The 69,113-nt window shown below is 56.7% G+C and overlaps 2 protein-coding genes across 3 annotated transcripts in view; one reads left to right on the plus strand and one right to left on the minus strand.

Moving 5' to 3' along the window:
* The window catches only part of RFT1 (RFT1 glycolipid translocator homolog), a 27,252-nt gene extending 27,218 nt beyond the window's left edge, over positions 1–34 (minus strand). Inside the window, exon 1 of the mRNA XM_081819135.1 lies at positions 1–34. This exon is cut by the window's left edge and continues 108 nt beyond it. The gene's annotated coding sequence lies outside the window, so the exon portion shown is untranslated.
* Positions 35–29,148: 29,114 nt separating this feature from the next.
* On the plus strand, positions 29,149–57,485 carry PRKCD (protein kinase C delta). 2 transcript variants are annotated; one of them, XM_081819138.1, is made up of 19 exons: positions 29,149–29,378; positions 32,654–32,762; positions 44,890–45,023; positions 46,079–46,278; positions 47,728–47,788; positions 47,960–48,122; positions 48,213–48,244; positions 49,322–49,407; positions 49,660–49,789; positions 50,501–50,601; positions 51,030–51,117; positions 51,338–51,435; positions 51,595–51,768; positions 51,971–52,062; positions 52,618–52,680; positions 53,710–53,848; positions 54,005–54,193; positions 54,782–54,910; positions 56,982–57,485. In XM_081819138.1, the coding sequence occupies exons 3-19, from the start codon at positions 44,909–44,911 to the stop codon at positions 57,138–57,140; spliced, it is 2,019 nt and encodes a 672-aa protein (XP_081675264.1). In that variant the 5' UTR covers positions 29,149–29,378; positions 32,654–32,762; positions 44,890–44,908; the 3' UTR covers positions 57,141–57,485. The 2 variants fall into 2 exon arrangements, with proteins under 2 accessions (XP_081675264.1, XP_081675266.1); XM_081819140.1 differs by having other exon boundaries at positions 50,501–50,592.
* The last annotated feature ends 11,628 nt before the right edge of the window (positions 57,486–69,113 follow it).

Raw genomic sequence — 69,113 nt, forward strand, 5'->3', positions numbered from 1 at the left:
CGGCCTCGTCGCAAGAGGATAGCGTCACGGAGCTCCTCGCTCTCTGATTGGTGATCTTGGGGCAGCGGAGGCGGAGCACGGGAGGTTCTGGTCCATTAAGCGGCCGGCTTGGGTGACGTCAGTGTGCCTGCGCCGCATCGCGCCTCTCGTTTGAGTTGAGCTTGTGAGCTTTCTGTCCCTGTCCCTCCCCGTCCCAAGTTAAGAGAAGCTGTTAAAGTAGCCAAAATCCCTTGGAACACTACATCTAAAACTAATGATGTAATGTATGGGGATTAACATAAGAATAAAAAAAAAAAAGTAGCCAAAATCCCTTCCCTGAGGCTCTCAGCCTACTAACCAAGAAACACTAACTTCTCCGGCCTCGTTCCTAAGATTCTTGCCTTTTGGCCTTGGTTTACAAGGTTGCGCCACAGCCCCCAGAATTAGGACGGAAACTGCCAGCATTTTACACAGAAAGGACTGAAGGACCGGAAGTTAAATCAGCATTTTCATGTGTGCGGTTTTGTGTAATCCTTTCTAAAGAGCTGAGAATTGGACCCTGTTGTCAGATGAGTAAGATGATATGTGGAGATGTGAGGTGACCTGTTCAAATCTAAACAACTTGTGCCTGAGTGGAGCCGACCCTGGGCTTCAGATCCTAAACTTTTGCTTACAGGCTACCAGTTGTGAGGACACAGCAGAGGAATGGCCGGGAAATGCTTTATAAAACGTAAAGCACCCAACACACAGCATCAGCTGCTCTGCCAATGTTCTTATCTTCTATGCAGTCGTAGGAAGCCCGCTTGCCCAGTTTCTTTTAGGCCTTCCCTGATCTGACCCCAGTCTACCTTTCTGAACCATCTTTCACACCACCACTGCCCTTTTCCAATGCTCGCCAGGCCTAGCCATTACGAACCCTTACCATTCCTCGAACAGCCCTATCTCCTTGGCCTTCGTTCCCGGTTGCCCTCTGCCCAAAGTGCCTTCCCTGATGGCATCCCCCACCAACCACTCTCCCAGACCCCATTGTCCTGACTTTCCTGAGTACTACAGTCAGCACCCGTTATGGACTGAATGTTGGTGTCCTCCCAAAATTCATGTTGAAGCCCTAATCCCCAGTGTGATGGTACTTGGGGGTGGGGCCTTTGGTAGGTAATGGGTCATGAGCGTGGTACCCTCATGAATGAGGCTAGTGCCCTTATAAGAAGAGACGAGAGAGGGGGATGCTCTCTCTCTGCCATATGAGAATACAGCAAGAAGGCAGCCATCTACAAACCAGCCAGCACTTTATCTTGGATTTTGCAGCCTCCAGAACTGCAATAAATAAATGCCTATTATTTAAGCCACCTAGTCCTTGGTATGTTGTTATAGCAGCCTAAGCACCTGGAAAGCACTTTGTGACCTTTATAGCTTCTAGCCCAGTCTGCTTTGCAGTGAAGAGGCTAGAATATGTGTCTCTGCCTAAATAGCACATGAGCTTTAAGAAGGCAAGAGTGAAGCCCACCTGGCTTGGCCTCCTGCAGCAGTGCGGGAGAAGGCTCCTAGGAGTTCCATAAATGCTTCCTGCCGTTTGACAGCTGCCATTGCTGTTGCAAACACACCACAGGGCTCAAGGCCTATGCCCTCTCCTCCCCAACTCCATCTTGCCACAGTAATCAAACTGTGTCTAATGATAGAGGTTCAGAATGTGTTTGACTATGAAACAGCCCTGGCCCTGACTCCTCATTCCATTACTCACTATGCTGGTAACCTCAGTATGCTCATATTATAGATAGATAGATATTATCTATCTGTTCTGTGAGGGTAATCATAAGAATGAAAGCAGACAAAAGTCTGGCCCTTCAGGAACCTAAAATCTAGTGGAAGGGAGACTGACTGAAACAGTCCTAATAATAACATTTCACGTAGTGATAAGTGCCATAAAAAAATGAAACCAGATAAGGTAAGAGAGGCTTTTGGAGGGGGACGGGGCATGTTGTTCTGGAAGGCAGGGTAAATCAGGCAACCACCTGGGAGAGGAGTGTGCCTAGAGAGGAGGGCAAAGTGCTAGAGGGTCAGCCTAATGTATTTGGCCTAATGGCTGAGATGCCCAAGGGCTTGACCTGGGCAGCTTGCCCATCCCCATGGACCTTGAGCTGGCAGGTGAGGTAGGCTTCTGCACCCTTTATTCCCAGTCAAGCAGCCGCCTCCTCCATGGCTCGTCCCTGAAGCAGAACCAACCAAGAGCTCTTCATGTCCACATACTCCTAACCCTGGGCATCCTGGTGGGCTGGTCTAGGAGGGACGAGGAGATCATTTTGCTGGGGGCAAAGAAGCCAAAAGGGAAATGCTCCAAGCTAAGTCCAAAGAGCAAAGCCTCAGGGGAGTCCAGGATACAGACTCTGAGGGGTTCCTGGGCACAGAGTTGGGGGCCTTTTTCTCTTATTCTGGAGGTTAGGACTTAGTAAGGAGAGACTGAGCATGCACTTTGTGCTCCGAGCCATACTGGGTGCTGGGGTGGGTGGGGAAAGGAGCCGCGCTAAGGGTCAACGAGCACGGACCACCAACTCCATGGTAGGCACTCGTGTGTGCATTGCACATGCATGTTTCAACTTCTTTATACCCTTCAACAACTCTTGGGGTGGGTATTACAGATGAGGATAACGAAGCACAGAGATGTTAGTGACTCACCCAAGGTCATTCACCTAGGGAGCAGTCAAGCTGGTATTTGAACCCAGATGCTTTCTGACTCTAAATGCTTGAAGATGTTCCTGCCCTCAAAAAGCTTCAGGTCCCAAAGGAGACCTAAGAGTCCCCATATCTAAATCACAGAGAACATGTGTGGCATCAAGGGGATAGACTCTGGGAGGACTGCAGTGGTCGAGTGGCAGTGGGCTTGCGGCTTCCCTCACCTCCGTGCTGAGCCTCCCCAAAGACCTTGCCTCTCTTAAGAGCACTGGCACCCACAGGGCGTGGCACAATCCACAGGTTTTGTGTAGAGGGCTAAGCTCAGGGCCGGTGAACTGCTGCCTGTTTTGTACGGCCTACCAACTAAGAACGGGTTTTCCATTTTCAAATGGTTGCGGGAAAAATCAAAAGAAGAATATTTGATGACACATGAGAAGTGTATGAAATTCAAATTCCAGTGTCCACAAGTAAAGTGGTATTGGAGCACAGCCACATCCACCCACTTGTCTGCATACTGTCTGCAGCTACTGTCGTGCTACAAGAGCAGAATAGTGTGTCCCCCAAAGCTGAAAACATTTACTGTCTGGCCTTTTACAGGAAACGTTTGTCGATCCTGATGATGACTGTCGAGCCCCAGCACCTGACATGCAGTAGACATTTGGATATTGAATGAATGAATGCATGGGTAAATGAACGGTGAAGCACTAGGAAAAAAGGGAAGATGAGAAGGGTTCTTCCCCAGGGGTCACGTGGTTTGGAGAACCAGTGATCCCTGGAGAACACCAGACTATAATTGGTGGTCATTGAAGGAGCTGTTTCCCCAGGCTGCCCCCCTCCATCTTGCCCTCTGTGCCAGGTGGCCTCCCTGCCAAGGAAAGCTGACCCAAGCAGTCTATTTTATTACAAAGCTAGAGGGAGTGCCAGGGCTGACACCAGGCCAGCTAGGCTCCCCGGGCAGCAGGGCAGGGAGGGGGGACTGCCAGCGGGCAGCGAGGTAGCGGGGAAGCTAGGGCTAATTGTGCCTTGGGCCTCAGGGGAGTGGAGGACGCTAAGCTGGGCTCCATCCCAGGCACCAGCCAGTAGGTAGCGGGCATCTTGGGTGAGGGCCCTGCCCTCCCAAGGCTTCCTGCTGCCCCAAGAACCTCCCCCAGGGCCCCTCCCAGAAGGAGAACCTCAAGGCTCTGCCCCTCCCTCAGAAGTCCCCAGGTGTGAGAACACGGCTGTATAACTACTAGTCCACATTTGCTGAGCCCATGTAGGCACAGTGTCAGGCACTTTGCTTTCATGATCTCATTTTACTCCCACAGCAGCCCCACAAGGAAGGCACCCTTATTATCCCCATTTTACAGACCAGGAAACTGAGGCTCAATGAGGTTAAGGGACTTGCCCAAGGGCTAGTAAATGGGGGTGCTGGAATTTGCCTCCGGCATTGTGGCTCTCAGACCCCAAACCAGGACTGAACCAGAGTGTTCATTGTTAATGCTGATTCCTGGGCTCCACCTCCGCAGTTCTAACTCAAGAGGCTGGGATGGGCCTGGGAATTTGCATTAACGAGCACCCTGGGTGGTTCTGATACAGTGGACCAGGCTCTGAGAAGTACTGCCTAAGGGCACTTCTTCAGGCACCCTGCAGAAGCTGCCTCCTTTTGGGCGCCTGGGTGGCTCAGTCCATTAAGCGTCTGCCTTGGGCTCAGGTCATGATCCCAAGGTCCGGGGATCAAGCCCCGCATCGGGCTCCCTGCTCACAGGGACCCTGCTTCTCCCTCTCCTCCCCGCTTATGCTTTCTCTCCCTACCTCTTTCTCTTTCAAATAAATAAATAAAATCTTAAAAAAAAAAAAAAAGAAAAGAAAAAACAGAAAACTGCCTCCTTTGATGAACTGAAAGAGTCTGTCTGCTTAAAGCTGGCAAAGCAAGTCCTGAGATCTGCCCCCAGGCTTGTCCAGCCTGCAAGGGGTCTTGCTGTCAGGACTGGGCTGTGGGTCAGTGGTCAGGGCAGCAGGGACTGGAGGCAGTGCCTGGGTGAGGGCCTTGGGGAAATTCCTTGCCAGGAAGGGTGTACGGTGCAGCCCTGGGGTCCCCAGGGTCTGCCCATGCATTAAGGGTGAGCAGCCATAGGCCCATGGTTCTGCTGGCTCCTCTGGGCATGGACTTGTGTGGAGACAGGAGAATGACCTGTCATGCACGCAGTGTGGTGCTGTTCAATGCAGCCTCGATTTCGGAGCCACCACCCTGTGCTGTGCTTTGGGAGGGGGCACAAGGGTGAATGAGCCTCAATCACTGTGCTCTCAGAGCCCGGGGTCCCTCTCCAGGAGAACGCAAGAGTGATACTAGGCAGGCTGAGGTGGAAAAAACGGGCCAGGAGAATTCAGGGGGAGGACTCGATCTTTCCGGCTGGGGCATCAGTGAAGCTTTCCTGCAGAGGCTGTTTTTGAGCTGTGCCCGAACTGGCAGGAGGGCTTGGTCAAACAGAGGGCCATGCTGGGCCGAGAGAGCAGTAGCAGTAAGGGCTCATAGGAGGGAACTGGCCGAGCCCATTGGAGGACCCAGGCATTGGCTTCGACTGCCCTGGAGTTCAGAGCTCTGCGACTGGTCTGGGCCCTGGTGCTGGGCTGGTGGCTCCCAGAAGAACAAGTTCACGGGTGTGGGCATGCATGTGTGAATGAATACAAATTCAGCTACATGTGTTCCTATGCATGGCGGGGAGGGGAGCGTGCATTTGCATGTGTGAGCTTGTCAGGGTCTGCCTTCAGATATATAAAGTCTGCATGAGGCTGTGTGTGCACGTGTGCACGAATGGACACACGCTTGTGAGGTCCTATGTGAGTGTAGACACGAGGGAGTGTGGTATGGTCACGTGCAGAGCATGCGACGTGTGAGGACATGAAGGTGTGGATGCGTGCAAGTATACAAATACGTGTGCTGCTCTGGGAGTCCGCCCTCGGGCTTTCTGATTCAGGGTCCATAGCCCCCATAAGTGTAATAATGGTTAATGTGGAGTCAGGCCCCCACTTGCCACACAACACCTCAGTTCATCCTCTCCTCAGTCGTATGAGGTGGACTTATACTAGTTATGTCATAATCTTATTTGTTATTACCCCTGTTTTACAGATGAAGAAACTGAGGCTCAGGAAAGTAAAGTGATTTGCTTAGGGTTACTCAGCCAGCAGGTAGCAGAGCCAAGACTAGGCCCAAGCTGCGGGACCTCAGGGCGCCCCCCTTACCATTTCCTACAAAAGCTGCTGATAAGCGCTTCGTGAAGCTCCCGGTGAGGAGATGCCCTGGCATACGGCGGACCTGGGATTGGCACAGACACCCAGGGCTACTCATGGGCTAAGTGGGAAGGGACTGCCCCTGGGGCCTGGCTCTTGGGGCCCAGGGCTACACACGGAGAAAGGTCACACAGAGGTGAAATAGGGCAGCCCTTATTTATCCAAAACCCCAAAGAATTTGGCCTGGAGCCAGCGGAGGCCCCTAGCCAGAGCAATGTTGTGTGTCCTGCTCTTTGGACCAGCAGCCCAGCATGGAGAGTTGCCCCAGACTCTACTATGCTGGTTTCTCGCAGGCTGCTTAGAAGCACCTGCCCCTGCAGAAGGGCCAGGACCCCAAAGTGGGGACCAGTGTCCCCTCCCTGGGCCCTAACAGCCTATTGGCTGCAGCAGCACCACCCCCTTGCATTCCTCTTTCTTCTTGTGTTCACGGTGCTGGTTGCCATGATAAAAAACAAAACAGGCAACAAAGGGTCTCCCAGAGTCATTTTCCCCACCATTTGGAGATGGACTGATCTAAGTCAAATGCCCTGTGGGCAAGTCATTTCACTTCTCTGAGTCTCCCTTCCTCATCTGTAAAATGGGGTTAACAAGCATCCTGCCACGTGGGTTGTGGCGAGAATGAAATGAGATAACGCATGCTGAGGCCTCCACGCTGCTGGGCACACGGAATGAGCGTGCCTGACACACAGGGGCTGTCAGCAACATTTCCATTGGATTCGCAACGACAGGGCTGACCTCAGTTCTCCCTGTGACCCTGGCAAAGCATTGCATCTTCGTGGACCTCCGTCCCCCACCCCCATAGACGTTCTTTTGACTTTTTGTTGTTGTTGTTGTTAGGCTTATTTAAATATTTTTAAATATAATTTATTTTCATAATTCTGTACCATAAAATTCACCCCTTCTAAAGCGTACAAGTCAGTGGGTGTTAGTATGTGCCCAGAGTTGTGCAACTGTCAACCAGGATCTCATTTAGAGCATTTTCATCATTCCCGAGAGAAACCCCATACTCATTAGCAGGCACTCCCCTTTCTCGCTTCTCCTTAGCTCCTGGATACCAAGAATCGACTTTGTGTCTCTTTGAATTTGCCAATTCTGGGCAATTCATATAAATGGAATCGTACAGAACGAGGTCTTTTGCACCTGGATTCTTTCCCTTAACATAGTGTTTTTTAAGAACGATCCATGTTGTGCAATGTATCAGCACTTCATCCGTTTTTATGGCTGAACGCTGTTCTACCGTATAGCTAGACCACATTCTGTTTATGCACTCAGCCGCTGGTGGAGATTTGGGTTGTTTCCACTTTTTGGCTGGTATGGATACTGTTGCTATGAACATTTGCATAAAGATTTTTGTGTGGACATATATGTTTTCAATTCTCTTGGGTAGGTACCTAGGTGTGAGGTTGGGCTAACTCTGTGTTAATCTGATTTCCACAGTGACTGCACTATTTTATGTCCCCACCGGGATTAGAGAAGGGCTCCGATGTCTCTCCATCCTCACCAATACTTACTATTGTCCATGTTTTTGCTTTTTGTTTTTTTTTTAAGATTTTATTTATTTATTTGACAGAGAGACACAGCGAGAGAGGGAACACAAGCAGGGGGAGTGGGAGAGAGAGAAGCAGACTCCCTGCTGAGCAGGGAGCCCCATGAGGGGTTAGGGTTAGGGCCCAGGCCTCCAGGATCATGACCTGAGCCAAAGGCAGATGCTTAATGACTGAGCCGCCCAGGCGCCCCTCTATTGTCCATATTTTAATCACAGTCACGCTAGCAGGTATGAAACGGTATGTCGTTGTTTTGATTTGCATTTCCCTAATGACTAATGTTGTTGAGCATGTTTTCATGCGCTTATTGACCATTTGCATGTCTTTTTTTGGAGACACATCTGTTCAAATCCTTTGCCCATTTTAAAATTCTTTTTATTTTAGCCAATAGTGACTGAGCACCTACTATGTGTTGACATACTTAAGGTCTCTGCTTGGGGCATGAAAGCTCACCCTGCCCTGCCTCCCAGGGCTGTCACATTGGAGCATGTGTGTGGGGGAAGGGACGCAGCTCCAACAAGGGGAGAAGGCGCAGATTGGACAAGGGCGTCAGGTTTCAGAGGCTCTGTCAGTGTGATGCACCCTCCCAGGGGCTACCCTGCCCATTGGCTGCCCTGACACCCCTCCCACCAGTGTGATCAATATCATGCAGCCAGAGCTGACTGGGAGTGGCAGGGACCCCCTGAGTACGCTCCCTCAGGGATTCTCAATTTAAACCTACTCCTACCCAACCAGGGCCAGCCACATAGCCCCTGATCATCTCCACGCAGCTCTGCGGGTTGAGTGCTGGCTGTGGGCTCCACTGAGGCCTGAGCAATAGGAAGACAGAAGGACCCTGCTCTGCGCCCGCTGCTGTGTGCCCTCTGCATGTTCCTTGACCTCCCTGAGCCTCAGTTTTCTTTTTTAAGATTTTTTTTTTTTTTGAGAGAGAGAGAGAGGGCATGAGCAGGAGGGACAGGCAGAGGGAGAGGGAGAGAATCTCAAGCAGACCCCCCACTGAACACGGAGCCCGCTCACCACCCTGAGATCATGACCTGAGCCGAAATCAAGAGTCGGATGCTCAACCGACTGAGCCACCCAGGTGCCCCGAGTCTCAGTTTTCCTCTCTGTGAAATAGGAGAATACTAGCACAATCTCTCAAGGTGGTTATAAGGCTGAGATGAAATGATGTACATAAAGGGCTTTACACAGGTTGGGGCAGAGGAAATGTTCTCTAAATATAACTCATGTTCTTTGTTTTGTCATCTGAAAACTGTGAGGGACAAGATGATCTCTGAAGGCCTGACTCCTTTAGAGAAAGGAAAGGTTGACGAGGCGCCTGGGTGGCTCAGTTGGTTAAGGGTCTGACTTCAGCTCAGGTCATGATCTCAGGGTCCTGGGATCGAGCCCCACATTGAGCTCTGCCCTGAGCATGGAGTCTGCTTGAGATTCTCTCCCTCTGCGCCTCCCCCCACACATGCTCTGTCTCTGTCTCTCAAATAAATAAATAAATAAAATCTTAAAAAAAAAAAAGGAAAGGTGAGGTTGATAAGGAGCGAGGGACACCCCTAGGTCAGATGGAAGCAAAGAGGGGTGCCAGACTCCCCCAGCCACAGTCCCCTCTGTGGGGTGCAGCTGCCCTGAGTTCAGAGTTACCCAAAAAGAACTTCAGAGATGGAGCCCCAGTGTGGGCAGTAAGACCATCCCAAGAAGCCCTCCAGCCTCTGTGGCTCTCTGGTCTCCATCCTGGCTTTGCCTCAGCCCTCCTGGCCCATACCATGGCAGCTGGAGCCTTCTCACTGATCTGCAGAGCTCATGGCCGAGCGGAAACAGGTTTCCAGATAGGGTGAAAATAGATCCTTCTCCAAATAGCTCATCATGACTAAGGAAATAAAGAGAACCAAGAGGGAAAAGAGGAGGGAGCAGCCACCAGACGAGGCCAGGTCTGTGTGGGTCTAGAAGGACAAGCTGCCAGACAGCTGGGGGTTGGGCTTGTCCAACAGAGGGTATGCGTGATTATGTATGAGTGTGTGCATGTGTGTGTGACTGAATGAGTTTGTACATGACTGCATGAGTAAGCGTGTGTGATGGTAAATGTGAGCGTGTGCGTGTAAGTGTGCAGGTAGGAGTAGGTATGTGTGAATGTGTGAGTAAGCATCTCTGCATGTGTATGTGCGAGTGTGAATGCATCTGAGTAAGGATGTACAGAGTACACATGTGGGCGAGTGTTCACCTGTGTTGTGTGGTGTACGCGTCTGAGCAGGTGTCCGTGAGTGTGTATATGCAGGTGTAAGAGTTGTGCATGCAGATTGCGTGAGTGCGTGTGTGCACGTGTGTGTGCTCCTGTGTGTGTGTGTGGGGGGGTGCCCCAAGTCACGTGCTATGGAAGGCAGCCCCGAGGAAAGGGAGAATTCTTTGGGCTTAGTCACTCATGGCTCAGACATAGCCAATCCAAGAACATAACGGACCTGGCTGCATTTGTCATCGGACTTCCTGTTACCCAGTGGCAGAGGAGGCTTCCCCAAGTTGCAGCTTGGCAGGGACCCCTTGGGGGCATAAAATGTTGGAACCTGAAAGGATCTCTGATCTCTTCTCCCCAAAGACTTCGTGGTACGCATGGGGAGGCTGAGGCCCAGGGTCACCCAGCTGGGGAGGAGCAAGCCTGGGAACTCAGGCCTTCTTGTCTCCATCCAAGGTTCTTGTGCCTCCCACCAAGATACACTTTCTGCGTCCCTGGTCATCCCTCCTTTGTGCATTCAGCAAATGTCTATCAAGTACCTATTAAGTGCCACACACCAAACTGGGAGCTAAGGTACAGATAAGACTCTGTCTCAAGGAGCATTCATCCCAGGGTGGAGAGGTAGACCGCAAGTGGATAACCAAGGTGATGAGATAACTCTAGATCCTGGAAGGCAGGGTGATAGGATTGGAGGCCTGCTTCAGTGGGGTGGTCAGGGAGGGCCACTGCAGAGTGACATGAGTGCTGAGGCCAGGGCAGCGGAGCCAGCTACTCACGGTGGGGTATCCAGACCCATTTCCTGCTCAACCTCGTCGGGGTGCATGAAACTGTCGGAAGCGCCACCAGTCAGGGGGCATCGACCACTCCCCTACCCAAGTCTGTTGGGAAGTGATGGGAAACCAGAGGAACGTTCCCTCAGAGAAGGCCAAAGCTGAGAAGCAAGTGGGCCTCGGGCTCCAGGAAAAGCCGCTGGAGCCATGGAAGACCATCAGCCTCTACTCAGGCCCCCGAGCTCCTGTCTGGCCGCCATGAACATGCTAGTAACCACGGATGTTGGATAACAGTGACTACGGACCTAGCTAAGCACTTAGCCTACGCCAGGCACATACCAGGCACTTCACCTGCCCCACATACCTTAGGAAATGGGTATTGATGATACCTCCAGTTTATAGAAGAAAGTGAGGCCCCATTAAAGTCACGTGCACACAGTCATACCACCAGGAAGGCGCAGAGCTGCCATTTGCACCTGGGCATCTTGGGATCCCAATGGCCAGAGCCCCTGAGCACATACCTCAGCCCCTCCTGCCTGTCTGTCCTTCACATTTCACTTGTATGGACCCTCCTCACTGCCCTCGCCTCCTAGAATCACCCTGTCTGCCCTTGGAGCTCCCTCTGAGTCAGGCCTCAAGGCCTGCCATGTAGCCATGAATATTTATGGGTCCACCATTTGCAAGGCCACAATCAACATCACTGTCCTCACAGCCCCTACTATGTGCCGGGAGCATCGGGACCTTTACATATGTGATCATAGTCTTCACAAGAACCCATCAAGGTCAGGATTATGTATCTCATCTTACAACTGAGGAGATAAAGGGTAGGCTACTGTAGTGGGGTGGGGGTGGGGGTGGGGGGTAACCTGACCCCAGAGCCTGATAGCCCACATGCCTTCCCACAGGGTGCTAGCAAAGAGCTCAGCCTACTTTACTTAAGCCTCCAAATCAGCCTCCCACCACCTGCCTTGACCTAGGCAAGGTTCAAATTCATGCCTCAGCCGTGCTATAAATGACAGAAAATCCCGACCTTTGGGGTTACTCTTGAACACTTGAAACCCCGGATGTTGAAATGGTGAATGCCAAGTGTTCTCCACATCTATACCTCGGGGCTGGGAGGGAATAAATGTAAAATAGCACAGCCCCATCGTAGCGTAGGGACCCAGGACCCTGAGCAAGTGACTCAACCCTTCCGAGGCTCCATTTCCCATCTGTAAAATGGGGTTATATCATAATGCCCACCTCACAGGTCTGGAGTCAGGTAAAACCAAGGTGACATAACGATGCCTGGCTCACAGTAGGCGCTCAATAAATACTTATGGGTCCACTGGTTGTTGAGCATTGGCCTCAAGATCCCAAGGGGCTGGTGCTGTTTGGAGCTTAGATGGTGGGATGGAGATTTCAACTTTCTGGGTTTCCAGGGCCCTGCTCAGAGGGCCTCAGTCTTCAGCCCTCTCCCCAGGTTCCTGGCATTTCGGCCCAGCAGGCCCCCGGCTTTCCCTCTGGATGCTGTAGGGGTGATGCACAGGTCCCAACCTCTCCAGTTCCAAACAAGCTGGGCAGAAGAAGCAGCCATTCTCCAGAGAGCTGTGTGCCCTAGGAGCTGCAGCCGAGGGAGGGAAGTGTCTGCAAGATGGGGAAGTTGCTGCCACAAACACCCTGGTTGAGAAACATACAGGGAAAATCTAACAGGCTGCTGAACTCTGGGGAGGGGATCTCCAGGGGTAGCACATGCACGTCACGCCCTCACCCGTTGTCCCTTTAGCCTGGGGATGGTGGTGGCTTCCGCCGGTGCCACTCTCTGGGCTGCCTTTCCATTGCCTGCATAACACCTCCACCCTTCCATTACCTCTGTCACGGATTCCCTGCATTTAATTCCATCTATTTGGAATACATAGAGTGTCTTCCCTTTTCCTGCTGGACCCTGAAGTCCGGAGAGGTGAGGGCACTTGTCCAGGATGAAAGGGCTTGCCTGTGGCAGCCCACTCTCTGCTTCCTCAGCCCCCTCTCCGTTTGGAGATCTGCTTTCCTCACCCTAGCTCTGTGCTAGCTTCTCTGCTTTATGGAGGTGTCTGGGAATGCAGTGAACTGAAGGAACCCATCAGCTGATTCTCACTAAAGTATTCCTAACTGATACCCGTGTCATCCGGAGGAAACTAAAACCTCATTGGCTCTGTCCAGGGGGATCTGAGGCTGTGGAGAAGATGCAGCCACAGCTGGAGACGTGCCTAACGTGTCTCTCTTCTCGTCTCTGTCCACTTTCCCCTGCGGTACCCCCACAGGCTAAACCAAGCCACGCAGAAGTGCAGGGAATGCAGCCTGAAGAGACTGGCCCCCTTCCGCAGACAAAGATCAGAGCTGGGGAAGGCAAACCAGGATATGCACTTTCCTCTTTTGTGCACTGTGACCCGGGGTCAGACCAGGTGGTTCCTGAGGACCTTTGCTCTCTGAAAGTCCACAGATCTGTGACTCTTAGAACAAGGGTGTGATATCCCTGGGTTCCACTCCCAATTCTGACCTGATGTGGCCTTCTGATCCCTTCTCTCTGACCTTAGTGTACCTGACTGCTCAATGGAGAGGTTGATCAGGCGGGTCCAGGAGGGCCCTGGAAGGAGACCCTGGCCCACATCCACGACCGGACCACGAGTCTCCAGGAGCCTCTCTCAGGAACCTGCTGACCTCAGCATCCCTGCTCAGTTCCTGCCCTGTCCATTCTGCTGTCCCAGGTTGGAGCCCACCTGATCATGTGCCCACTTTTCCCAGTAGCCTGATCTGCGGGAGCCTGAGATCCCATCCTCCATGGCCTAGACCTCCCACCCACAGGGCCAGGAGCCATTCCAGCTTTTGGGGGCTCTGTCTTCTGTCTGAGGGGTTGCTTCTCCTTGGAGAAAGAGGAGACCAAGCTGGCCTGGACAGAGGTCCACCGGAGCCCCTTACCCTACTACCCTCCCACTGTCTGGGGCTCTTTCTTTCTTCCTTTCCAGAAATGAACAGGAAACTGGGCCACTCTCTAGAAAGACTCCAAGAGAGGTGCTGAGCAAAGGAGGCTGGTCTCCCTCCCATGAAAACTGAGGTCAGGCCCCTCTAAGGTTTCTGCAGCCTCGGCTCTCAACTCAAGCAGGTTACAACGTACCCAGTTCCCACATAAAACACTTTTGAATCATTTTATAAGAGTTGAGGTGTGCTACATTTGACAAGTTGTCCTAATATTACCCTTTGCGACACTTAATGAAACCTGTAGGAATTTCAAGCTTCTTGTCACTGAGCTCACATCCTGTGCCATGTGATCTCAATGTCCTCAAAACACTGCACTACTATTTACCCCATTTTACAGGGGGAGAAAACAGGGGGAGAAAGGCCCAGTACCTTGTCTAAGACCACACAGCCAGTAAGCACCGGGCCATTGTCTGGGCCTGTCTCTCCTCGCAGCCTGGACCTCTGTCACCCTGGATTCCTGGCTCTGCCCTGGGGACTCGGGTGAGCGCTTCAGGCCTGTGGGGCTCACACTTCATTAGAACTCAGAGCTGCCGAACAGCTTGGCTGGCGGGACCAGAGCCCTCCTCCTGACCCAGTTAGGGGCTTGGCACCAGCGCCTCAGGACTCCTCCCAGGGTGAGCCCTAGGGCACGTGGTTTACCTGCCAGGAGCCCGGAGGTAGGAAAGCAAACACCATAAATCATCAGGAAGCCCATGTAAATATTTTATAGCTGGGACAGTAAATAATGCAGCTCCCTGGACACACCCGACCCAGTTCATCTGTCCCACATCCAGCACCTAGGACACCCTGTCTGGGCCCTTCTCCTGCCTTGTATTTTTTTCAACAAACGTTGAAGCCCACTGCCAGGCACTTTCCCCTGCACCATCTTCACTACTTAGCCTTTGCCCAGACCGCTCTCTCTGCCTGGAACACCTTTCTCCCTAAGCCTGGCTATTCATTCTCCTCCCTCAGGATTTGCCTCCTCCAGGAAGCCTTCTTTGATTTTCTGGGTGGGGTTAGGGGTTCTTCTGGCTCTCCCAGTGCTTAGGCTTCCCCTATCTGGGTTCTGCTCACTCTGTCTGGTCTTTTCCTGGTGATTTGTCTGCTCTCCCTCCTTCTGTCAGCTCTAAGAGAGCAATCACATTCCTTGAGTTGAATGCAAAGCTTGGCATATAGTAAGCGCTCAACAAATAGTGTTGAAAGATGGAATAAATTATCTTGTTTAATTCTTAAATAAGTCTGTGTGGCAGGTGTTACCAGACACCTATAATCCTCATGTTACAGACAAGAAAACTGAGGCCCGAGTGGCAGTGCTGGGACTGACCTCCCACCTGTCTGATCCTGAGTCTAATGCTTTCTCAATAACCCATCTGGGAACACACCTCTTTCCCCTGCAGACCTCAAGCCCTTGAGTCAGGGACCTTCTATTTCCACTCAGGGAGGCGCCTGACCCTTGCTACAGGCTCTGGCATTCAGTAGGTGTGAATTCATGTGCTTGAATGACTACAAAAAGCAAGTCTGTGGTCAGGATCTTGTCCTTAACCTGGGAGGGAATGCACAGTGAGGGCCTGGGGGCAGGAAGCCAGGCAAGCGGACTGTGCTCCCTGGGCCCCAGGGCAGCTCTGAGAAGACGTGTGTCTGGGGAGGGTCTCAGGTTCCCAGATGGAGGCAGCCGTGGAAGGTGCTGGGATGCAGCAGCCCAGATGCCTTCGGTCTAAAGGCACTGCACCACTTTGGGGCCAAGTCCCTAACCAGGCCATCACTGCCTCACAGGAACCTGAGATGCAATGACAGACGATCCTGTCTGCCCTCTCTCCATCCTGTGTTAGGCGTCAGAACGAGGACAGGAAATCAGGGCATAGGCAGTGCAAGGTGAGACAGGACAAGGATAGCTTGGCACAGGAGCCCTGGCCCGACCCTGGCCTCAACCCTCGGCAGGAGGTGGGCTGCAGAAGGGAAGGTCAATGGGTTTCGACTTGTATGTCAGTTCCGGCTGGTTGCTGATGGCTCCCTGAAACTGTATTAGGAAGGATTTGGAGCTGTATCCCTCCAGGCTCAGCCAGGAGGGTTGTGATCAGTTAGCAAGACCTGCCACCAGCACCAAGCGGGGCTCTTTTCACCTCTCCTTTGCTCTCTGTACAGAGTTGGACTAAATAAAGGGTTGCGGGTTCCTTGTTGATTACTAACAACAAGGTCAGTTTGGAGTTACCATTTGTGGAGAAGGAATTATGAATGCATGGCCTCTTTCCCAGTGTACCTGCAAGAGCCAGAAGGAGAGTAGGGAGAAGAGAATGGGAAAGAATAACAGAGAGCAAGTGGCAAGTCAGATTCCCATCAGGATTTCCCCGCAGTGTGCATGAGACCCTGAGCTCAGGGACAAGGGCAGGCCTGGCTCTGCCCTCACCAGTCAGCAGGAACCAAGAGTTTTCCAAGGCAAATTCCAGAGATAAAATCCAGGCAAGGGCCCAGGCGGCGGGGCCTTGTGCTGTGGCGGCTGGGGGGCTGGGGGCGGTGGTGGTGGGGGTGGGGGCTGGTGGCAGGCCCATTCCTTCTATGTCTGGCAGACCCAGGCATCCCCTCTGGGCCTTGGGCGGGGGGTGGGGGGGCGGTGCGAGGGGCACACGGGGCCGGGTGCCCTCACATAGCTTCCCAAATTGTGGGGGAAGAATCTTGTGGGATTAGAGCAGGCAGGGCTGGGCAGGATGGCCCCTCTGGGCAGGCCCCGCGGGAGGTGGCAGGACCCAGAGGGCCCGGTGCGAGGTCCCCAGACCAGTGTGCTGCCCTTGTTCCCCCAGCTTCCCGCTGTCCCTTGGACACCCGCCCCATGAGGCCACACAGGCAGGGCCTGCACCAGTCTCTGCAGCTGGGGAAGAAGCCTCTGGAGGGGGAGCTCCGTCCTTCCCTGGCCAGCTGCCAGGGCCTCTACACCATCTCTTGTCTGGCTCTACCCGGGCCAGTGGCCAACTGTCCCACCCTCGCTCCTCTGGCTTTAGGGCAGCCTGGCCTAGTGGCTGTGAACTATGGCCTGGATTTCGGAGCAGTGCGGGGTATGAGGCTCAGTTTGGCTGTGTCCTGCGCATGTCACTCAGCCTCCCTGGCCCTCCCTTTCCCCTCCTGTGAAATGGGGCTACTGATGGTGCCCACGTCGTAGGGGCTTGGGCCCTTACAAGTGAGAGGCTTGTCACTTAAAGAACATGGAGTGTTAGCTCAGGGCCTGGTAGGTCGTGAGCACTTGATATGCAGGGGCTGGAATGACTGTTATTATTTTTCTAATCTGAGACCACGTTCATGTGCTCCACATCTTCTGCGGAGTCGAGTCTACGCAGACTCCCAGGGGACCCCTTCCAAGACTGGTAGGCATGTAGGCTGGTGGCCCTGGAGCTGGGGACTTGGGATGCCCAGAACCTGAAGGCCAGGGGCCCTGCAAGATGGGGTAAGCAGGGGCTCCCCGCAGCCCTGTGGCTCCTGGGCCTGCCAAGCTCTGCGTTGCAGACAGAGTCAGCTATCCTAGGCCACTTGTAAGTCTCTCCTGGCAAGCCTGGGGCACTGGGCAGGGGCAACTACCGTCCCGTCCTATTCTGATGCCCAGACAGTGTCTTGGGCAGCCCCACACCAGCAGGCCATGGCCTAGTATGGTTAAATGTTGACTTCTTTGCGGGGAAGGTCCTTCCAAAGAAATTGACCTCTGAAGGCAGGGTGCAAATGGGTCAGGAGCCCATGGTCTCTCCAAATCCACCTCTGCTCTGAGGAGCCCGGGCAGCTGGGGAAGCCAATGGGGAGCACAGAGGGCACTCTTGGACATGGTATGAAGCCATAGTATGGAGAGGGCTGGGGAGCCGGGGACCCACAGTGGACTCTGTCCTTGTCCTCCTCCCTTCGGTCACCCCTTCCCCTTCCCCTCAGCCACCCAGGCCTTGGTCTTATGCAGGAAGATGTTGGCGTGACCTCCACTGGCGTGGCTAGGAGTAAGGGTGCCTCCAGGGCAGCCCCTGAGCTGGGGAAGCCGAGACATGTGTGGTGGACAAACACTTCTGAGCACGGTCTCTGGGCTCAGGGCTGCCACCGTAGGGAAGCCAGTCTTCGCTAAGTGCCTAGAGTGTACTTGGCCCTCACGGGTGGTGCCACATGTGTGTTAGCATTGGGAGGGACCGGGAGAAGCGGACATGGCCCCTAAGGGAGTGACCCTGCAGCTAGGGAAGGAACAAAGACATACACGGTCTAAGTCTCAACCCTACCGGCCCCAAGAAGGTCACATGCCAGGATGGTGGTACCAGGGAGTCCGAGACCGTGGGCAAAGTTTCCAGAGTCAAGAAGGAGAGGAAGGATGTTCGAGGTGGCCCAGGAGCCCCCTACACACACCCGCACCCCTCCCCATGCGCTGCTGGTCAGGTTCCCAGCAGCCCATTGTTGAGGGCTGAGCCGCCAAGCTCCCAGAGCAAAGGTCAGAAGGGCAAAGATTAGCAAAGGCTCCCTGGACCCACACCCACTCGTGCCTGCTCATGTGGCCAGACCTTGTGCTCAGGGAGCAGGCTGTTGTCAGCCTCAGGCACTGCCTAGGGGGAGGGAAGCTGGGCCTGTGGACCAGTGGAGTCCTCTCTGTGACTCCACCCCTGCACGGCCTGGGCCATTACCAGCATGGAGCAGGGCACTCTGGTCCCTGCCCTGTTGGCCCCAGGAAAGCCAGGCAGCATGAATATGATCAATAAAGGCCATGCCTTCATTTAGCCATTCATTTAAAGGTGCTGATTGCCGCCACACCTACTTCTAGGCTTTCCCTTTTGTTGTGTCCTCTGCTAGAGCACTATTCTCCTGATCTGCTCTCTCATGCCTGCCTGGAAAACCCCTTCCCCAAGGCTTCACTTCCCACTGTCTTCAGCACAGGCCTACATGCAGGTGCAGGCCTCTGCATGGAGCCCAAGGCACTGAGAATGAGAGCCCCTCACTGCCCCTTGGGGTACCCTGTACAAGCCCCACAGGCCTCCCTCCCTGTTTCCTGGAATTGGCCTTGGATGTCATGAGTTCATTAGCTGGGAGTCTTTGCTCTGGCTGTTCCTTCTGCCTGGAGTGCCTTCTCTGCTTCTCACCACCCACCCCAGAAGGAATTCGTCCTTGTCCTTCTGGGCCCGGGGCCGAGGGCACCTTTGCCGTGGAGACTTCCCGGCTTCCTCAGCACCAGTTCAAGGCCCAGCACACAGTAGGTGCTTTTGTGAAATGATCGCAGAAGGAAAGAACAATGAATTATGTTCTATTCTGGACTCTGTTGAAGTCTGTTGCTGGTAACCTGGGCAAGTCGCTTTGCTTATTGGGACCTTAGTTTCCCACGACACAGTGTTAGATGAGTTAGATGAAATGGCTTGCATTAAGCTTCTAAAAACCTTAGATTCTATGCAGAGGGCTTCAGGCTATGGAAACTTCCCTGTCCTATCCCCCAATACACCCTGGTAATAACAAAATTAAATCATATAACAGAAGTCGCAGTGATCTATGGAGGATGCATCTGATCCAGGCACTGTGCTAGACCCCCTCCCGAGTCTCTGAAGGGTCACAAAGAGCCCCATTTATAGATAAGAGAGTTGAAGCCAGGAGGAGAGGTGCCTTGCGCAAGGTCAGAGCTGAGTCGTTGAGCTCCCTGCGCAGAAGGCCAGCCGCCATCATCCCGGGGGACCCCTGACCTCCTACCAGGGCCCCCTGTGCTTAGACACTGCCCTCCAACAGAAGCTGTAAGGATAGGTCCTTTTACTAATGTTTGCTCCTGGTTTCAGGAGGCTCAGGCTCAGGGTCCCGGGCTGTCTTGTGAGCTGGGAACCCCACAGGCGTGTGGAAGGGAAGAGAGGTTTCTAGAAGGCAGTCATCCATGCATTCGGCCGCAGGGATCCTCCAGCTGAGCATCCCTGCCAGCCGGAGGAAAACAGGTGTCTGGCCTAAATCATGCTAGACTCCATCCCCTCTTCTGGTGGAGACATGGGCCAAAGTCCAGGATGCCATCTGGGTCCGGCCCAAGCAGTCTTGTAAACCTCTGCCCTGTTCCAGTTTCTTGAGAAGCTGTCCTGGCCGTGGCCCTGTCAGAACCCAAGGCCGGGCAGGAGAGCCGGCCACCACCTCAGCACCCATCCTTAGTCTAGGGAAGGGGCCAGGGACCCTCTGCAGCACAGGTGGCCAAGCCAGGCCCTGGGCTCCTGCCTCAGTCTCCTCCAGCAACTTGTATGGCCTAGAGCTAGGATTCACCTGAGCCTCAGTTTCCTCATCTATGGGGTGGGATCCGAATGCCTGCTCTACCCAGGTGCAGGCAATTAGACAGCAATTGGGGGCTCTCTGTGGAAGTTGGGGGAGCAGAGTGTGGCTGGGCCAAAGGGCAGGACATGATTTCAATACCCCTTAGAACTGCACTCCCATGTCGGCCACCCCCCACCCCTGCAGACCCTCATGCATACCCAGGAAGGAGGGAGAGGTGGGATAGGGGAGGCAGAAATCCTCTTCCTCCTTCCCTCACTTGGTCAGTTAATCCTTGTGACCATGGAGACCTAGGTCTCTCACGAGCACTCCATTGCATTTCAGAGAAGCTGAGCCACCTGCCTGAGGTCACGTGGCCACTGAGGGCTGAGCAGGGAGGGAAACCCAGCTGCCTGGGACTCAGGCTTAACCATGAGGTGCCCCTGCCTCTAAAGCCACCAGGTTATCCCCCTGGAAACCTGGAGGTCGTAGCTTCACACAGACCTGGGGGCCTGGCCCTGTCCCCTGACCTGCCAAGCAGCCCCAGGCAGTGGCCTCCCCTGTAAGCTGGTGCTACCCTTACTTTGCAGGTTGCCCTAAGCATTCAACAAGAGGCTGTTTTGAATGGCTCAGCTTGTCCCTGGCAGGAGCCAGTATCATCCTAGTGGCAAAGTAATGCGTACCAATCTGTCACCTCCGTTGTACGGCTGGAGTCCTCAAGGCCCGGAGGGGCGGGCACCTGCCAGGATCCAGCAGCTGGTCAGAGTCAGAGGCATGGCAGGCAAGCCTCCAGCCTGTGGTGCTTGCCCAGGCACCTCCTCAAGCATGTCCACTGGGGGCCCGTGTCAGCCTCAGATCTGCCACCACCCCACCCCGACACAAACTCACTCACTTGGGTGTGCTTAGGCTCACCCCAGCCCAGTGGTTGGTTACTCTTTCTCCAGAAGATTTGCCTTGTGCCTACCTCCCATCAGACAAGACACAGGAGGCCAGGCCCACCCTCAGCTCCTAGGGTTTCCTCTGAGCTGGGGCTCAGCTAGGGGACTACGATCAGTGGGGGAGCCTGAGGTCCAGGTAACCCATGACCTGGAAGTTCTGGAGAAGCAGACTCAGGGGACAGTTGGTGGTACCAGCAACCTGGTGAGGCCCCAGTGGGTAGGGGGGACAGGGCTCCAGGAGCCAGCCTAAACCCCCTGCTTGTCCCCTGCCCTCACTTCTTCCTGATACCCTCTTCTCTCTTCCTCAGAGACCTGGGGGCTGAAGCTGGGGCTTGGCAGCTGGACCATACCCCAAGCCCTGGGTGTGTGGTTCCCCAGGGATAGAAGGCACACTCTGTCCTGATGTCTGGGGTCTACCTAACCTGGTATAAGCGGTTAGGGAAGGCTTCCTGGAGGAGGTTAGTGAAGCTAGGACCTACTTGAAGACTAAGAAGGGGTTCGCTGGGCATGGTGTACCAAGCAAAGGGAACAGCACAGGCAAAGGCCTGACGTAGGAAATTGCGGGATGTTGTCCAGTGGGAACTGAAAGAACTTCCTTTCACTGGAGCTGGGGGGCTAAGCCATGCTGGGCCTGGTGGTCATGTCTAGACTTTGTCCTTTGTCCTGCGAGATCCTTGGTCAGCTTCAGGGTGGGGAGTGTCCACTTCTTGGTATGTTAGGAGTATTGTGTGGTTGCTGTGAGGAGAAAAAGTTGTTGAGGGTTGGGTGCCTGGGTGGCTCAGTTGGTTAAGCAACTGCCTTCGGCTCAGGTCATGATCCTGGAGTCCCGGGATCGAGTCCCGCATCGGGCTCCCTGCTCGGCGAGGAGCCTGCTTCTCCCTCTGACCCTCCCCCCTCTCATGTACTCTCTCTCATTCTCGCTCTCTCAAATGAATAAATAAATCTTTAAAAAAAAAAAAGTTGTTGAGGGTGGGGTGGTGGGGTCCTGAGTAGACAAGACTGCAGATGGCCAGACAAGAGACCCCAGTGGGCCTGGCCAGGGTGGGCGACAGTGGGGACAAATGAATGGAGAAGTCAGAATGGGAGATTGAGGTACCAAGGGGACAAACACCTGCATGAGCTTCCACCATGACCTGGGGCCTGGCTGGGGTGGCAACCGCTGTGTGTGGGGGAGTTGAGCAGACTAAGTAACAGGGCAGAGGGCTGCCCAGTGCAGGCCCACTTCGATCCATCCCAGCCTCTGGGAATCCTTTCTCCCCTCCCCCTCTTCTGGAACAAAACTTCTGTCTCAGGGAAGACAAGTTCATATTTCTTCCTTTGTACCATGGCTATGCCAGGCACACATACGGCACCCCCAAGAGGGGCTGAAGTTTGGCCACCACCTGCCTTCTCGAAAGCCTGGGGGAAGTGGAGGCTTCCTTGGGGCCTTCTCCTCTAGATTCCAGAGGCTTCATGAGGGTGGTGTGGAAGGAGGGGCCTTGAGGAACAGGACAGAAGGCTGGGCATTTCTGCCACTCTCTTCCTTCCAACTACCAACACCGCCTCCCCCCCCCACATGCATACATACCATCTGGCCCTTAGGTGCATACACAGGAACCCAAAGTCAGATTCCACAGAACACTCCCACTGCAGCCCCTAAGGCCCAGCATTCAAACCCACTCACGCTTTCCCTGAGTTCTTGTCTCAACCTCCCTCCTGGCTTGCCCTGGAGAGATGCCTGCAAGGCTAGGGGTGATGCACACATGCGTGCATACACACGCGGGAGCTACCCTCCCACCCCAGAGGACACACCAGCATGGTGGCTTTGCAACACGATGGAACTAGAGCAGACATCAGCATGAACTTCTCAGGCTTCCAGGTTGTGAAACCCGAGGCCAAGTTGAAAGTCTAGTTCATCTTCTTTGCAAGGCCCCCAAGCATGATCCCAGATCTCCCCCACACCTGGCAGCTCCTGGGATTCTGGGCTTGGTACCCGAAGCTAAGACCTCAGTTCCAGTGCCCATCCTGGGGAAGCCTGGTGCAGCTGGACTCAGCTGGCCTGAGTCCTCACCCCACTGGCCTAGAGTGGGAGTGTAAAGGGCCCCACATAAAACCCACCTGAGGGCTTAGATTGTGTACTCCAGGGGCTTAGATTGTGTACCCCAGCCCTCGACCCAAATGCCATCCATTATCCAGAAATTCCAGCCTTCTTCCTCCCCCTCCTCCACTGCTCTGGGATGAGTGCCCAGTGCTCACAGGCCTCAAGGGGCCGGCCTGGGAACTGGCTGTGTTTCTCGCCCTAAGGGCTCACCATTCCTGCTGCCCAGCAGCCTGGCTGCCTGCCTAGCTGCTGTGGCCAAGGTGGCCACAGGCTCTGCCCACAGAAGCCTGTGGGCAGAGGCAGGGCTCAGGCGTGTGAAGGTGGTAGGGTGGGCAGTAGTCTGAGGGTAAGACTCTTCTCCCTGGGGAGGCTAACCTCTGCCTCTGCCCCCTGCAGCCTGCTGGCCATTGGGGTGGAGGCGTGTCTCAGCCAAGGGAGCTCACAGTCTGGGGGAGGTGGACATGGATAGCCCAGCGGCCTGTTTCTAGCCCCGGGCATAGGCTAGAGCAGCCCCAAGGGGTAAGGAACCCCAAGGGAACTGCTCAAGGTCACACAGCCAGTTAGTGTGGAGGCTGCATGCTAGCTCTTCCTACTCCAGAGCCTCTGCACCACGTGGCTGGTGCCTCAGGAGAGGCCCTGGACAGTGCGGGGGTGGGGGTGGGTAGACCTGAAGGGAGGGCTCATGGGAAGCAGAGGACCTCCTTGGTGAGGGGCAGGCATCTGGGAGGCTCCCTGGAGGAGGACTTTTTGTAGGGGGCCTTGTTAGAGGGTTAAGAGCTTGACGGAATGGCATTCCAGGGGCAAAGCACAGCTTGAGCAGAGGCAGAGATTTTGATGAGCAGCGTGTGGGGGGAAGGTGAGTGGGTTGGCAGGGGTATCCTGGTGCCCCGGGGCCTCTTATACCCCTGGAGAACCTGGGATGGAGGGTGCTGGCTATGCGAGTATGCAGGCACTTGCTCAAGCTCTGCTGGTCCAACTGGCCCAACCACTTCTCTTCGGGCACTGCCCACTGCCCCTGCTCACAGTCCTGCTCAGAAGTACTGGCAAACCCTGGGTGAAATCTGGATCAGGAGCCCAGGATCCCGCCATTCTGGTCCCAGGGCAAAATTATTAAGGGGTCCTGAGCCCCAGAGCGCTCTGTCATCTCTAGAAAGCCTGTCCTGATTGTGGCCTCCACCAGAACAATTTCTAAGATATAATCACAGTGTGGAGAGTAGGTCTGTCTGGGGAGATCAAATTATCCGAGCAATTATGGGAGACTTCTACTTTCTTCTGTAAGCTTGTCTTTATTTTCCTTATTTGCTGTTTTTCATCAGAACAGCCAATGTGTGTCATTACTTTTCTAGATTTCTGTGACTCTCCCTCCCCATCTCTCATCCCCCATCCAGACCCCTGTCCTCACGGTCTTCTCACAGGTTCCCAGCTAGGGGGCAGGCTGCGGTGCCTTGGACGACCCTCACTCCCAGGACGTCGGTTGCGCCATCCATCAGATGGGCGTACTCAGGCCTCCCGGACTTTCCTGGACGGAGCCGGCAGCGGGGAAGGGCGAGGAGGCGAAGGCGCCGCTTGGCGCCGGGACCCAGGTGGCGGGGCCAGTCCAGCCTCCAGGTGGCAGCCCGACCCGGGAATAGAGCCGGCTCTTTTATAGCCGGGCTCGCGTCACAGGGCTGGGCGGGGCCTCCGGCGCGGCTCCGAGAGGCTTCCCAGGGGCGGGGCTGGGCGGAGCGGGGCGGGGCCTGGGGCCAGTCGGTACCCGGGCACGGAGACGTGCCTGCGGGGGCGCGCGCGGCGGTCTGGGTGCGGATGGGGTGTGTGTGTCTCACGGTAGACGCCGGTGTGTCTGCGGTCCTTTCCCGCCGTCCCCACCGCGAGGGCCGCCCTCCCGCGCAGGGCCTGTCCTCCGTTCCCCACGGGCCAGGGCCAAGCTGGGCTCGGTGAGCGGCCCGCTTCCGGGGGGTGGGGGGGCGGGGAAACTGAGGCATGGGCAGGCGAGGAGACGAGGGGGCTGGCGAGCCCGGGTGTCAGAGCCTAGTGTGAGACCTAGCAGATCGGAGCAGAGGGTGCTGTTGCTTGGGGCGGGGGGGGGGGGGTGTGGGAGAGGTGGAAGTGGTGATGGGGAAGAGCTGGGGGCTCCCTTGTGTCTCTTTGACAGGGAGAAGCTGTTGTTCTGTTTCTAACTCAGACAGCACTGATGTCCATCCAGTCCCCTTCCCCACCCCTTTGGGGGGAAGGGGCAGAAGAGCCAGAAGTGGGGACTCAGGTGGGCAGGGGCTGTGCCATGGTCAATATAGGACTGGGGCAGGCCAGGGGCTGCATACTCTTGAGAGCCCCAGCAAAGCCCTGTGCCCCATGCTTTCGGAAAACACGTTTCCCCTTGCCTACCCCAAGTACTTCTCAAGTTTCACCCAAGCACGAATTTATGGAGGACAGAACTTGGGGACTGTTAGCTGGGCCTCACCAACTCTTTGGCAGTTAACACTGACACAGATTGAGTCTCACACCTAGTACCCCATGAGCTTGGTCTCTCCCATCCTCCCAACAACCCACCAGGCCAGTATTACCTTTATTATCTCCATTCCACAGGTGAGGAAGCTGAGGCACGGTTAAGTCACAGGTCCAGGTCAGAGCCAGGATATGAACTTGACCCCTCTAGCCCTTGGCCTGGCATTCTCCTACCATGTGGCACTGTTCCCAAGGCCACCGCACTTACTGGCCCCCTACCCAGTGCCTGAGGCTGCAATCCCTGCTCATGACCATCTTGGTGGCCTGAGGTGTGGCCACAGGTTGGACAAGGTATCCAGTGCCCTTTTAATTTGTACTACCGCCAACAGAACCCTCTTGGCTCTGCCATTCCCCAGCAATGGCCCACACACAACATCCCTGATGGCCTGGGCCTCCTGCTCTGAAATATGAGTGACTCTCCCATGCCAGGCTAGCACTCTGGGTGTGATGAGGATGGTGCCTGCAGTCAAAGCTTTAGGGACAGGGATGATGATACAGAGAAGCAGAAAGCGAGGGACAGAGAGGCTAGGACAAGGACCAACTTTGGGCAGGGATCAAGGAGTGGGGGGAGACCCTATCCTGTCCCCCAGCTAGGTGGGCACCAGGGACAGAGGAAGGTTCAGGCCTTTTCCATGTGGCTTGCTGACTCCTGGACTTCCTGTGAAGGGGCCTGGGGGCCCCCAGGGTTCATGGCCTTTGGGTGGGATAGGAGCTGCACTGGTCAAGCCAGCCCTCCTCTGGACAAACCCTCCAGGGAGCCCACAGAGGAATAGCCCTGGGTACGTGCCAGGAGTAGGAGTCGGAGTCTGGACACTGTCCACCACTATCCATGATGGGCCTGCTTCCTTGGCTGCAAACCCAGAGGAGGAAGAAAAGAAAGTACCACTTCTGGGTGGTTGCTAGGGGCCCATCCCTGCTTGGGGATTTACACCCGGTGTCATGAGAGGCCATCAAGTCTCTTCAAGGCTGACAGCCTATGACTCAGCAAAGTGACGGTACCTGTGCCCTGGCCAGTGTGAGCTGAGGCTCACCAGGTGTCCACCCTGGTTGAGGTTTCCCACACCTCATCTCACCTAACCCTGACTCAGCCCCTGACATGGGTCTGTCATGAGCAGAGAGGTGTGGCTGCCTGCCTAAGGTCATACAGTTAGCAGGTGATACAGCCGGAGCTTGCTCCCAGGCCTCAGTAGACCCTTCCAAGGTGGGGAGCAGGCAGGCTCTGGGGGCACAGAGGCAAGCTTGTGTGGACTCTGCCCTGGCCTGCCCAGTGTGGCACTCAGGAACTGTTCACCACACACAGTGGCTCCAGCTGAGCTTGGCCTGTTCTCCCTGGGGCCTCTGGTCGCAGGGCTTGTCTCTGGACGCAAGCCCACCTCCTGCATTCTTCCTCTGTCCTTGTCACACTGCGCCCACACAGCTACAGCCTCTCTGCCCCTCTTTAGGTGCATCACACTTCCCCTTGAAGTTTCCAGAAGAGAAAGATTGGCTGAGGCCAGTGTGTGCTCACAGCCTCTGAGATCATGTGTCTGCATAGTCCTGAGGGCCCAGAAAATACTTCCTCGTGTCTAATTTAAATCTTTCTGGCTCCCACAACATGCTACCAGCCCTGCTCTAAAGCCATGGTTCTCAACAAGGTGTGATTTTGCTTCCTTGTCACCCCCCCCCCAGGACAGTGTCTGGAGACATTTTTATCTGTCACAACTTGAGGGAGTGCTATTGGCATCTAGTGGGTAGAGGGCAGGCGTGCTGCTAAACATCCTGCAAGGCACAGGACAGTCCTCACATCAAGGAATTATTTGGCCCAAAGGCCAAGAGTGTTGAGATTGAGAACCGCTGATACAAAGCATGGGCTTTGGAGCAGGTCAGTCTTTCGTTTGAATCCTGCCCCTGGCATTCACTAGCTGTGTACCCCTGGGCAAGTGGCCTCGCCTCTCTTTGAGATGTGGTTTGCTCTTCAGCCAAAGTGGCACTAATAGTGGCCCTTACCTTGTGGGGTCTTGAGGCCTGAGTGGATTGAATACGTCCAATACTGGGCACAGGGCCTGGCACTGGGGAGGCTCCATCAGGGACAGCCATTATTCTTCCTTCTCATGTTCTAAGGTGAACCTCAGGGTGTGGGAGCAAAGGTCTGGTGGCTGGACCTGGAGATCCCAAAGGATCCAGCTTAGCACAAGGTGGGCCTATTGTTGATGCTGAGGGAGAGGATAAGTTGGCCACTGTGGACCACTGTGGAGGAAGGAGCCAGAACAGAAACTTGATCCCAGGTGGGCAAAAGTCCCCGGAAGCTCACCTCGATCACCCTTCCCTCCAGCCGAACCCCAGGGAAGCCATGGGGTGGAGGGTGAGAGGACCAGGACACAAAACACTCTGATGAATACAGTCCCTTAGCTCAGGGAAGTGCTCTGGATTCACAGCTGGTATCAAGAAGAAGTGGTGTGTGAGCGAACACAACCAAGACAGGGAGAGACATGGGGTGGGTGGGAAATGGCATTTGGGCCTAGGACACAGCATGTGTGAAGGCTAAGACATAAGGCTTATTTCCCAAATGATATTCCATGTGGCCAGAGTGGTCCAGGTTGGTGGAAAGAGCTTACCCCAATGGGGCATCAGGATTAGGAACCTGGACATACACCAGTTTTCAAAACAGGTCCCCCTTCCCAGGTATAGGGTACAAAGGCCCTCTTTTTTCTCTATGGTGGAAAGAATCATAGTTTTACTCTTGCCAGCCCAGCATCCCCACCCCCGCTCCCCCCCATCCCCCTCCCCCCCCCCACTAAAACAGAGTTTTGGGATCCACATCTCTGCCAGGGCTCTCCATCCCTGGAGGTCTCACTAGACTCTTCCTCCTCCCCATCCACCCACAGTCCTGTGACCCACCTGGTCTGGTCCGTTCTCCCCACCCATCTTCCACAACCCAGGGTCTTCTCACTTGCACAACAGGCAGCCCCTCTGCCCCCATCCATTCTCTCAGGAGCCCACTCGATTGGAACAGCGGCCACCACCTGCTCCTTGAGACCAAAGTCCTAGCCATGACCTCTCTCGGCCATGAGCCCCTTGATCAACTCAGGCCTCCTCAGGAATTGCCCCCCATTTCCAACCATTAGGCTTTAGCTGGGAAGAGCTGTCTCTCCATCCCTTCTAGGTGATCTCACAGAAGGCCTGGGATCTGGAACCCTCTTCTTTGCCTCTGGAAAAATGAAATTTCTTCGGACTATGGCCCCATCAGCTTTTCCCTTTTTGAGCTTTTGGGGCAAGTTCATGGGATCCCTGGGTCCCTCTCCATACCCAGACTTTGGGCCCAGAGGGTACCCAGTGAATGAATGAGTGAATGAATGAGTGAGTGAATGAATGAGTTATGCCTGACAACCCAGTTTCAAGTATGGAAAGGAAGCTCAGGCGCCTATTAGGGGCGGTGGGGAGCTCTGGAAAGTGGGGGCAGGAGAGAAGACTGGGGGATCAAGGTAGGGGCTGCTCCTAGAATCGCTGGACCAACAGCGACGGACCAGCGAGAGCCTCCCACCCTGGAGTCTTCCCCGCTCCTCTCAGGGGCCCGGCCGGGACCAGCTGGCCTGGCGGCGGGCACCGGGCCCGGCCGCGTCCGCACTCCAGCCAACAGGAAGAGAGAGAGGGAGGCCGGGCGCGGCGGGCCAGCTGGCGGGTGGGGAGTCCCGGGCGTGGGCGCTGGGAGCTGGGGAAGCCCCGCCGGCGCCTCCCCGGCTTCGCTGAGCGAGAGGTGGCGAGAGCGCCCCCCTCCCGCGGGCCTCAGCGTCGCCCTCCGTAAAGCGGGGCCCCTTCTGAGGGGCTAGGGCGGGTGGGAGCCGAGGTGCGCCGGGGAGGGTAGAGAGCGACCCGCACCGGGAGCCGGAGGCCCGGACCCCCTTCCTCGCTGCGGCGGGGGCGGGGCCTTCGGGGGGGGGCTGGCCCTGGTGAAGGCGGGTCCTGAGCGGGGGCGGGGCCGGGGCCGGCACCTGGGTGAGGTCGCGCCGCCCGGCCCCCTTGCACTTCCGTGTGCAGCGGCGCGAGAGAGGGAGGCGGCGGCACCGGGATCCCCGGAGCGACCCCCGGCATCCGCCCGCCGCACTGAGGCCCGGACGGGACTCACCGGCCTACGGGCCCGTCCCGGTCGGGCCCGCAGCGACCCCCCGTCCGCGCGCGCGCCCGGGGACGGCGCCCGGAGCTGGACCCCAGCCGCCGCGACCCCTGGCGCCTGGCGGTGCGCGGGAGGTGAGTGAGGGCCGGGCCCCGACGTGGGATCCGGGCTACCCTTAGGGCGCGCCGCCCCTCCCTTCCCCCTCCCCGATCCAGTTCCCGTTTCCGAAACTGAGAAACTGAGCCGCGGCCAGCGAAAGTCCCGTCGCGCTCCGAGACCCGCCGGTGCCTCCGTCCCCCGTCCGTCGGTCTGTCCCTCCGTTCAGCCGTAGGGGTCGAGGCCCTCTCGTCGGTCTGCTCCCGGCCCCTCCACCCGCGTGTGTGCCCTAGACCCTCGGAGCGTTCGCCCGTCCCTCGCGAATCCCCGGGGCCCTCGGTCGGTCCATCTGACCCCACCCCCTCTATGTTCCCGCGTCCGCGTCTTTCTAGTTCGGATCGGTCAGTCCGTAGCCCTCCGCGTGCCCCACCCCCACCGCACCTCCCGCCGCCCCCTGGATCCTGTCCTCCCGGAGCCGCGCCCCCGGCCCACGCTCGTCGCCCCCTGCCGGTCCCGCCGCCTCTCCTTTTCTACTGCGGACGGGAGGCCGGCCCCCCGCCCGGCCTCGCCTCCCGCCCCCCGCCCCTGGGTCCCTGCCGGGCCCAGCCCGCGCGGCGCCTCCTCCTAGCTCTCTCTCTTCTTTCAGTCTGGGTGTCTCTCTCTGCCTTTCTCCATCTGTCTCCGGCCTGGGCGTGGCTCCAGTCTCCACCATACCCCCTCTTACCGCCCCGCCCTTACGCCCCTCTGAGTCCCCTCCCCTGGTGGCCCCTTCCAGGTCCCATCGGTCCTGGCCCCTCCGCAATCCAGACGCCACCCCCGCGTGGGGGCCCGGCCAGGTGAGGGGAGAGGGTGGAGGAGAGCGGGAGTGAAGGGGCAGGAGGTGGACACCGTCAGAACTGGCACACTTCTCTGACTGTCCCATTTGTCCTCGCCTGGGAGGGTAGAACCCCACTGAGCCCCTCCACTTCCACCTGGTCAAAAGGATTTGGTGGGGTGGGGGCGTCCCCTTCTCTGGTCCCTACCCTGTATGGTTGGACTTGACTGCTTGTGCTGAGTCGCCTGTATCTGAGCACGTAGGTGTGTTATGTATCTGTGTCTCCATGTGTGTTCTTTGTCACTGTGTCTGTGGTCCTTTTCCACATGGTGTGACTTGCCTGTGTGTGCGTGTGTATGTCTGGGTGTCCTGAGGCTTTGTGTGCCCTTTGCACCTATGCATGTCTTCGTGTGTTCTTTGTCACCAGACTGCCCTCTGTGTGTTGGTATGTGTATGTATCTTTGTGTGCCTGTGTGTCCCTTGTGTGTCTGGAGGGTCCTGTGTTGCACACTGGTTTGTGTCATGGTGACCCACTGGCCATATACATTTGAGCTGTTAATTTTGGGAGCCAGTGGTGTTGGAGTGTCAGCCCACCATGCTCTTGTGTGTGTATGAGTGTGGGTGTGAATGCACACTCACTTGTTCTTCCTCTCCCACTGCCACGGAGCTGCTGTGACCAGGCTGACCTGGTCACTGAGGGAGGGGACGGGTCCCTTGAGTTTCCTTGTTCCTGCTGTGGACTGAGTTGGGGTGTGGTGGACAGGCCAGTAGAGGGCAGCTCTGTGTGTGTGTGTATGTGTGTGTGTGTGTGCGTGTGTGCGTGCGCACGCCATGTCGAAGTGTTTGGACAGCTGTACCTGCGATAGGGTGATGTAAGGGATCTGGTGTGTTCCGAACTGTGGCTGGGATGAGACTGGCAGGGGTGTGACTGGTGGGAGACTCACAGTCTGACTGTATGAAACTGCCCGTCTGGGTCCTAGGGAGCCCCTGTGATTGTGGGGAACCGGGAGTGTGGTGCCTGCATCCCGGGGTGACACTGCTGGGGGGGACGGTGAGAGCCCCAGTGTGTGAGAGCATGTGGGAGGCTGTGAGGGTGTTGGTGCACGCGGCTCCGCAAGCCCAGCCCTAGTTCTGGGGGAGGCTGGGGAAGGCCCCCATCTCTCACTCCCCCAAGCTGAGGGATACCGCAGGGCAAGTCTTTGGGTTTGCAGTGTTGTGACCAAGACCCAGGGCTCTGGACCCAGGAAAGATGTGGGCTCAAATACTCGCTGTGCCTCTTATGGCCAAGGGACTGGAGCTAGGCTTCTCTAAGGCTGCGTCTCCTTATCTGCAGAACAGAAAAAGTTGCTGTGAGGACTCAAGGTCCTATGTCAGTGGGCCTCTAGCACGGGCTTGGCCCACAGGCAGAGCTTAGCACATGCTAAGTCTCACTTGGTGACCACTCACTCCCGCCCCCAACTGTATGGTCCCCATTCTCTGTGGAGCTGGGCTAATAAAAGCCCAGATAGTCCCCAACCCAGTTTCCTGGCTGTGATGTGTCTGTTGCCCATCCCGTGCCCTTGACCAGACTGCTTGCAGGAGGGCAGATGGCTGGCAGAGACCCCGTGAACCCTGTTCAGCCCACTTGACGCCTGCCCAGTCTCAGCAGCACTGATCAGGGAGATAGGGCTGGGGGGTGATTTGGAGCTTGGCTGCAGGCTACTGACACCGTTTAGCTGCCACAGCTAATTGGAGTTTAAATTAAAATTAGGAATAATGTACAGACAGGCCTGAGGGTGCCTCATTCCCCAGGGAGTGGTGATGGGGGTCTTCAGCTGGAGGAGGAGCTCCCATCTGGGGAGGGGAATCTTTTGTGGAGGCCTGGCCTGGCCTGCAGGAAAAGTGCTCAGGTCTTTCAGCCAGGAGACCTGGGATACCTTGCTGCCTTTGCCATTCCTTCCTTCTAGGATCTTTCTGAGCCTCAGTTTTTTCGGGTATATAACGGGCCCAATATTAATGGGAGAATCACCTGGACTAGGAGGTGCAAAACAAGGAATAAGAAAGTGTCCCTGTTCATTCGGTACTCCCAATGTGAGTCCAGCACGGGGCCTGTCAGGCCACGTCACTGGGGCCTCAGAACTACCTGGGGAGATGTAGTCTCCTCATTTTGAAGATAAGACAAACAGAGGCTCAGAGAAATTGCCCTAGACCACAGAGCAGGGGCCCCCACTGCCACGAGGTCTCCTAAGTCACAGGGCGACCTCTTGCAGACAGAGATTAGGAAGAGCTTCTTGGTACATCTGTAGTCTGGAAATGCTCCGGGGGCTGAGACACAGTGATCCAACCCCTAGCATGGAGAGGACACATAGCCGGTGCCTTGGAAAAGTTGGGCCCAACACCCCATTTCACAGAAGAGAAAGCTGAGTCCAAAGAGGCCGAGGTCTCTGAGCCAGACTGGGCCAACTGATGGGGAGAGCCTGTTTGGGCTCCCACCTCAGCTGCTTCTTCTCATTCCTGCAGGTCTGCCTGGAACTGGCCCAGGTGAGGGCTGCAGGCCTACCTCCGGTGGTGGCTGTGTGGCCTGCGGCAGGCTCCAGGACTGAGGGCAAGGGGGAGCCAGGAGCCCCAGGTAAGACCGGATCCTCCTGGACAGATGGACATATGGACAGTGTGCATGGGGCGGCCCTCCTCTTTGGGCTCCTCCCCTTCTGCTGGGGGTAGGGGCTGGGTTGGGCGGGGGGAGGGTCCCACAAAGTCCTCGGGCTGGGTGTGGGGCCTGGGTGCCCGGAGGGGGCAGCACTTTGCCTGGCCTATGAGGGCTCCCTGCCTTGGAGCTCAGGGGCCTGGGCCTGCCAGCAGTTTGGGGTGAGGAGTGGTGCCACTTGGCTGGTTAGTTAGAAAGACGGTGATGTATGTGCCAAGGGTTGAGGGGGGATACATCAGCTTTTCTGGGGCCCCTTGGCTTGGCCTCAGGCTGTCTTCATCATCATCACACAGGGGACCTGATGGTTGCCCTGAGCAAACTGAGAATGGAAAGAGGTTTCCTGCAGTCTCTTCTACACCCCAGTTCCCTCATTTCCCCAGCCTCTCTGGGGCAGAGGAGAGACTCAAAAATCCCCCTCCCCAACCCCCAGATTCTCTGTGAGTTGGAATACTAGGGAAGGCTGTACTCTCTCAGGCCCCTTATAAAACTAGAGATTCCTTCCTTTGGGGCCAGACTTGCCTCCTTCAGCCCCCATTGCAGTGAAAACAGTCCTGTGAGTTATCCATTGAGTGTCCAAAGTCCAGTGGACAAGATTCTGGGGGTGTGATGGTGTTGCTGAGGGCACCTGGAACCTAGGGAGTGACGGTGGGGAGGGATAGCCAAGGTGGTCTTTCCTCCAGGAGGCCTCCCTGATCAGCCCCCACTCCCCTCCCTACTGGCTGTTGGGCACCTACAGATTTGGGGAGGGGTGTGAATGGACCAGTGGGGGCTGGGCTCTCAGAGCTTAAGTCTGGGGGGAGGGGGAGCAGGAGGTCAGGGTCCTGGCTTCTGGGATGGGAGTGGGGGCTGAGCAAGGGCAGGGTCATCACTGGGTCTGCTGTTTATTCAACTTACCATCAAACCTAGAGGGCAGGAGGTAACATGTCCTTGGCTGGCTGGGGGCCTCTGCTACCTGAGGTCAGGGGGCCACCCTCTCCCAGGACAGAGCTTCATTCCCTAAGAAGTTCAACCAGTTAGTCTTGGAGTCAGCCCACTTTCAAAGCTCAGACATCACTTACCTTGCCTGTGCAGACCTAGGTATGCTCACACAAGGACATAGAAACTGAGCTGCATTTGGCGCCCATGCCCGCAAAGCCTCGAGTGCCCACACACACACCGCACATGCACACACACGTCCACAGCTTTTCACATGCACTCACCCACAGGCACGCTCAAACACGCACACAGATGCTCACCCAGTCATCCTTGTACACTGAAGCCTGCCCACACACACCATACTGCCCATTCTTGGTCAGGAAGTGGGGGGTCCTAGGTCAGGGTCACAACCCAGCCTGCGTCTGGCACTGAGGGTGAGGTTTGAGGTGTGGCAGTGACCACGGGTGCTCCAGGGGGCTGGGCCACACTGGGAGGCGGGCTCTGCCCAGGCATTCACCGGCCATCCTGCTCTCCCGGGCCAGACCCCAGGCTGACCAGGACTCCGTGTGGGGGAGTTGGGGATGAGGGGGAGGGACCATGTGAGCTGTGCCGACACTGTTTGTGGCCGCCGCTGCAGAGGAGGAAGTGGGCTGCCTGTGGTCATGGGGCCAAGGTGCTCGCAGGTGGATGGGGGTCCAGTCAGCCCCTCTGTCCCCCGTAGCATCCATGCCTGGCGGAAGCGGAGTTGCTGGGCTCTGGCAACCGGGAGGCAAGCAGGATGCTTCTCCCAGAGTGGTGTGTGCATTTTCCAAGGCCTGGGCCCAGGGAGAGGCCTGTCCATCCGAGGTGTTTCCGGAGGCTCACTTCCCCTGCGCTGCCCAGGAAGTGGTTTCAGAGTGGGACTGACCAGCCCTCTGTCTGTGGCCTGCCCCGCCCTGGCCTTGCCTGTGAGGGGAGCAGCGCCTGGCCAGTGGGTTAGGCTGACTGACCAGGCTTCCCACTGCCAGGGCTGACTAGGCCTTGCCGGAGGCCCAAGGAGAGGGCTCGGGGGCTGAGGCCATGACCTCCCCTGTAGCCCCCAGAACCCCAGCTCCGCCTTCCCTCCGAGCTCTACCCTGAGGCTCAGAGCACTGACTCTGGCAGGCGCAGCCGCCTTGTGTGAATTGGCATCCGCTGGGTTGCGTCTCTGGCATCAGGCAGCCCCGAGCAGCCATATGAATGAACCTGGGCAAGTGGCTTTGGGGCCTGGTGCCTCATTTTTCTTCTCTGACAGATGAGACAACGATAGCATCCATCTTCATGGGCTGGTGCCGGAAACTACAGATAATGTATGCAAAGCAGCTAGCTTCGTGCCTGGCACTTTATTAGTGTTTAAAGAGTAGAAACTATAGTTATGTAAAGCACTTAGCACTCGGTTTGTGGTAACTATCCCCAAAAAACAGCAAGTGGTCTTGATTATGGGGTTATTACTGTCTGAAGACCTGGACACCTGCTCAGTGTCACAGGGCCAGGTGGCCGCACAGCCCGGCTAAGAAGCCAGGTCTCAGGCTCCTTCATTCCCCCTTGTGTCCGCCTCCGAGGGGCAGTCCTGCAGGGCGGGGAGTGTTCTATCCATGTCCTCTGAGGAGAAGAGCTCCGGGGTGGAGCAGCTGTGCCCACTCAGCAGCCCAGCCCCCTCGCTCCCTTTCAAAGGGAGAAAAATAGATCTCATGACAAATGGATGCAGGGAAGAGAAAGGCAGCTGCCTGCTGCCCCCTCAGGCCTCCCCTGGGCCCCTTCCCCCACCATGGTCCCCCGCAGGACGCTGGGCTTGGAGAAGCTGAGGCTGGCGGTGAGGGGTGGATGGTGAGCCCTCCTGCCAGCCTGCCTACCCTTCGGACCCCTGGAGTCCGCCTGTGAACTGGGAAGGGGGTGGATATCCGGGGCTAGAAATTCCCCCTGCACACATATCCCTACATACATCCTTGACACCTGGCAGCTGGTGGCAGGGACCTGCCTTCCTGGGGACATGCAGAGGGTCAGCCCAGGGAGGGGGAGGCCCTTTGCTATCCAGGGCCAAGAGGCTGGGGGCCTCGGGTGTTGGTGTGATAATGATGGTGGTAGAGTAGGTAAGGGCCAGGAGACTGGAGGGAGGGAGAGGGGCAGGGGCCTGGGCTAGAAGTGTGGGTGAGGGCATGCTGGAGATTGAGGAGCAAGACCTCTGCAGGCATCAGACAGACCTGGGTTCGAATTCTCACTTGATATTTACTGGCTGTGTACCCTTGAGCCAGCGACTGGACTGTTTTGAGCCTCTGTGGCCTCATCTATGCAATGGGCATATCAGGGAGTTTCCATTTGAGACCTGAATGATAAGGAGCCAGGCTGTGTTTCAGGGGAGGGGGCAGGAAGACGGAACAGCAAGTGCAGAGGCTCCTAAGCAGGAAGGAACCTGGCTGCTCAGGGAACTGAAAGGGGTCACTGTGGCTGGGGCAGAGGAGTGAGGGGAGGGCAGTGGCCAAGGAGGTCAGGGAGGTAATGGGAGCAGCTTGGGTGGGTCAGCCCCAGGAGAGGCGTCTGGGCTTACTGGAAAGGGAGTGACGAGATCTGCTTTAGTCCCTGGGGCAGAGGGGCTGTGGGGCCGGATCAGAGGAAGGAAAGCAGGTGGGTGCAGATCCTGGGGAGGGTGATGGGGATAGGATGGGGGCAGTGGTGGAGAGAAGAGAAGAGACAACTTCAGGACAGAACTGAGAGTGGTACCCCGTGGGGAGGAAGCGTCCTACCCTCCCCACACCTCCACAGCGTCTGGCCCTGCTAGGAGATGAGGTGGCATTTGCTTGGGGAACACCAGGAGGCCTGCTTCACATGTGTTTGAGTGGCTCTAGAGCCTGATGAGGCTGGGGAGGCAGGGGGTGCCCACAGGCAGGCCTGGAGTTGGGGGGCCTGGGCCGAAAGCGGAGACCCGAGAGTCAAGAGGTAGCAGGCAAGCCTGGGCTGGGGAGGACGGGGTTCGGTGGGTGTTTGGTAGGGAAGTTCGAGAGGCCCTGGACACAGGGCTGGGATGGTTGTCCCTCGAAGGTCCCTGCCAAGGTGTCCAGGAGGGCAGGCTTGTGGTGGCTGAGCCACTGTTTTCACAACAGCGCCGGAAGCTTTGGGTCATGTCACCGGCTTGTTGGGTAAACAGGCACAGCAGAGCGGCTGGATCAGCTGTCTGCTTGATGTGGGGCCAGGGCGGGGGGTGGGGGGAGATAAGAGGATTGCAGGGGCTTCCAGTACTGGGGCTGGAGAAAGCTTTGGGTTCTCCATGGTTAAGACAGGGAGACTGAGGCCCTGAGAGAGACGGCAGCCAGCCCAGGGCCGGCCGGGGGTCTCAAGCTGCCTTTGCCCAGCCCGGTCTCTTCCCAGAGCAGGGCACTGCAGGGTGGGAGGCTTGAGAGAGCCCCTTTACCCACTGATCCAAGGAAGTTTGGGGGTACCTGTGGTGACAGGATGACTGGAAATGGGCAGTGGGGCAGGTGGGGAGAGGGCCAGTTAAGAGGATGGCGGTGGCGATAAGGATGATGGTCTTGCACTCAGCCCAGCCTGCTAGGCAGGGCAAGATCATTCCCTTTTACAGCCGAGGACGCCAGAGCACCTTGGCCAAGCTCGCAGGGCACCGAAGGCAGATCGGGTCTGAACTAGACCTGTCCAGCCCACACCCAGACCCCCACTCCTAGGTTCCCGTGTTCACTGCCTGCCGTGGGATGGCACACCCCGGCAGTGCCTCTCTCCCAGCTTCTCCCCGTCCCTAGAGTGGGGAGGTGTGATCTGGGTCCTGCTCACCTTGCGGGGACGGGCGGCAAAAGCCTTCGGTGGCCATCTCACCTTTTCCCAAGCAAAGATTGTCAACCATGGGGAGAACCACGGGTACAGAGGGACAGGGTGGAGGAGCAGACTTGGGGCTGCCCTCTGTGGAGGCTGGCGGAGAAGCCATTCCCATGCCCAAGCACACACCATTGCCCTCACCCCACAGGAGGCAGGTGGCCAGTTCCAGGTTTAGAACTGGAGGGTCCCGCTCTGCCTCCCCCTGGGGCTGCCCCATCGGCTTTGTGGTTTTGGGTGAATTGCTCCATCTCTCTTTGTTACGTTCTGCCCAGTGAGTCTGGAGCTCAATGGAGGTCATGTGTGGGGTGCCTGGCATGGCTGTCCTACCCGAAACAGGTGTACGCCCTCCCCTTCTCCGGCGTCCCAGGCCTGTGACCGCCACTTTTGACCCCTAGCCTTGTCCTCGGCCTCCGCCGTCCCCTCAGACAGGTGGGGGGGGAGGCCTGCCCAGCTATGTGCCTGACTGGCCCACTCCTTCCCGTGTGCACTTTGGACTTTGCTCTGGGCCAGGAAGGACTCTCTCTGCCTCCCTCAGCGGGGACACCCAGCCGGCCCGACACCGGCTGCCCTTCCCTCCTTAGCCATTACCCCCAAGGGCTGTGCTAGAAAAAGCTCCATCTGGACCTCCCTGGTACCAGCGCCTAGTCAGATGCGTGTGGGTCCTTCCAGGCTCGTGCGCTTGTGCCCGCGTCAGCCTGGAGCATCTCTGCCCGTGTGTACCTTGTGCTCGTGGTGTGCCGTGTGCAGCTGGAGCTCCCTGTGGTGGGGAATGCGTGAGGGTGTCAGAGTCCTGGGTGGCCTGCGTGGGCCTGGATGTCTGTCAACGTGTGGGGGGGGAGCAGTGTTTCTTAATGTGTGTCACTGAGTCATCGTGCCTGTGGTTACGACCGTGCGCGCGCGTCCAGCTGCGAGCAGGGTTCCCCATGTGTGACTGTGTTTGGGCTGGCGGGTGTGCCCATGTGTGCGCACATGTGTGGTTATTCTGGGAGAGGCCCCCGTGTACCCCCCAACCCAGCTCCTCACAGAGGCCCCCTTGTCCTCAGTCCTACCACGAAGGGGCCTTCGTTCCTCCCTCGGGGGTACCTGGAGCCCTCCCTGTGGCTGACCCCGGGGCTTCCCCAGCCCTAGGACTAGCTGAGTGACTCAAGGCCTGGGCCTGGTGTGGACTCTGCCCCCAAGAGGGCCTGTCCTCCCCGCGCCCCCTACCGCGTGCTGGCAGGAGTGAGTGTGAGCCCATGACAGCTGGTCCCAAGTCCTGCCCTCGGACTCTTCCAGCCCCTCAGGCCAGGTGGGCCAGCCTCACCCCTGCATGCCTGTCAGATTGAAGCCCATCCTGATCCCCACTGCACCCCAGCTCCTCTCGCTCCCTGCCTTGTACTTACTGCCTGAGCAGCACTCACATCGCTCTCTAGGTACACGTTTATGTGACTGTCCCCCACCGAGCTGTGAGTCCCATGGCCCCGTGCATCTTGTCACTGGTGCCTGCCGGCGGGGCCTTCGGAACTTACGGCCCCCCAGCCCATCGTGTGTGGAGTTACATCGCCACCAGTGCGTGTTTTCCTCGGAAGAGGGCCCGAGTCCTTCACTGGTTCTCAGGGTGTCGCCCCCCCTCTTGTGAGTGCAAAGGCTTCATTCGCGCTGCCCAGGCCTCACCTGTGATTCCCACTGGATCCCAGTGGGCTGGGCCAGCCCAGCAGTAGGATTTTTGAATGTCTCCTCAGGGCATTCAGATGTGTGGCCAGGGCTGAGAAGCCTGAGCGGGGGACAGAGACCATGCCCAGAGAACAGACCCGGGTGCTCAGCATGAGCTTCCCAGCAACTGCACAGGGTACCTGGCGGGGGGGGCGGGGAGGGAGAGAAGGGGTATATGAGGTGGGGGAGCAGTCGGCTTCCTGGAGGAGGGAGGAACGATTCCCCAGGGATGGCCTTTAGAACTGTCTGGAAGGATATATAGGAATTATGGAGGACATGCTGGCTGAGGGAATAGCATATGCAAAAAGAGGGGGCTTGAAAGAGACCGGAGTTCACAGAGCAGCCAGAGGTGAGGTCCGAGGTGGAGAGCAGGCCAGGGCCAGACTGAGGTCTGGGCTTTCTCCAAGGGCAGTGGGAGCCCAGGAGATTCCATGGGTTGGGGAGGGACCAGGAGTGGTAGCAACTGGGAGGGGTCACTGGGGAAAAGGAGGAGAGTTCACTGCAGTGGGTTGGTCTGTGTGGTATGAGGGTGGGGGCAAGAAGGAGCACCGCGAGGGGATGAGGGGCTAGTCCTGGGGAGGAGCAGGTGTCGGGAGCATCCCCTGCTCTGGGACTTGGCCATGACCTGAGACCATAGTTGGGCCTCCTCCCAGGACAGGGCTGGGCATATGGAGGCTGGGGCACAGGCCCCGGTGGAAGGGCATTAGAAGGGCCTTGCTAGCCCTTCCGCTCCCCCACCTCCTGCTCTTCTTGCTGAGCCCATTTCCTGGGTTGTGAAACCCCTGTGGCCTCCTTGACTTGCTTCTGTCTGGGAAGGCCATCTGGGGAGGCCAGACTCCCTGTCAAGCCAGGCCCCCTTGCCCTGTTGCAGCTCTGCCCGAGCCAGCCCGGCTCCCTCCTACTGATCACACTTCCTCTCGCTCTCCTTCCCTCCCACTCTCTGGGCCTCATGTGTCCTCCCTCCTTCATTCATCCTTCAAGGCCCATGTGGGCTGGACATTGAACTCCCCCCTGGTGATGCTGCCCTCACCAGCCAGCCTTGACAGGCAGCAGGTGGTCCTTCCACGGGCAGGCGGCAAGGGCTGGCCCCAAGGTTGGGCAGGTATGTGTGAGGAAAGGTTGCATGGGAGGGGTGCATCTTCCACCCCCAAGGGTCTGTTCACGGAAGAGCAGACCCAGCAGGTGCCTCAGCTTTGCTGGCTGGCTTGCTTTGCTTGACCTCAGCCTGCCCCAGCAGACTTTCTAAGAGAGCCTCCCTCCACATTTGCACACACTCCCCGAGAGCCTGGCCAGGTCTGTCTTCTCAGGGCCCCACTTTGCTCCTCTGTCCCACCCTGTGGCCTGTGAGGCAGAATCCCATGCCAGGGAAGGGCTGGGGTCAAGGGGACCAGGTTGGATCTGGGGGCCTGGGGACTCTCACCGAAGGACCTTGCCCTTGGTTTCCACGTCCCTACGAAGAGGAGATGTGCATGTTAGTCTCTAAAGGCCCATCTCTTGGATACATTTTGACTTGTTGGGTTTTATTTTTCACCATTTATAAAACTATTATCAAACAAGTTACACGTGATTGCTGTAGAAAAATTGGGAAATACATTTCTGTTCCTGATGGCACCCCTCAGGCCACGTCTCCCACCCCACCCCCTTTGCTGGAACACACTCACGTGCATATATGTGGAGACGTGCAACATGCACACTTGTCCTCTGTGCCCTGGGAGCTCCAACCATCAGGGTCACTCTGGCCACCTCAAGGTTGGCCGTGTCCAACTTGCCCTGAGCTGGCCGGGAACAGGTTTCCATTGCCCTGGAGGAGGCGACCTGCCTGCTCTGGTCCCGCCCAGCACTACCTTTCCTTACCTCTGGGTGGCTCGTCTAGGGCGGGGAGGGGCGGGTGGGGGCAGAGTCTGTGGGCCCTCATGCCCTGGGACTGGAATCTAGAATAGCCAAGCCTTCCCCAGGTTTTAAGCAGTAGAGGCTGGCCCAGGGGGCCGGGACAGGAGGGAAGGGAGCAGTTCAGGGGTTAGTATCATCCTCGTACAGAGAAGGAGGAGGTCCTCAAGGTCAGGCCTAGGACCAGCCCACAGGGGGTTGGGTGAACAGACTCTCGTTGAGCACCAGGAGACCAGTGCCCTTACCCCTCTCTGTGGTTCCTCTGTCCTGTGTTTGTGTGTGTTGCTCCTGGCATGTCTCTCTGTCTCTACCTTTGCTCCCTCTTTCCCTTCATCAGTTCTTCCTGGCATGGCATACTGGAAAGAACATTGGCTGCAACATCAGGCAGGCCTGGATTCCAATCCTTCTACCACTTCCTGGCTGTGTGACCTTGGGCAAGTCACTTAGCCTCTCTGCACCTGTTTACTCATCAGTAAAATACCCACTTCCAGAACCAGCACGGGATGGAGTGAGCTAATGCCGTGATGAGGTTAATCTGGTATGTGTTGGCCTCAGGGAAGGATGATCCTTCTTGTAAGTGGGGGTGCTGAGACTCACCCCCAGATCCTCTGACTCTGGCTGGTCCTCCCTGCTTCGTAGAGCTGCCTCTGGAGAAGCAGAACGGTAGAGATCCAGAGCCCACTGATGGCTGGGAAAGGGCTGGCTGGCCTCAGCTGGTCCCCATGGAGGCCCGTGGGAAGTGTGCCCTTGCCCCCTCCGTGGCCCTGCAGAACAGCATGAAGCTGAGCCAGTGGCCTCCCTTTGGGGCCTGTGGGCCTGGGCCTATTTGCATGGGGGCTATAAATAATCGGCACATCTTGCTTTTGTGCCGTTTCTTCACTCCCTGGTTTCCCCACCAGTGTTCAGACTCTGCGAGGTAGATGGGCAACGCAGGCTCCGCTGTGAAGGGGGGGCACTCGGTGCGCAGGGCCCGAGACCTCTCCCAGGGTCACGTGGTGATGGAAGAAGACGCCGGCGCGCGGTGTCTCTCTCCCTCCTGGGGTCTGGGCAGGGCAGTTGGGCAGAGGTTTAGTCTAGGAAGTTGGGGCTGGGTGACCTAACCCAAGGGTCACTGCCAAGTAGCCCCAGGGCAGCCCACGGAACACCTGGGTCCCCCTCCTCATGGCACTGTGGCCTGGCTGTACGGGTTTGGGGCCAGAGTTGGGGCTTGCCGTGGTTGTGGTTTCCTTCCAGTGGCTTCTAACTGAGTAGCAGCTGCTCTGCTCACCGAGAGCTGGAGGGCAGGTCTGACTGGCAGCCTGCGGGGCTGGGCTCTGCTTCCCATTCCCGGGGCTTCTCTGATTCCGTCTCCTCCATGCAGCCCCGGGGCGGTCCTCACAGATAGCTCTTGCTGGGCGACCTAGAGGTGGGAGGGGTCATGGAGTCCGAGGACCACCTGGACTGGGCCCCAGGGGGAGGCCTTGGGGAGGCAGCTTGACCACTTGGCCAAAATGACCAGATCGTTTTGCCGCCTGGGCTACCCTGACCCCCTCTCTCCCAGGAACTCAGGTCCCCTGCACATGACTATTGCTCCTTTTTCCCTGCCTGCCCCCTCAGCCCTCATCCTCTGAGACATTCAGAGAGCCCATTAGTGCCCCACCCGGGTCTCAAGATTATCCTGTTGGGAAGCACGAAGCCCAGCCATGTCTGCTGGGGTCAGGCCCTGGGATTGTGGATGCAAACTTGTGGCAGGTGTGTGTGGTGCAGCGGCCCTGCTGATCATTCTGGAACCCCCAGGGAGAACTCCGCACCTTGGAACCCCAGGCCCAGCAGGGTGGCAGGAGGGGCATGGTGTCCTTTTTGGCCTGAGAGTTTGGGACACTCACCCGGACTCCTACACCCAGCAGCCAGGCCCGTGCAGCTTGCCCTTGTCTTCCACGTTAGCTCAGTGCCCCCACGTGCCACTCACACGTCCTCGCAGGCCGACGCCCGCACACCTTCCTACACACCATCTCACGCACTCCACGTGCTCGAGCCCAGGGAGGAGCTAGCAGCCGCCCACAGCCCGCTCCTCCCCGCTGCCGACCAAGAGGTCATGGTAGCTGGCTTGGCTGGTCTTAGGCTGAAGGCTTTGGGACCTGGGCTCCCATGTGAGCTTACACACCCCCTGTTACTCCCGCTGAGGCGGAGCCAGGCCTGGACACAGTGGGGTCTGCCTCGCCCGGCCCCTCCCCTCTCCTCTGGCTGCTGGCCGCGGAGGGCTGGTGGGGCCCCTGGGCTGGGCTGCAGGCTGAGGTCAGGGTTTCCTGTGAGCTCATCTAGGCAGGGAACAGCAGAGCCCGCTGTTCCTCCGGCTGCCTGTGGAGGAGCTGGGGGAGCCATCCCAGGGGCTGGGGGGCTGCTGCGTGTGCACATGTGTGTGTGGGTGGCTGGGGGTGCGTGTGTGAGACCACCGCCGTGCTGGCTTCTGCTCGGGAAGGAGTGAGCACACACCCGTGTGCGTGTGCGTGTGCGTTCATCCAACCACACTTACGGAGCGTCCTCGTGTGTGCAGCCCAGAGCCAGCGTGCATGTGCACCCATGGGCTTGCTCGTGTGACCATCCTCCGGGAAGGACAACCCAGAAGACCCTCAGGGTCGCCTCCTCTAGTGAGCCTTGATCTGAGGAACAGCGAGGAATAGGGGAACATGGGGCTGACCTGTGCAGTCTAAAAAACAAAGTCATTGTACGTTCAACTTTAAAATAGTTTTATGTTTGGAAAAAATTAGTTTGAGAGTGCAGGCAATCTCTGTAGGTGAGAGGCACCTGCCCCCAAGGGGCGGAGGTTCAGAAGGTGAGGGATGTGGCTGGGCCCTTTCACTGCCCTGCTCCCTGAATGGAGTGGGTGCTTTGTTTTTTTTTGTTTGTTTTTGTTTTTTGTTTTTTTAAGATTTTATTTATTTATTTGACAGAGAGAGACACAGCGAGAGAGGGAACACAAACAGGGGGAGTGGGAGAGGGAGAAGCAGGCTTCCCGCTGAGCAGGGAGCCCGATGTGGGGCTCGATCCCAGGACCCCGGGGTCATGACCTGAGCCGAAGGCAGATGCTTAACCGACTGAGCCACCCAGGCGCCCCTGGAGTGGGTGCTTTGTGAGTGGAATCTCGGCTTTAGGCTTTGGCTCAGCCTCGGGCTTTTGGTTTCTCATTCTGAAAAGTGGGGATGGTCATCTTGGCCCTGTCGGTCTGCGTGCGTAGTTATGAGCAAACTTTGCACCCAAGAAGGGCTGCAAGGAGCAGGGTGCAGGGAGGTAGGGTTACTGTCCTGCCCGTCTTGGCCGGCACATGCTGGGTACCTGGGCCGGGGTAGTGCACACAGTGGGGTATTAAGGGAGGCCTTAAATGACCCCCCAAATAAATGACCCGGAGTCACAGACTCCCACCTCCAGGGCCCAGGAAGGGTTTGGAGAGGAGTGAAAAGGGGGCCCCTGGCCTGGAGTAGACTGGTAGGTACTCAACAAAGGGGGCCGTACCAGCCAGCTTCTGCCCAGTGGGCTTGACGTCACATCCAGCAGTCTTACCAGGGATGCCACAGATCCAGACTTCTAGAAAACTTCTCAGGTTTCCCAATGGCAACTAGAACTAGTGTCTTGTCAGCACACCATGGGGGCCAAACTCAATGCGGTGAGAGCCCCTGGGGGCACCCGAGCACCTCCCAGGGCCGTCCCTCACTGCCCGGCCTCACCCCTTCTCTCTTGGCAGCCCCACTGCAGGCCCCTACATGGCACCGTTCCTGCGCATCGCCTTCACCTCCTATGAGTTGGGCTCCCTGCAGCCCACCGATGAGGCCAGCCAGCCCTTCTGTGCTGTGAAGATGAAAGAGGCGCTCAGCACAGGTAGGACTGGGAATTGGGGCCCAGTAAGAGGCCCTGGAGGGCCTGTGCTTTGTTCCTCTAGAACTTCTGAGGGATCCTTCTCTTCCTCATGCTCCTCTCCCTGCCCAGCCCTGCTCTGGATGCAGGACCGTAGGTAGAGGCCACCGAGCGCCCATAGAGCCCCCAGCACTGGCTCCCTCCCCCCACTGGTGGTTTCACCCAACAATTTCCTCACGTCCATCTGTGTCGGACTCTGTGCTGGGCCCTGAGGACACTGCCATGCTCCAGGGCTGACTTGGCCCTGCCCTCATGGGGCTCATGTTCAGGTGGGCAGGTGTGGGAGCCAGACACTGAGTCCTGTGATAGGGAAGCCCAGAGCTGGGGTCAGGGAGGTCTTCCTGAAAGAGGTAAATATCTCCCACCATTCCTTCTGGCTTTTGCCCTCACCTGCTGAACCCCTGACTCATCCCTTAGGTCATAGCTGAGCTGTCCTTTCCTCCAGGAAGAATTCCCTGTCCCTTAGGCTGGGGCACATCAGCTGACCATGACCCAGACCAGGTCTAGAACCCTGGCCCTGCCTTCTTCAGTCTCATCCCAGCTGTGATTTAATGTTTACTTGAGGGATTAATGGGCTCGTGTCTCTGTCCTGGACTGGGCTCTCAGGGGACGGGCACTGGTTTTAACTTCTCTTTCTGCCGTGTTCCTCACCTCCAGTGCCGTGGCTGGCATGAGGGGCCTCGGTGTGTGTTCACTGAGTGAGTGCACGAGGGGAGGTGACAGCTAAGTGGGGCCAAAGGACGAGGGTCACAGGACCAGGGAGCAGCAGGACCTAGGTGGGACTTGGCGGGACATCCTAGAGGAGCTGCTGACAATTCCGTGTTCTGGAGTGTTAGCAATGACGTGAGGCTGGAGAGGTGAGCAGAGCGCAGTTGTGAAGGCTGAGGAGTGAAAATAGCCTCAGGAGGGCCCTCGGGGGGTGGGGAGCCAGGCCCACTCTCCGGGCTGAAGGCTGTAGGGAGTCGGGGGAGGGTGGGACAGAGGGGCCCCAGCCAGACCTTTGCCTGGCCGTGTTGCAGAGCGCGGGAAGACGCTGGTGCAGAAGAAGCCCACCATGTACCCCGAGTGGAAGTCCACATTCGATGCCCACATCTACGAGGGCCGTGTCATCCAGATCGTGCTGATGCGGGCAGCCGAAGAGCCGGTGTCCGAGGTGACGGTGGGCGTGTCGGTGCTGGCCGAGCGCTGCAAGAAGAACAATGGCAAGGCCGAGTTCTGGGTGAGGGCGCGCGGGCTGCAGCAGCGCACGCATGTGTGTGGGGTGTGGGCGCACGGGCTGCAGTGGCGCGCGCGCACGTGTGCACGGGGCGTGGGTGAGGGCGCGCGGGCCGCAGTGGCGCGCGCGCACGTGTGCACGGGGCGTGGGTGAGGGCGCGCGGGCCGCAGTGGCGCGCGCACGTGTGCACGGGGCGTGGGTGAGGGCTCGCGGGCCGCAGTGGCGCACGCACGTGTGCGGGGCCTGTCTGGCCTCCTGAGCGGCTGTGCAGCTGATACCAGCCCTGTGATTGATCGGTCCCAGCCCCTCTGAGCCTGTGTGCGAACCCGTAAGGGAAGCCAGGAAAAGACCCTACCTCAGGGGCAGTTGTTCAGGGGAAATGAGCCCCTGGATGCCAAGGGCTTACTGGAGCGCTGGGCACATGGTAGGTGCTGAAGAGAGCCACCCTCGCTACGGCGACTACTTTTTTCCCTTTTAGTTTCGTAGAAGCAGGATAGGCACATAGTAAGACATTGCAAAATGTACGTAGGGGGATTCCTGCCCCCGCCCCCCCCGCCAGGCGCCAGGCACCCATTGTTGCGAGTTCTGTTTGGAACCTTCACCGATATTCCAGGTGCAGGCAGGAGGCAGCACAGTTATGTGTCTTCGGCAGTGAGAAGGCGGGAGGAGGGGAAGGCCGAGGGCCACTACTCCCCTGGGGGAGCCTGGCCTCCACGCGCGCACGTGGCCCTGTGTCCCTCATGGCCATAGGATGTCCGCACTGCCAGGGCATCTCTTGCCCCCTGGGGTTACATGTGGGCTCCTGCAGCCAAGATGTCCCCATGGGAAAAGATCCTAGACCCTCAGGGACTCTGGTCAGCCTCCAGGGAGGCATGAAGGGACCAGGCCAGGAGAGAAGTTGACCCAGGGCTGTACCAACCCTTGGCGGGTCAGGCAGAGATACTTGCTGTGCTCTCTGTCCACTCCACCGAGGAACAATGTCAGGCACCAGGCGTGGGTCCTGGGCGCGGTAAAGGTCCTGCCTTCAGAACTGTGTAAGGAGACTGGGCGTGCAGAGCCCCCGCCACAGAGAGCACCGGCGTGGGGTGTCAGCATGCATGTGTCTGTGCCTCTGCATCTGCAGGGGCTGGGGGGGGCGCTCTATTCTAAGATCCTTGGGCAGCCAGGGGAGGGGGTGGGGAGTTTCCCTTCCCACTCTGTTCCTGGGCCATGTGGCCGGGCTGGGTGTGGGCTGGATCCTTTCACTTCCCCAAATGTAATAATACCCCTGGGGTGGGGGTGAGGGCAGGGCTCAAGGGCGGGGCCATGCCCGCAGTGGGCAGACAGGTGTCTGGCTAGGCTGCCAGGACTCCCTTGGGCTTGGGGGACCAACCATGGGGGCGGGTTCTGAGTCCAGCTTGGCTGGAGCCCGCCCTCATTGATGCCCCCCTCCCCCAACCCTCACCCCTGCAGCTGGACCTGCAACCCCAGGCCAAGGTGTTGATGTCTGTGCAGTATTTCCTGGAAGATGTAGGTAAGACCCTCCCTGGGCTGGGGACGTAGGTTCAGAGGCTAGAGCCAGGGCGGAAGCTTAGAGAAGCAGTCCCTATCAACAGTCTACCTGGAGCCACCCTGGGAGGGACTCCAGGAATGTTGTCCTTCCCCGGGGGCTGGGACTGACCTCTCATGCCTCCATGGTCCCCAGATTGCAAACAGTCTATGCGCGGTGAAGACGAGGCCAAGTTCCCAACAATGAACCGCCGTGGAGCCATCAAACAGGCCAAAATCCACTACATCAAGAACCACGAGTTTATTGCCACCTTCTTCAGACAGCCTACCTTCTGTTCTGTGTGCAAAGACTTTGTTTGGTGAGGGCTGGCTGTGCCTGCTGAGGGTGGGGTGGGGGTAGGGAGGGCCCCATAGCCAGCCCTGACCCCGCCTGGGGATTTGTCTTTCAGGGGTCTCAACAAGCAAGGCTACAAATGCAGGCGTAAGTGTCTCCTCGGCCCGGTTTGCACGCCCGCGTGCCCGCCAGCGCCCTGTGTCCCTGTGTTAGGACTGTGTGCCTGGATGGGGGCGCCCTGTGTGCTTGAGGGTGTGCGTGGAGATTCCCACGTCTGAGCGTCCATAGGAGAGCCACGTCCCGCGGGCGCACGGGCGGGCTTTGCTCTGCTCTCGGAAGCCAGTTCCCTGTGTCGCTTCCCCGCCCCTCACGTTCGGGAGCGTCACCCTGGTGGCCTGAAATGGGCCTTGGTGTCGTACGTACACAGAAATCCGCCAGTGCCACCCGTCGCGGCTCTTTTCCCCCAGACAGGCTGTTCGACCTTTTCCAGTACACCCCTGGCTGCACGCGTGCTTCTCTGGGGGTACGTGTGTGTCCAGGTACACACGTACACACCATGGCGGTGGCTCTGAACGTGGGCTCTGGAGCCAGATGGCCTGGGTTCGAATCCCAGTTCTGCTGCTTCCTACCTGGAGGGCCTTAGGCAGAATGACTTAACCTCTCTGTGCCTCAGTAAAATAGGGATAGTAACCATTATGAAGATCAAATGGGATAAAACATATAAAGCTGCATTTTAGGTGACAGGCACATAGTAACAATTCTATACAGAGAGCCCACTGTCGTTATTATGCATCAGTACGTATGTCCCAGGGTCCTTGGGTTGGGTGTGTGTGTGTTGGGTGTGTGTGTGTGTGCAGGAGCATGAGAGAGAGCTTGGGACCCGTTTGCTGTCCTGCCTGTGGTCCTCTTGTGGCGACACTCCATGCCCCTCACTGCTGCCCCCCAGCTGCCCACTAGGCCCCCTCGAGACTTCCCTAATCTCTGAGATCCTCCGGATTGGCCTGTCCTCCCTGCCACTATTCTTCCCAGGCCCGTCCTGCCAGGGCAGGCAGGAGGAGAGGAAAAGCAAGCTGTGGGCCCCAGGCCTGTGTGGGGTGAGGGGGTGGGCGGTCAGGGAGAACAGTGGCTTTGTAGAGGAGGGCTGGACTGGCCCAGTGGCGCCAGCTCACAGCCCTGCCCCTCCTGCTGCCTTCCCATCCCCCTCCTGGCCTGTGCCTCCTCAAGAATGCAACGCGGCCATCCACAAGAAATGCATCGACAAGATCATCGGCCGGTGCACGGGCACTGCAGCCAACAGCCGGGACACCATAGTGAGGCCGGGCCCCGGGGGCGGGGCCGGGGGGGGCGGGGCCACCTGGGAGGGATTCTCCCCAGCCTTTCACCGTGGAGCTCACCCTTCTCCCCATTTTTCCTGGTCCATCCTGAGACTTCTGGATTGCCCAGTCCCCAGTGGAGCCCTTTTGGGTATCTTGCCATGCATGGGGTTGGGGGAGAGCTAGGGGTTGAGGAAGGAGCTGACGCTGGCCTGTGACCCTCAACCTGTGACCGCCCCGCTCCCCCAGTTCCAGAAAGAACGTTTCAACATTGACATGCCGCACCGATTCAAGGTTTACAACTACATGAGCCCCACCTTCTGTGACCACTGTGGCAGCCTGCTCTGGGGGCTGGTGAAGCAGGGATTAAAATGTGAAGGTGCGTGCTCCCCAGCTCTGGGGGCTCGGACAGGGCAGGAGGGCCCTCCCCGCTGGCGCCGACCCACCCAGACCGCGTAAACTCCGACTAACTAATGTAGCCGTGGCTCCGTGGCTGGAGGAGGGGGGCTCGGTGGCCCCTCTCCGCTGGCCCCACCACGTCTGCCTCTCCCGGTTACCTGTTGTGTGACCAGGCGGCCCCACCCCTCCGAGCTCAGTGTCCTCATGAGTAAGGTAGGGTCAGAGTCGAGTGGGGCCCAGAGAGCCGTGAGGGGCAAGCAGACAGGTGTTCAGCCGAGACCTGACGCACACTAGCAGGTGCTCAGCAAACGTGCCTCACAGACCCCTGCCCCCTCCCCACGCTTTAGCGAGGCGGAAACAGGAGACCCCCTAGAGGGAAAGTGACTTGTCTAGGTTGTCCTAGACATTCTTTAAAGGGTTTAGAATCAGACCTCATAGCTTCTGCTTTTGCTTTTTCTTCTTTAAATAATGAAAAATTGGAAGTGCTCATGGTGCTTCAGATGCATTTTTTTCTAAAGACAGGAAACCCAGCAGACCCCACCAAAGGTCTGCTTCCTCCTACTTTCTCCTCCCCTCCTCCCTGCCCTTGGCTGAGCCTGGGGGAAGGGGGACAGTTCTTCCGGAGCCTGCTGGTGGCCTGCCTGGTCCTGTCTGAGCAGGGGCCCTGATGGCCCTGTCTACTTCCCCCCAGACTGCGGCATGAATGTACACCATAAGTGCCAGAAGAAGGTAGCCAACCTCTGCGGCATTAACCAGAAGCTCCTGGCTGAGGCATTGAACCAAGTGAGCCAGGTGGGCAGGCACTGTGGGAATCCTGGCGGGGGGTGGGGGGGTGGGGGTGTTTATGGAGGTGTGGGTGGGGCTTGAGGAATGCCATAAAACTTCCAGGTAAAATTCTAGAATCAATTACAAGCGAAGGCAACACAAATAACAATCTATTGAGTAAGTGGTTGGGAGGGTGGGGCTCAGTGTACAAAACTTTTGTTTGTAATCAGTGCCTTCCAGACCATCAAGGTGTCCCTGTGCCACAGGAAGTGTGCGTGTGTGTGTGTGTGTGCATGCACGCGCACGTGCACTACCTGGAGGTCCTGGGCTTTGCCCCTGCTGGCCCCCATTGGTTTTGAGAGTAGATTTAGGGATGGTGGGGGTCCTCCCTCTGGGCTGGGAGTTCTGATGATGGTATGACTGTCTGGCTCCCCAACCTCTATCCCGTCCTCCAGAGACCCTCCCGGAAATCAGAAACAGAGACTGTTGGAATCTACCAGAATTTTGAGAGGAAGCCAGGAGTCTCTGGAGATATTGTTCCAGGTGAAGCTGGGCCCATTTCCCCCAGGAAAGCCCCCACTCCCCACGAGGACTCGAGATGGGGGCCTGACCTCCCTCCGTGGCCAAGACCTGAGAGGAGGCACCACCTCTGGAGAGGGAGCCCCTTCTTCTCTGAGGCCCCTCACCCCACCCCACCCCTTGGCCCCAAGGGAGGGGACTCAGCAGATAGAGACCTGAGTCTAAAGCACCATCTCTTGGGCAGACAGCGGGACCTACGGCAAGATCTGGGAGGGCAGCACCAGGTGCAACATTGAGAACTTCACCTTCCACAAGGTCCTGGGCAAAGGCAGCTTTGGAAAGGTAAGGGGCCGTTGGGCCTTGGGGCAGCTCAGGGGACCTGGGCCCAGCAAGGGCACCTGTATCCCCACCCTACCTGGCTTCTTCCTGATGGGGTGGGGTTGTGGTACCCTGGCCCTTTGGCCTGGCTTTCTCCTGCTCAGCATCCTGCCTGCCCATCAGGTGCTGCTCGCAGAGTTGAAGAGCAAAAAGGAGTTCTTTGCTATCAAGGCCCTCAAGAAGGATGTGGTTCTGATCGATGATGATGTGGAGTGCACCATGGTGGAGAAGCGGGTGCTGGCACTCGCCTGGGAGAATCCCTTTCTCACCCACCTCTTCTGCACGTTCCAGACCAAGGTGCCCGGCTCTCCCACTGTTATTGCCTCTGGAGCCACAGCCCCTCCCTCAGCCCCCCGGGGCAGGGCCACGTCCCCCCCGCCCCCGGGTCCTCCAGGGCAGAGGTGTCCCCTACTTCCTGTTGGGGCTTGCCCTCGGTGGCCCTCAGTAGAGAGCCTTCTGCCCTTTGCTGTGCCCCTATTCACCCCTCTTCCGACCGCAGGACCACCTGTTCTTTGTGATGGAGTTCCTCAATGGGGGCGACCTGATGTACCACATCCAGGACAAAGGCCGCTTCGAGCTCTACCGTGCCATGTATGTGAGGGCCCTGTTGTGGGGGGGAGCGCACTGCTGGTCTACCATTTGTTCCTTCTTCCCTCTCCCCGGAGAAGTCAGCCTGGGCTAGAGCTGGGGATGGGGAGACTTGGGGTAGCTGGGACTGTCCCCAGCATATGGGAAGCCATGGATGGTGAGTGAGTGGCTAGTGTCACAACACAGACGTGCCAGGGTCCTGTCCCCTCCCTGAGCCTGGGCCTGGGCAGCCTTGCAGATGGTCATGCTGTACAACACAGGACCCTGGTGTGTGGCCCCCAGACGGGCATGTACCCCCCAACTGTGTGTGTGTGCACATATGTTTATCTGTATAAAGGTGTACACTCTTAGGACAGAGCATTGTCTCATTTGGAGCTTTTCCTTCATCATTTTCTTTTTAGCCTTGTTTGCCAGCCTGTTCCTGCCTGATACAGGCCCAGGTTGTCCATGGAGTTATTTGCAGCATTTCCTGACCCTGGGGGCGGGGATGGGGGCCCAGGGAGAAGCAGGAGCTGGTCATAGAAATCCCAGAGCACTTTGTCTCTCTTTGTCCTCCAGGTTTTATGCAGCCGAGATAGTCTGTGGACTACAGTTTCTGCACAGCAAAGGGATCATTTACAGGTGCGGGGGTAGGGGGGGCGTGTATTGGGGGGGTTTTAGGAGGGAAAGCTCCAACCCCATCATATCCCCCAAAATGCTCTGCGTGAGGCCCAGCCCAGCCATGGCCCCATCTCCACTCGGAGTCAGGCTTTGGTTGGGTATTTGCCTAAGCCTCCTACTCCATTGCTCGGATTCCTGTGGCCCCTCTGCTGAGGCTGGCCCAGCACCAGGGACTGGGAGCTCGTTGCCCATACTTGGCGCCATTGGCGGGAGCGCAGAACTGCCTGGGACGCCGTCTCCCTTCCTGGGAGCGATCAATCTTGCTCCCGAGCCCCATCTGAGCTGTCAGTAGGGCCGGCTTCCATCAGTTCTCGCCCAATAAATGACAGTCCCATCCTGCAGTGAATGAGTAGGGACCCCATCAATAAGGCTGATGCTGAGCTCTGGGCACTGGTGTGGGACAAAGCCAAGATGCCTTGTCAAGGGGAAATGGAACCCATGGGACAGTGTGGATCAAATGTTGGCGCTTGGGTTTGAGAAGGTGCTGGGGGGAGCCACACACTGTAGTGTGCTTGCCTGTGCCTAGGACCGCTCTGGGGTGGGCCTGGTTGCCGAGGTTAGTGAAGATGGACTTCTGCTGTTTGCCCTTTTCTAGTACTCCATGTGCATCAATTATCTACTGAAACCACAAACTGTATAAAACAGTCCTGGTCCCTGCCCTTGTGGAGTCAGGCAAACCCGAGCCCAGGGCCATGTCCGCGGCTGACCGCTGGCTAGGTGACCCTGAGCGAGTGACGTCACCTCTCTGATCTTCAGTGTGGGCTTTAGGAAGTCAGGTGGTGTGTATTCAGCACGTGGCACACCAGCAGGTGTTTTGCAGGAAACACCTGTTTTTAGCACCTCTTTCTCCTTTGGCTTCCTTTTCTCTTCCTCATTGCCTTGTTCCCTGGGGGAGGTCCTAGGCTTACAGGGTTGGAAATGGAGACTTGGGGGCTGGGAGGAGAGGAGGGGAATTGGCCCCCGGTGACTCCCTTTCCTGCCCCCTCTCAGGGACCTCAAGTTGGACAACGTGATGCTGGACCAGGATGGCCACATCAAGATTGCCGACTTTGGGATGTGCAAGGAGAACATATTCGGGGACAAACAGGCTAGCACGTTCTGTGGCACTCCTGACTACATCGCCCCTGAGGTGAGTGGGCATCCTCCCGGCCACCAGCCCGCTCAGATACCTTGTCCCAAGAGGGTGGGAGACAGTCCCGAGCCACAGGCGGGAGCATGAGGAAGCCTGGCCACGCCTCCTGCTCGGGGGCTCCTCTCAGCTCCGGCCCCCCTTCCCCTGCCCCAGATCCTGCAGGGCCTGAAGTACTCATTCTCCGTGGACTGGTGGTCCTTTGGAGTCCTTCTCTACGAGATGCTCATTGGTCAGTCCCCCTTCCATGGTGACGATGAGGACGAACTCTTTGAGTCCATCCGTGTGGACACACCGCATTATCCCCGCTGGATCACCAAGGAGTCCAAGGACATCCTGGAGAAGGTGGGAGACTCTGGGCCAGGCTGGCTGGGTCAGGGCCCAGCAGACATGCGGGTCATAGGTAGGCCAGGAGCCCCTCGTCCCTGGAATGCAGCCTCACTGACGCTCTGGTCCTAACACACTGGGGGTATTGCTCGCTCTCCACGTTCCCAAGAGCTCCTGAGTCCACCGCGCCGAATCAGCCTGGTACAGTGATTATGAGCTTAGGGTCAGGAGACAGACCTGAAGCTAAACTCTGAGTCTGTCTCCTTATCTGCCAAATGGAGGCTGTGGGAGAACCTGCCTCGCAGAGTTTTGGGGAAGGGTACTCGGGTCTGTGCTAGGCAGATCGTGAACACCCGGTAAACACCACTGCTTTTGCTCACAGGCCCACGGCAGAAAGTCCCGGCAGGCCTCCTGCATGGCCTGTTATGTCTGGGGGACCCAGGAGGGTAGCAGGCCAGAGAGGACCCTCTCAGGTCCAGAGGCCCTGGGCTGGGCTACAGGGCTGGGCTAGGCCCGCCTGGACAGCCCTGGGCCTGCTTGGGGTTCGCTGAGACTCTGGATTTCCCGACGTCCTCGGGGCTAACCAGGGCCCCTGCTGGGTTGCAGCTGCTTGAAAGGGATACAACCAAGAGGCTGGGAGTGAATGGGAACATCAAAATCCACCCCTTCTTCAAGACCATCAACTGGACTCTGCTGGAGAAACGGGCCGTGGAGCCGCCCTTCAAGCCCAAAGTGGTAGGTGATCCCACTCCTGTGGGGGCCACCCACTTGCTGTTGCCCTCCACTGCCTTCCAGGCCCTGCCTCTCCTCTTGCTTCGTTTGCATGTTTTCCTCCTCTCCATTCTTCCAGCAAGCCTGCTTCCCTGGCAGCCCCGGCACCTTCTGTCTCTGCCTCTACCTTTGTGTTCTCACCGCACAACCCCCTTCAGTCAGTCAGTCAGTCAGTCAACAAACAGTGGGAACTGTAGATCCAGCCACCCGTCAGTAGACTGTCTGCAGGGGACTATGCTTCGGGAATCAGAGTTAAGGCCTCTCCCTCCCTCCATCCACCCAATCCATCTTCCAGTACATCTTGGAAATGCTGAGTGTTGGGTGCAAAGCACAGAGCAGGAGGCCCAGAGCCAGAGGAGCTCCAGCTCCTCAGAGAGATAAGAAGCTTGCGCACTGATGATTGTTTATGATATAAGACAACAATGCAAGAACTGTCACAAGACCACACATGATCAGTTGTCACCGGGGGAGTCTGTCAGCAGGAGCCCAGATGCAAAGAACGGAGTGGGTCTGAGAAGAAGCGGGATCTGGGCGGGGCGGGGAGGGCAGCCGGGGGGCGTTCCAGATGGAGGAGGGATGTTCCCACAGAGGCCCAGAATCTACAGAGGAGCCAGCAGGAGAGCAGAGGCAGGTTGGGGCCAGAATTCTCAGATAAGGAGTTGGACTCCGTGGCCCTTCTCTGACCGCAGCTCTTCCCTCTGGCTTTCTCTCTGTCAGGAACCCCCGGCAGCTTGTGTAATGTGCCCCGAATTGTCCCTTGAGGCCGGAGAGCTTCCCCAGCTCCAGGGAGCTGAAATTCGGGGGCCTCCTGGGCTGGGCACCTTATTACTGGGCCAGGCTGGCTGGAGGAAAATCACACAGTCTGCTCGCAGTTTCTTGCTTTTGATAGAAAGAGGGGTAGATTTCTTTCTCTGCACCAAGAAGCACAGGGCAGGTGTGTGGGTCCATGGGAAATGGTCGGGGGCCTAGGGTGAGCTGTCCGAGGGGACCTCCACACCAGGAGTGCACACGCCGGGAAACGGGCCCAAGGCTGACAGTTTTCAAAAGAAGTCAGAAATCTGGATTTTTACGTCAAATTGCCCAATTTTAAAGTAACTGGCTCAAATCTCATTAAAACCCAGTGCCAGTCAAAATGATTGTACCTGCCTGCTTAGTTTGGCCTAAAGGCCACCGGCCTGAGATCTCTTCTATTCCCATTTCATTGTATCCTCAGAAGCAGAGAGTTGGCAAACTTTTCCTGGAACAGTCTGATGGTACATATTTTAGGCTTTGCAGGCCAGACGGTCTCAATAAAGCAGCCATAGAAAATATGTCAATGAATGGGTATAGTTTTGTATGAATAAAACTTCACTTACGGACACTGGAATTTGGGTTTCATCTCATGTTTACATGTCATAAAATATTAATCTCCTTTTTGATTTTTTTCCCTAAGCACTAGAAGTGTGAAATCTGTTCTTACAGCTCTTGGGGCCTATAAAAACAGGTGGTGGGTGGGGTTTGCTCATGGGCTGTGGTTTGCTGGAGTCCCGTTCAGGATGATGCCACCTCTCCTTATCCAGGCCCAGGGCTCTTTGTTGGCTTCCTTCATCCCCTTGGGGGGATGATCCACTGTCCAGCTGGGCTTCTCTTAGGCTGTTAGGAGAGACTCCTTTTCTGTACTCGCCCTCTCTCTTTTTTTTTTTTTTAATTCAAGTTAGTTAACATATAGTGTATTATTAGTTTTAGGGTAGAGTTTAGTGATTCATCAGTTGCGTATAACACCCAGTGCTCCTCACATCGCGAGCCCTCCTTCATGCCCATCACCCCGTTACTCCATGCCCCCCACCAGCCTCCCCTCCAGCAACCTTCAGTTTGTTCCCTAGAGTTAAGAGTCTCTTACGGTTTGTCTCTCTTTCTGTTCTTAATAAGGCCAGCTCTGGCCTGGCCCAGCACCACAGGGATTTTGAGGTGTGTGGGAGGCAGTCTTGGGAACCTGGGGACCTTTGGAGGGCCGCCCCTTGGGTCCCGCTCATGTGCCACTTCCCTCTGCCCGCAGAAGTCCCCTGGAGACTACAGCAACTTCGACCAAGAGTTCCTGAACGAGAAGGCACGTCTCTCCTACACTGACAAGAACCTCATCGACTCCATGGACCAAACAGCATTCGCTGGCTTCTCCTTTGTGAACCCCAAATTTGAGAGATTCCTGGAAAAGTGAGGATTCCAGACATGCCCCCCAGCCCAGCCCAGCCGGGGAGCCTGGGTCAGCCAGCATGGCCTGCCCACACAGCCTGGACAGAGCAGGCTGGGCGGCGTCCCCCTTCATCGGCACCTGCCCGCCTCCCATAGTTAGCAACAGTGTGATTGTCTGGTTCCTGCTGCTGCCGCTGCCTGGCCCCCAAGAGGGGCCTCAGCTCCTGTCTGACTGGGCCCTTATGGTACTTCTGTGAACTGTGTGTGAATTTGCTTTTCCTCTGCCGTCAGAGGGAAATTGTAAATCCTGTGTTTCATTACTTGAATGTAGTTATCTATTGAAAAAATATATTATATATATATACACACACACACATATATATAATAGGCTGTATATATTGCTCAGTAGAGAAGAAACGTATGGGGGACTGGTGATGTGTTGATTTTTTAAAATACATATATATACACACACATATACACATACACACATATATATATCGGAACAAAAAAACAAAAAAGGATCACAAACTGTTTGAACCGCCAGGTTCTTTTATCTGTGTGTCTAAATAAACACCGAATGGTACTGACCTGGCTGTCAGGACACGGCTGTCCCAGGAAGCTGCTCCCACCTCTGGCAGCCCTGTCCTGGAAGCTGAGTGAGCTGTTAGCGACAGACACAGACCCCTGGGTTTTCATGCAAATGTGTTTGTATTTATGGGTTTCCTGTGGCTCCGGGGCCCTGGGCCTGAAGAAGAAGGCTTTTCTGGGTGGCTGAAGGGATCCCTGAGTGTGTCTGTGGGGCGATGGATGGGAGGAGGTGGGCCCAGATGCAGACAATGTGTCAGGAGAGTGCGGGCAGAGAGGCGTGAGCAGAGGCTCGGAGGCTGGCCCAGACTGGGGAAGAGGACAGGGAAGAGGAAGGAAATAGAGCTCAGGCCTCAGGCCCATCTGGATTCAAATCCCAGAGTAGCCAAAAGACGTGGGCATGTCAGTCGTCTTAAGCCTCAGCTTCCTCATCTGTAAAATGGGGACAAGGCAAGGTGATGCTAGATGGAACTCCACTTCTCATTGTTATGTATCCCTGTCCCTGCCACAGAAGAGCCTGTGTTAGAGTTCTAGAATCTACCTCTCAAGAGTCCTTGCTACCTGGGGAAGGGGAGAGGAGCAGGGAGGGAGAAGAGGATGAGAAAATGCTGAGTGGCTGTGTCGAGGCTGAGGGCCATGCTCCAGTGTGCCCGTGGTGCAGTGAGGACAGGGGCTCCAGGAGTCAGAGGTGGCGGCCCTGACCCCTGAGCCTGGGCAGCTCTCCCTTCCCACCACCTCAGGGTCTCCCACTCTCTGGCTCCCCCTCCCTCTGTTCCCCTGCTCTCCAGGGTCCAGCCCCTCTGGGCCAGCCCCTGGCCCTCCAGCCCTAGAGGTGGGCCAAGTGCCCCAGCGCCTGATTGGCTGGCCCTGACAGCCAGCAGCAGACTTCCAGCAAGTTCATTTTTCTGGGCTGAGGTACAAGTTTCCAAGGCTGGAGAGAGGTGGGACGAGGTGGGGCTGGTGCTGGCCAGGGGAGGGGGCTGTGGGGATGGGCGGGGCAAACTCCCTAGACAGGCTAAAGTCCCCCTCCCCTCTCCATCCACCAGCCATCCTCTTCAGGAAACACTCTGGTTGAATCCCTGCCCTGCTCTACGGCATGGAAAAGCCCGGAAGTGAGGCTTGGTCCCTTGGGCTCACAGTCAGGTGGGGGAGCCAGCAGGGCATGGGATGTGCTGGGGCACCCTTGTCCCCGACACAGGCGCCAAGAGCTCCCCTGGGGCTGTCCAGAGTGGGTTTAGAACAAAAATACGGTTGGTTGGTGTTTGAATTCCAAGGCTCTCCCCATTGTCCGTCAGCTCCAAGGCAGAGCCTTGCACCGAGAACCCCAGCTTCCTCCTGTGTGGAGAGGGCTAAGTGGAGGGCGGCAGGGAGAACATGGTGCCCAGAGTCGGGAGCCTGGAGTTTGAGTTTCCACTCTGCCATCCACAAGTTTTTTCACTGGGACTCAATCCCCTCATCTATAAAATGAGACAATCCTGCTGCTTGGAGGAGCTCCTGGTTCTGGGGATCCCCTTAAGGACAGATGCTGGTCCCCCACGGTGCCAGGCAAAGCCCAAGAAAGGGCAGGGGCTGGGCCTGTGAGGCCCACCTCAAGCAGCCGGGGGACGGCGACAGGGAAGCGGCCGCCGGGATGCTGCCCAGCTGCCTGGGAGGCTGGAGGCTGAGTGCCTCCGGGCCTGTTCTCAGAGCTGGGGAGGTGCCAGGCCTGACCCAACGGCCTCAGGAAACGCCTCTCGTGGCTGGGCCCCGAGCCACATTTTCCCTGGAATCTGGGGGTCCTCTAGAAGCAGGCAGTCTCCTCCCCTCCACCTACCAAGCAGGTGTGCAAACAGCAGAGCCTTCGGCCCCCACGGCCAGGGCCAGGTGGAGCGCTGTGCCCACTGCACGCCAGGCCCCGCCGCCAGAGCTGGGCCGGGTAACACGGATGCAGGAGGGCTGGGGGGCAGGAGCATGGGCTCTGCTGTCAGATGGTTCTGGGTTCAAATCCCTAGTGTCCCTAGTTGGTGACCTCAGTGAGTGACAACCTCCCAGAGCTTCAGCTTCCTTTTCTGTCAAATGGGGATAACCGTGCCGCTGTGTGTGGGAGAGGATGAGGTTTGTAAGTGCACCCCATGGACACACAAATATGCTCCGTAATCAGCAGCCACTGTGACTCCATCCCCTCAATGGGATGGAACATGCTCAGGACGGAAGACCTGCCAGCCGGGCTTCTCACCGGACAAGGGGGGGGGACCACTTGGCAGTTTGGATGAAAACCTACGAGGCACCTGTCCCCTGTCCCAGCCATTCCCCCTTCTTAGGCAGAGCTGTGCAGAGGACCCTCACCCACAGGCCCCAGGAGGCTGGCCCAGGATGCCCGCCATTGCATAGATTAATTGGGAAGTAAGCAGAAAGCCCAGCAGTAGGGGAGCTGACTGGATACCAGCAAGGCCGAGGGACCAAAACGAGCAAGTTAGAGAGAAAGGTTCAGAATGATTCCACCCTGTAGTTCCATGTGCCAGCTTAGGAAGGCACCCAGAGGTCCGGAAGCAAAGGGCGGGGCTACAGAGAGGGGTGAATGAGTGAATGAGTGAATGAATGACCACGCAAGTCCCTATCAGGCAGTGGCTCCCAAATCCGGTGTACTTCGCGTACCGATGAGACATGGCCACCATGCCAAGTTCCAAGCAGCAGGTCTCAGTGCTGGCGGCACCTTGGAACCCCCATGCCTGGGCTGCCTCCGGTCTAATAAAACGGTGATCTCCGGAGGAGGACAGGGCATCAGTATTTTCAGAGCTCCCCGGAGGGTCCAAGCTGCATCGGGATCGAGAGCCAGGAACCTGCATTTTGCCCGGTCATCCAAGTGAAGTCAGGAAACGCTGCGCTGAACAGGCCACACCCTGGAAGGCAAAGTCACCAGCCTGTACCTCCCAGACCCCGGGTCCCAGAGGTTCCGGGAGAGAAGGCCCCGGACTGGCTGGGCTACAGCGCCCTCTGGTGGTCATCCGGCTGGCGGGCGCCGCTGCGGGCTCAGGCCTGGGAGGACCCGCTCTGCACCACATACTGTGTTGTGTTCTTAACCCACCTCTGGGGAAAAGTTAGTCCCTGGGGAAAAGTTCCAGCAAGCAGGTGTTGGAGGACCATTTTGCAGAGGCTCAGGGATGTGAAGGTTATACATCTAGATATCTACCCTGACCTTTAACAGGGTCCCGGGGCTAGTCCATATCTCCAATCCGGTCTCTGGCATTCATCCCAACATTTCGGTCACATTTCCTCAATTTATTCCTTATTAAGGTGTGCACAGCTGATATGAGCTGGGAGGTTTATCGCAGGTTTTAATAGTAGGAAATAAGGAGGTGTGTCGCATTTGCCAAGGCGGGAGGGGCTAGTGGGCTCCAGGACTTCCCTCTGATGCTCTTGGTCAGCAGGCTGGGGGTTTGTCCCTCTGCAACCCACCATGCACCTGCCTCCTCCTTGGCCCCTCCAAGCTGGCTGGGACCTGGCTCCCTCCTGCACCCCGACGGTACCCAGCAGGTGACCTCAGGCTGCCCTGTGTGAGGCTAGAGGCTGGAAATCCAGTTTTGTTTCCTCTGAGTCCTGACTACCCTCCCAGGCACCTCCTTACCTCCTTGATGCTGGCGAAGGGGAGAGGCACGCAACTGAAAAACGGAACCTGGTAGCAAAGAAGGGGCAAAGGAAGACCCCCCAAAGGTGGGAGCCAGGCCTGAGTCAGTACGGCCCAGGTGAGGCCAGACCTGTGAGGTTTGGGGCACTGGGCTACTCCCTGGATCTCTCAGATGATCGAATCCAACCCTCGCTAGCTGTAGCCTCAATGATTTGAACCTTTGGAACTTTAATACCAGTCCCCAAATCAGGCACTTTCAGCGGCCTTAGAAGAACCCCCAGTTTCTTCTCTTTCCCTGCCGAGAAATACATACTCCGAAAGCCCTGCCGTTAGCCGCTCAGCCCACCTTAAGCAGCATGCAAAGCTCAAAGCCCTCCGGGGAAGGTATTTTCCTTACTCATCTTCTGAGAGGGGCAGGTTAGCTTTCTGTTGATTGCACCTGTGATGGTGGACGCAAGCACTGGGGATGGGGTGGCGGTTTGGGCTCTGTTCCCAAATTCATGCATTCCCTCATAGAACAGGTGCCTACCCTGTGCCAGGAGCTCAACAGGCATCATTTGGAGCTGTCACTCAACAGGGCTGATCTAGCACCCACTGTGTGTGTCTCAAGAGCTCATGACACTCTGGGTCCAGCACTGCGCTTGACACTTTCCCTGCATCATCAAAGTCAATGAATCCTCACAACAGCCCCATGAGGAAATAACAGTCCGTTGTGAGGATTCACATCCACAAACTGAGGCTCTGAGAGGTTAAGGACAACTTGCCCAACGGCTCCGGGCTGAGGCTCTGCTGTGATGTTTTCCACAGACATAAGCATTCTCCCAGGCTGGCTCAGGAGCTATCAGGGAGAGCGCTCGGGTCCCTCGTCCCGGTCCTTAGTGGCCCCAGGAAGAGGGAAGGTGAGCGCAGTGACGGGCAGAGATAGTGGAGGGCAGCTAGGATGGGGCACAGGCAGGCTGCCTTGGAGCTGGAAGGACCCTCAAGGATCATGGATCGTCAGTGGGGGTCTCTCTGGATTCACAATAGAACACTGAGGTAGAGAAGAAAAGGGGCTGGGCCAGGTCACACGGGGAGGCAGAGGCTGGGACAAAGGCAGACCCTCGGAACAGCCAGCTGTGTCCCCAAACCTCCCCCTCCTGTAGGACAGCAGCGTGGCTCCTCCTTTCTGCCCACTTCAGGCTCACCCTGAGCCTGGCACACAGCGGGCGGTCAGTAAACGCTGATGAATGAGCATGGCGCATCCACTGAGCCCTCGCTAGACCCCCGGCACCATCCTGCGCCTCCCTCTCTGCTCCCCTGGCCCTGCTCTGGTGTGGGGAGGGGCCCAGGGTGACGAGTAGGCACAAGCAGGGAAGGCTGCCAGTCCCGCCCTGTGGACTTAGCAGCGGCGGGTGACCAAAGTCCAGGGACCTCAGAAGACAATGTCCACCAGCTGGTGAGTGGCAGAGGCCCAAAGCCTCAGCTGAGGGCTGGGACCCTGTTCAAGAGCAAGGCAGCTGCGGCTGGCCAGAGTCCAGTACAAACCTGCCATCAATAATACTGGCCAGTCCTCTCCAAGCAGCTTCCTGGGTTTTAAATCATGAATTCAGAAACAATTAAGTGAATTAGGCGCACTTTGCGTCAATAACGAGTTAAAAATAACACACTTCACAAAAGGCTTGCATTGAATCGAAAACGGATTTTGTTAAGCTTAAATGTTCTCGAATGCTCTGTTTGGAAACAAGGTATGTTTCAAAAAAAAAAAAAAGATTGTCTTTGCACCCTGGTTTAGGTTTGTCGATAGCTGGATATCCAATGCCCCTGTTTTGATCAGGCGAGCAGGTGACAGTGCTGATGACCAACTCATAGGATACAGGTGTGGGGCCCCAGCTGGGTCTACACCTGCCTGCCCATCCCCAGCTGTTCCTCGGCCTCTTGGAGCCTCAGCGTTTCACCTGTAGCTTGTGCGTAACCTGCCCTCCACGGCTGTGAAGCTGCTGCGTGGAAAACTCTTCGTGCAGCTTGGCACGCGGTGACTACTCAGGAAATCTAAGCCCATTGTTCTTACTCTGAGCTCGTGAACATTTTACTCCTTACGTGTTTGTCTCCTAACAATGCTCTGAGTACAAGGCATGGCTGGGCCCTGGCTAATAGTGTCCAGGAATCGTGTAGAAAGGGAGGGGACAGAGTCTCCCTGGGTTGGGAGTGAAGAGCTGCGGCCCACGAGTGAGGAGTGGGCTCCAGACCCGGCAGCAGGGTCCTCGCTCCGCTCCTGCCCTCGCTGTGGGCTCTGGGCCAGGAGCCAGCTCGACAGCAGGAAAATGAGTGTCTAAGAATGGTATGAATGGCGAGTGGGTCTCGTGTAGATTTAAATTATGAAAAAGAAAATTTGAATGTCAAATGCCACCATTCTTGGCTCAAGTTAAAGCCAAATGATATGAAAGGCAGTAATTATCACTGTCGTGAAATTCTGTGGGGTGTTAAGGCTGCCGCAGAAAGAACAGCCAGTGCCCAGAGACTTCGCTGCCCTCTCTTATTGGGTCTTACAGCCCACGCTAAAGTCTCCCCTCAGCCCTCATGCCCCTCCCCAGCTTGTTCCAGAGGCAGAGCTGGAGACCCTGCCGGAGGTCCCCAAATGCATGTGCTGCGGGTGGCATCCGGGCTGCGGACAGGCTGGTTGCACTGATGTTTCTAGAATATCTACTAAGGTCAGATCCTGTGCTGGGGGCTTTCCTGTACATTTGTGGTCCTGATCTGAGATGAAGACTGGACTCGATTCATTCTGTGAGCATTCAGTAACTGCTGACTGCATCTCGGGGCCTCTGCAGGGAGCAAGGAACAGGCCTCATGGTCTCTTGGGGGAGGCAGGTGCGGAAGGAGACAATGACCGGGGCTTGGGGTAGGGCGCCCACTGGGCTGTGGGTACACAGAGGACATGCTGGCTCTTCCTGGGAGAGCAGCAGGGACCGGGAAAGGCCTTCTGGAGGAAGAGAGAGACATCTAATCTGGAGACCTATAGAACAAGTAGGTCCCCGCAACACCTACAGTCTGCTAATTGCTGAAATGCGAAGAAGCTGTGGGTCCTTGTTAGCGAGGCTGGGGATGTACATTGGCCCGCTCCCCCGGGAAGGCAATTTGGCACTCTTTGGGAGTACTGAAGACCCAGAGTTTTTGTGCTGGTGAAAGTCGTGGTGGTGACATTGAGAGTCACGGGTGCAAGAATGTGCATTGACTCGTAGTCTATGGAATACTGAGTTGGACGTAGCCCGAATGTCCTCGACAGGAGATGAGATCAGGAGCTGCAGGTGAATTCGGGCAGCAGAATACTGGCTCATCCACTTTCTCTGTGGGAGAAAGCCACCTGCGTCAATGCTGATAAAATCTCAAACCCCTGTTGCGGGCAAAGCACAATGGGGAAGGACGAGTGTGCAGGGTGATGAAATCATGCAGCCCGAGCTCAGGCTGCACTTCTGTGTGAGGTACAAGTTCACAGAGCAGTGGTGGGAATGTTGGACCAGGACCCTGGCCACCACTGGAGGGTAAGGAAGGGCTGGAGGGTACCCGAAGGGCTGTAATGTTTTGCCTCTTAAAGCAAATGTTTTATGTATGTAAGGAAAACCTTTAGAGGTTCATAGAACTCAGTGGACGGTCTGTGGATGCTATTTTAATCTCTGTGCCTATCTTGACATTCAAAATGTTTCATAACGTTTAAAGGTGTTTTCTAAAGATTATTTATTTGAGAGAGAGGGGGGGGGAGGAGGGGCAGAGGGAGAGAAGCATCCTCCCTGCTGAGCACGGGGCCTGCCCTGGGCTGATCTCAAGACCCTGAGATCTTGACCTGAGTGGAAATCAAGAGTCAGACGCTCAACCAACTGAGCCACTGAGGCAGCCCTAGAGGTGTTTTTAAAGAACAGCTAGGCGTTCTGTCTCTTGACCCGACTGCTGGTGACCAGGTATCTATTTAGAATGATTTGTTAACACTGTATATCTGTTCTGTGTGCTTTTCTTGATGGAGGCGACATCTCAGTTTTTAAAAGTTAAAAAGAATGAGCAGGTGAGATGCTAGGTTCAGAGAAACAGTCCCAGGCAGAGGGATGGAAGAGAGCAGAGGCCTGGGAGCTGGGCAGAGCCCTGTATATGCAGGGCCCAGGGCTACTTGGTCTTCTGAGTGGCAGCCCTGCTCCTAGCCCCCGCCTACCTGTGGTGGGGCCCTCTGCTCCCCAGCTGCCAAAAGGGCCAGGCCTGATTCAGCCCCAAGCCTGCACGAGGCTGGCTGGAAGGTGAGCTCTCCGAGAGGGACACCCACTGGAGGTAAGGGGATGGCTTCGAGAAGTGGTTCAACCAGCATCTGCTGGGTGTGTGGCCTGCAGGTGGGGGTTACTGGGAGCCTGGCATTTCTTGGCGTGGGGGGTGGGGGGTGGCTGCGCTAATGGGGAAGGGCAGGCAGGAGAGGGCAGAGCGACCCTGGGCGGAGGCGCAGAGGAGCACTCCACATGGTTCCACTGGTGGCTGTCTTTAGGAGCTCGGTAGGTTTTCCTGGACTTTTGGAAGGTTGGGGGAGACCCAGCACGTGCAAGGGTGATTGCAAAATTGCATTACTCTGGAGGAAGCCAAAAACAAGCTTCAAGCGGCAAAGGTTGGGTTCTTAAACCTTTGGTGTTCTTTCTGCGTCCGTGACGGGAAGTCAGAGCCTGGGCACGGGGCGGGGACAGCACAGGGGGCAGGTGCACCTGACTGACGTCAGCCGGATGTGCCGTGATTGATCTGACAAGTAATCCTATTAAGAAAATTCTCAGACCTAGAGGAAAGTATAGAGGATTCTGCCCCAGACCCCCCCCTCAGACCTCCCTCCCTAGCCCACAGCCTCTTCCTTTTATCTGTGTTCTTCTGGAGGGACCAGAACCTGCTTTCAGAGTGAGGAGCACTTCTCTGCGTCCCTGAACATAGTCTGGGGAGTTGTTTTTAAGCTTCATATGAACAGTATCTGTGTACTGAGGATCCTTCTGCCCCTGGATATCCCCTTGGCATGATTTCAAAATTGATTTTTGCCAAGTGCATTTTTTCTTTCTGTGAGCGCTTTGAAATTCACATACCATACAATCCACCCACGTAAGGTGTACAATTTAGTGGTTTTCAGTGTGTTCATGGAGTTGTGTGACCATCACCACAATCCATGTTAGAACCATTTCATCACCCAAAAAGATACCCCATATCCTTTAACCACTACCCCCAATTCTCCCATACCCCAACTCTAGACAGCTACTAATCTACTTTCTGACAATTGATTTGCCTATTCAGGACATTTAAAATAAATAGAATCATGCAATATATAATCTTCTGGTTAAAGCATTCCTTTTCGTGGTTGTATATTCCATCATACAAACTTACCACCATTCATTTATCCAAATAAATGATATGGAATCCTGCTTTCAGTCAAGATGGGGTAAAGGGGCTGGATTTACCTTTCTGCCTGAAAAAAACCTTAAAAAAACAAGATAAAATCAATGAAGCAACAGTTCTCAAGATGCTGGGCATCAAGCAATGAAGGTTAGTACTCCCTGGAGATGGGGAACAAAGAAGGTGAACCCTGTGATTGCCGTCGCTTTATTGCCTCCAGACAGTCTCCAGGCTGAGGATAGAGAGGGGGAACACAGGTGGGGCCCAAGGGGCTCCCCAAGTTGAGAAGAAGCAGCTGGAAGTTCAGGGAAGCCAAGGTGACTAGAATTCACAGTGTAGCCCACGGAAGATGAGAGAGAGAAGACTGCAGAGCTGCCGAGGATCTTCTCTGAGTACTCAGCTGAGTGCCCATAGCTACAGGCGTGTAGGGAAAAGACCCAAGGCTGGCGGAAAGAACCCTCTGCGTGGATTGGAGCTAACGATCCTCAGAACTCACACAGGTTAGGAATAGGGACTGTTCCTAGAAGCCCAGAATGGAGAACCTCATGATTTGGGGTTTATTATATAGAGTACCCAGAAAGTCCATCCTAGAACAAAGCCTGATAATTTTTATGGGAATTAAAAAAAATAACCAACTCAATCAGGTAAAATTCAGGGGCCCCTAGGTGGGCTCAGTCGGTTAAGCGTCTGGCTCTTGATTTTGGCTCATGTCATGATCTCAGGGTCATGAGACTGAGCCCCGGGTCAGGCTTTTCACTGGTCATGGAGCATGCTTAAGATTCTCTCTCTCCCACTCTCTAAAAAAAAAAAATAAAGATGAACCGGAAGATTACACAGGATTTAAGGATTTCACAGTCCAGAACACATCGCCATGATAGAAAGTAATAAATATAATTCCCTTATGAAAGGGAGAAATATAGAGGGGGTGGGGGAGGAAGAGATTTCTCCTAGCCAGAGATCTAAGGAAGGCCATTTTCTAGGTAACCCTCAGAAGCATGAGAATTCAGATATATTTCATTAAGAAAGGCTGCATCTGATTTGTCGTTTATTGACAACTTCTGATGAAAATATTAAATTTCTGGTGAAATATTAAAATTTTTCTTTCTCCTTCACTGCCCCGGCCCCCTTCTGTTATTCTGTGTTTGAGGCAGAAGAGAGGACTGATAAGGGGTGGAGAAGCTGCAGAGTGGAGGAAGATCGTGTTCACCACCAGGATATGGAGATTAGCTATCTGGTGAGAGGGTGAGCGGCCCTGGAAATGATGATGGTGCTTCAGCTTTCTGTGCAGACTTCTCAGTGTGTGGGGGAGGTGAGCAGAAAGATGGAGGACTCTCTGGTGTGGGAGGTTCAGGACCCTGTGGAAAGTCTGATGACTCCAAATTGGATTTAATCTCAGACTTCCAGTGCTCTCTGCGTTTATTTCATCTTGGTCTAGCTAACTCCTTTCGGAGACGTTTAGCCTGCGTTGTCTTTGTGAAGGAAAACCACACGGGAACGGCTTGGGGCCTAGGCTCAATGTCTGTGGAGATCTCCCATCTGTTCACTAGCCAGCTTCCGCAAGCCTTGGGCCTGGAAGGTGAGGACTGGGGCTGGCTCCCCTTTGGATTCCTCTTTGCACAGAACCTGGGCAATGGAAAGCATTCAGTAAAACACTGGAGAAGGAAAGGAAGACGTTCTTCTTCCTGCAAAAGTAAAACTGGAAGTCTTTTCAAGCATGATGACGTGAACGTTCAAGGGCATGTCACTGCACCCCTCCGTGAGGCCTCTAGTCAAACTAGATGCTTACTGTTGCCCAGATAGGCTGTGCCCTCCTCTTGGAAGGCCCTTACCCACCCCCGGGTTACACACAGCTCACTCTGTCAGAATCCAGTTTGTCCCATAGATGCCGCCTCCTCCCAGAAGTCTCTTCTGATTACACTCCCCCACCCCCACCAAGCTCTGGCTTCTTCCTCTTTGGTCCCTGTTCTCTTCCTGGGCCACACTGACTTGTGTTTTCCTCAGCCCTTAAGTGTTCAGGCACCCGCCCAGACGGGGGAGGGGTAGGAGGCAGAAGAGGAAGTGGGAGAGAACCAAGAGAAGCTAGGCTGGAGCTGGGGCTTGGACAGCGCGGGAGAGATGGTTTCAAATGAGGCTGGAAGGGGGGCAGGAGGAGGCCATTCAGGGCCTCAGCCAGCATCTGGGCCTCATCCAGTGGGAGCCGTGGGAAGGGGGCCGTTGAACAAGAGAGTGCTTGTGCCAGGTTCTAGAAGGTTCCTTGGGCTGCCACACAGAGAATGAGCTGGGGGCATGGAAGGAGGTCAAGAGGCAGCTGGAGGCCGCTGACTGTCACCTGGGCAGGGAGAGGTAATGGAGGTCTGCACCAGGATGAGGCAGGAGGTGGCACGTTGGGGTCACTTAGGAAGTAAACTCCAGAGGACCTAGAGTTAGTGGGGG

Source organism: Leptonychotes weddellii, chromosome 1 (genome assembly GCF_054177405.1).
Source record: "Leptonychotes weddellii isolate Sample4059 chromosome 1, ASM5417740v2, whole genome shotgun sequence".
Lineage (NCBI taxonomy): Eukaryota > Metazoa > Chordata > Mammalia > Carnivora > Phocidae > Leptonychotes > Leptonychotes weddellii.

Coding starts and splice junctions, on each gene's coding strand:
- PRKCD (XM_081819138.1), top strand. CDS start 44,909: ATGGCACCGTTCCTGCGCATCGCCTTCACCTCCTATGAGTTGGGCTCC. Junction 48,245..49,321: donor GCAAGGCTACAAATGCAGGC/GTAAGTGTCTCC, acceptor TGCCTCCTCAAG/AATGCAACGCGGCCATCCAC. Junction 52,063..52,617: donor TTCGAGCTCTACCGTGCCAT/GTATGTGAGGGC, acceptor TTTGTCCTCCAG/GTTTTATGCAGCCGAGATAG.